General features: G+C 41.4%; 2 protein-coding genes across 6 annotated transcripts; one reads left to right on the forward strand and one right to left on the reverse strand.

The window, feature by feature from the left end:
• Positions 1-504: 504 nt before the first annotated feature.
• LOC120865396 (zinc finger protein 25-like) lies at positions 505-29086 on the reverse strand. 5 transcript variants are annotated; one of them, XM_040242674.1, is made up of 8 exons: positions 28422-28916; positions 27741-27937; positions 26918-26989; positions 26698-26810; positions 6914-7040; positions 6525-6620; positions 4617-4680; positions 505-3838 (listed from the first exon to the last, which is right to left on the reverse strand). In XM_040242674.1, exons 4-8 carry the CDS (start codon positions 26710-26712, stop codon positions 2785-2787), a joined length of 1356 nt encoding a protein of 451 aa, XP_040098608.1. In that variant the 5' UTR covers positions 26713-26810; positions 26918-26989; positions 27741-27937; positions 28422-28916; the 3' UTR covers positions 505-2784. The 5 variants fall into 5 exon arrangements, with proteins under 5 accessions (XP_040098608.1, XP_040098607.1, XP_040098605.1 ...); XM_040242673.1 differs by lacking the exons at positions 26918-26989; positions 27741-27937; positions 28422-28916 and adding an exon at positions 28926-29086; XM_040242671.1 differs by lacking the exon at positions 26918-26989 and having other exon boundaries at positions 27741-28916.
• LOC120865111 (ral guanine nucleotide dissociation stimulator-like) lies at positions 28012-44026 on the forward strand. The gene is made up of 7 exons (XM_040242121.1): positions 28012-28021; positions 28587-29122; positions 40111-40392; positions 41021-41214; positions 41824-41883; positions 42815-43008; positions 43285-44026. Exons 1-7 carry the CDS (start codon positions 28012-28014, stop codon positions 43473-43475), a joined length of 1467 nt encoding a protein of 488 aa, XP_040098055.1. The 3' UTR covers positions 43476-44026.
• The last annotated feature ends 8243 nt before the right edge of the window (positions 44027-52269 follow it).

The raw sequence follows: 52269 nt of genomic DNA on the forward strand, positions 1-52269 counted from the left end.
AATAAGATGGCAGGATTTAGATTGGAGCAGCATTTGACAATGGCACCCCACTCCAGTACTCTTACCTGGAAAATCCCATGGACGGAGGAGCCTGGTGGGCTGCAGTCCATGGGGTCGCTGAGTCGGGCACGACTGAGCGACTTCACTTTCACTTTTCACTTTCACTTTCATGCATTGGAGAAGGAACTGGCAACCCACTCCAGTGTTCTTGCCTGGAGAATCCCAGAGACAGAGGAGCCTGGTGGGCTGCTGTCTATGGGGTCGCACAGGGTCAGACACGACTGAAGTGACTTAGCAGCAGCAGCAGCAGCATTTGACAATTCTATGAAGTATGGGCAATAAAGTAATTTTACTAGTTATGTAGCTGGTGGGTATTTTTGTTGTTGTTCAGTTGCACTAGTTAAGTATGACATAAAGATGTATTTTATTATGTGATAGAAAATTAAAAAATGATACAGGGAAAACTGGCCATGGACATAGAAGAAAATATAGGAATACTGTGAGTAGGGATCAATTAATTTAGACAATGTTTATTTCATAATTTACTGCTACATTCCATCAGGGTATCTGTTTTGATGCTATGACAGTCCAGCAGCTAAAACATATCTTTGAAAAACAATTCTAATGCTTATAGTCTTGTAACATATATATAATGCACGTAACAAAGATATTGCAAAAAACCTCCATCTACCCACAAACTGATATATGTATAATTTCTGAAACACATACCATATATAAAAATATACCTCTGTGTTGGCTGTGATGCTTTCAGCTCTAAGAAAACTTGAGTTTGTAAGGTACTAGAAAGTATCTTAGGCCCTGTGGGGCATATGGTCTTCTTCAGCCTACTCAGCTCTGCTACTGTAATGTGAAGGCAGCCACAGGCAAAACAAACATTTTTTATTAGTGTTCTAACAAAAGTTGAATTTACAGACACATAAGTTTGAATATCGTATAGTTTTCACATCACAAAATAATCTTTTTCAACCATTCAGAAAGGTAAAACATTGCAGGCAGTGGGCCAGATCTGAATCACTTGCAGAAAAATGTACAACCAAATCAAAGCAAGGCACTGCAGCAGTAAAGTGAGGGGCGAATGCTGGTAGCCAACCTTTTATTTTGCAGAATAATTCAAGAAATACAAATTATTATGATAGTATCTAACATATAGCTCTTTGTTTCAGACACTAATCTAAGTGCTTTAAAAATATTAACTCATTTACAAATCAAAGCAATCCTATTATCGCTTTTTTATGAAAAAGGAAACTGAGGCACAGAGAGGTTAGGTGCGTGCCTCATACTAGAAACAGCCTGGGCAGTAGGACTCAAAAGTCCATACTCTTAACCTCTATGTCATGTTGCTTCTAGTAGAAAGAAAAAGGTAGTGAAGAACATTTATGACTCTCACACAAAATATAAATTCAGACAGCTCTGCAACTTGCTAAAACAACACTAACATAGATATTTCTTCACACAGTATTATTTTTTATTGTGTAGGGATTTTCAGCTGTTTTTAAAAATGAACTTTTTTTGTTTAGTTGTTAAGTCACGTCCAACTCTTTTGTGAACCTGTTGACCAGAGCCCTCCAGGCCCCTCTGTCCACAACATTTCCCAGGCAAGAATACAGGAATGAGTGGGTTGCCATCCCAACCCAGAAACTGAACCCATATCTCCAGCACTGGCAGGAAGATTCTTTACACTGAGCCACCAGGGAAGCCTTTTTCCTGTAAATGTATCCCTAGTGTAAAATTTGGCCAACCATAAGAGAGTTGCAAATTTTACAGAAACATTTTAATATTCTTTCTGAAGGATTAGTTCAGTAAAATCCTTATCCATTCAGAAATAGGGGGGAAAAAGATACATTATAATTTTAAAAGAATACTACACTTAAATATACATTCTGTTAACAACAGGAGTCCCTGATGAGACTAAATGAGAGATATCTTCATACACATAAAAGTTACTGAACTAAATAAGGCTACATATTTCACTGTGTACAATTATGGATGGGTTCACATGCACATCAAACATCCACAGTCTGTGTTCTGTAGCACACTGACATTCACACGTAATTCCTACATACTAAAGGACTTTTCACATGTGTTAATGATGTCACATTTTTCAATTTATTTGTGCTTTTTACAAAACTTCATATACCTGACATTTGCAGGTTTCTTTAAAACAACCTTGTAATCAGATTTCTGCAACATGACTCCTAGTATAAGTAGTTCCCTTGTACATATTCTCTCAGAATTTTTGTTTAAAAGGTTTCACACATTTAAAATATTTTTTAAAAAGGTTCTGACATTCACTGAAACATCACTTCTTGATAAAGCCTTCCATGTATGTTGTAATCTTTGTGATTATCTCCTTTTAGAATGTTCTAATGAGTCCAACTGGTATAAAAAGATTTCTGAATGCTCAGGATACTGATAGAAACTCATTTATGATGGCTACCCTGACAGAAATTTCCTGATATTCATTTTTCTTACAGGATTTCTCTTGTATGGTTTAAATGTTGTACAATAAAGTATGACTTCTGAAAGAGAGGTTTCCCTCATGTTTTACCATTTGTAGTGTTTCTACCATGTATGTTGTCTGAAATTTAGTAAAAGTCTGACATATGGTGAAAATTTCTCCCTAACAGATTTATAGAATTTCTCCCCATGATGAAAGAATTAGCTAAAATTTTCCCATATTGATGATATGTCTTTGTCTTGTGTGAGTTATCTGATTATTCTGAAGGACATATTCAGACAGAAGAATTCTCCAATTGATATTGTTTATAAGCTTTTCCCTTCTGTGTGTGTCTTCTGATGTGCAGTGAGTTTTGATTTTTGAAAAAATGTTTCCTTACACTCCTTACATTCATAGGGTTTCTCTCCTGTGTGTTTTCTCTGATGTATAACAAAGTGTGACTTCTGAGAGAAAGATTTCCCACATTCCTTGCATTCATAGGGTTTCTCTCCTGTGTGAGTCCTTTGATGTAATCTGAGGACTGAATTCACAGAGAAAGATTTACCACATTCATTACATTCATAGGGCTTCTCCCCTGTGTGTTTTCTCTGATGTTTAGTGAGGTCTGATTTATAGTAAAAGGTTTTTCCACATTTATTACATTCAAAGGGTTTCTCCCCTGTATGAGTTCGCTGATGTACTGTTAAAGCTGACTTCTGGTAGAAGCATTTCCCACATTCCTTACATTCATAGGGTTTCTCTCCCGTGTGAGTTCGCTGATGAGTTTTGAGGTGTGAATTTCTAGAGAAGAATTTCCCACATTCCTTACATTTATAGGGTTTCTCCCCTGTGTGTGTTCTCTGATGTACTGTGAGGTGTGATTTCTGGGAAAAGGACTTCCTACATTCCTTACATTCATATGGTTTCTCCCCTGTGTGTGTTTTCTGATGTACCATGAGGTATGCCTTAACATAGAAGAACTTCCCACATTCAGTACATTCAAAGGGTTTTTCTCCTGTGTGTGTTTTCTGATGTTCCATGAGGTGTGGCTTCTGGTAGAAGGATTTCTCACACTGATTACATTCGTAGGGTTTCTCTCCTGCATGAGTTCTCAAATGTCTACTGAGAGATGACAGATGGTAGAAAGTTTTCTTACATTCTTTACATTCATAGGTCTTCTCTCTGGTAGGAGTTTTTGGTTGTCTTGTGAGGTCTCCATTCTGAGAGTCGGATTTCTCACATTCGCTGGGTTTGTCCTTTGAATGAGTATGCTCATGTATTATGAGGATAGACTGCTGGTAGAAGGACTTTCCACATTCATTACATTTATAGGTTTTCTCATTGGTATGAGTTTTCTGATGTTTCTTGAGTTCTCCATTCCTAGAGAGAAATTTCCAAATTTGTTAATGTATAAGACTTTGGGGTGAGGGGGTGGGGGTTGGGTCTGCTGTGTATATTTTCCAAGTAACTCTGAGAACCGATTTCTAGAGGTTTTTCCAATATTCATTAGATTCATAGGGTTTCTCCATTGTGAATATTCTATGTTGACATATACTGTGGTTTAACATCTGGTAGAAGGTATTTCACTTGCATTATATTCTCCAGGTTTCTCAACTGCCTGAATTTGACTTTGTATAGTAAAGCCTCTATTATTATGTAAATAAGAAGAATCAAAAGGCTGTTTCAGAGTTTTAATCTCCTGATCTTGAATTATAAAAGGTCTCTATTATGAAAGAGGGCTTTCCCATTTGGATTATGTTCTTTGGAATTTGCTTCAGTTTTCTCATTTATCATTAACTAGTGGAGAAGGCAATGGCACCCCACTCCAGTACTCTTGCCTGGCAAATCCCATGGACAGAGGAGCCTGGTGGGCTGCAGTCCATGGGGTTGCTAACAGTCAGACACAACTGAGTGACTTCCCTTTCATTTTTCACTTTCATGCATTGGAGAAGGAAATGGCAACCCACTCCAGTGTTCTTGCCTGGAGAATCCCAGGGACGGGGGAGCCTGGTGGGCTGCCATCTGTGGGGTCACACAGAGTCAGATACGACTGAAGTGACTTAGCAGCAGCAGCAGCAGTGCTGTTCCACTTCCAGTACCCCTATTAAGACTCCTTCTTAAAAAGCTTCTAATCTGAAAATTGAATTCTTGAACTTGCCTTGAATTTTCAGCTTGGCTTTCCGGGCATTTTGCTCCTTGGTCATGAGTATTGCATAGGTCTTCTACAAAGGAATCCAAAATTTAATACTTTATACATCTTAACACATTATTATGGTCATAGAGTGGATTCTTAGGTTTCAAGCTATTATTCTCAAATGAAGGAGTTCTTAAGTGCAAACTTCCTCTATCTCAGGGGCTTAGAAAAAACATATAAATAACACTAAAACCTGCTATAGCAAAGAGGGAGAGATCTAGTTATAAATTCAAGTAACTTTGACACTACAAATATGACCTTAAAAACTTGGAGGAGAAAGTGAAGACAAAAAAAAAAAAAACAACCCACAAAGAATAGGGAGCAGAAAACGAAAGGTATTCAAAGTGCTGCTGAACAAGAATGTGAGACTTATAGTGCATGATGTGAGCCCATTAAGGACAATGAATAGTAAGTAAGGTGATAAGGAAAATTAGTAGACAACTGTGTTCACTGGAAATATCAAAGGAAAGATTACATTAGATGAAGGAGCTAAGTATAGGTCTTTACCCACTCAAACTTAGTTTACAGTGTTAGGATTTCTAGTAATTAGACTATAAACTTCCACTTTATTCCTCTTTGCCCATACCCAACAATCTAGATGTCAACACTAAAGTGACCTTCTCAGAACATCCATTTCCTCATGTTTAGAGGAAAATTCTTCTCTTTCTAGTTGGCTGGTTCAGAAGACCCAGAAACACACACATCCAAAAGGAAAGATTTAAGAAAAAGCAGAGTACAACCCATCCCACAGAATGAATTCTCAGTTGTAGCACCAGAGATTTTCAATACCGCCAAATACTGCATCTGTGACTCAACACTACTCTTATTCTGCTTTTACATCTTAGCTCCCATATCTATGCTTCAATTTTCTACATGATCTTTAAAGGGTAATTATTCAATGTCATTCTAGAATCTTTACAGACCTTCATGTTTATTCATTTTTAAATGCTTGAAAGAAAAGTGAGCTTATGAGTAGAGATTTGGGGTTAGAATTTCATGGCACTTGTAAGGAAAACATAGTTATTTGATAGGGATGTGTGCAAGGTTAACTTGGGATACTCATGAAATAAGATCTTATGTATAAGAAGCATTTAACAGACCAGATAAAATGAAGATTAGCACATGTTTTGGGGCCACAAGGAAAAATAAGATGCAGCAGGCAATAAAGGGCCAGACTAGTTCTTGACAGAAAATTAGGTGTATTTTGTATCAGCTCTGAAATAATATAGCTGATGAAAGGCATAATGATTTATAATCCAATTTCAGAGATTAAAGAGAGAATAGTAAATTAAAATGGGTGCTGAAAATCTAAGACATTTTATTGTTAATGAAAGGAGGAAAAATGGTACTTGAAGATTTTATAAGGTAGATTTTATAAACACTTTAAGATTATAGCTGCATACTTTAATGGCAAGGAGTAACTGGAAATTCTAGCAAAAAGACAAAATGAGAGTTTAAGTGAAAGAGAAATAAATCTACTTTAAAAATGTCAAGCAAAAGAGGGAATGTTTTTTTAAACAAAAAAATCAACTATCTCCATCTGTCCCACACAAAAGAGGGAATTTAGATGGGGAGAACAAAAACTGGAGATGTGATTTATGTTGCTTACATATGCAGATCAAGTATCCTCAATCATTTCCAAAAGTTTAGGGCATTTAAAAAAGAGATTCTTGAAAAAAAAATTTCAAAAAGTCAAAGGCACCAATTCCAACCCCCTTATGGAGAAGGAAATGGCAATCCACTCCAGCACTCTTGCCTGGAAAAATCCCATGGACAGAGGAGCCTGATAGGCTACAGTCTATGGGGTCGCAGAGAGTCGGACATGACTGAACGACTTCACTTCACTTATACAACTTATACTTTCTAACTTACCAGGGTTGTTCTGACGTGGAAATTGTACTTCTAATATCCATGGTTCTTTTCCTTGCTTCAACTTGAAGATTGCATTTGGTCTATTTGCACAATAGCCTATTAATAGAAAAGATAAAATAACACAAATTACTTGGAATACAGCAACTCTGAAGGATAAGGAAGTGCAGGTTAGGATCAGAACAATGAAGGTCTCACAAAGATTTGGCAAATTTATTCTATTAGGGGAATGCATGGGGACACAAATATTTTTCTGGTACCTAAAATGGATTCATCAACTTTGACCCTGAAAACAATGCCAATATTCAACCCTACAGGGGATTTACAAATTCCAGTAAGTGAGAAAGGAAATGCAAACTACTGGGAGTTACAGATGCAGAAGATTTCCTCACCCACTGAGATGAGGTGACTGTAGTTCTCCTGCATTACTTCTCTGTATAGGGTCCTCTGAGCAGTGTCCAGCAATTTCCATTCCTCCCGGGTGAATTCCACAGTAATATCCTTAAATGTTACTGGTCCCTGAAACAACATATTTCAATTCAAACTGAAGTGATCAAAATAGAGTACCATTAAAAAGACAGGTAAACTAGCTGTTAATCTGTTAACTACAGGATTTACTCTGGAGAATTAAGATATACTGCTACTCTGTATCCTGTTTTACACATATATAAAATATCTGTTCAGTATATATTTACTAAGATATCACTCCATGCCTAGAACTCTGCTAGAGATACAAAGATGAATGAAAGCAACTATTCTTGTCATCAAGGAGCTTACATTCCAAGCGAGAGGCAAAGATTAAATTCATAAATGCAATATGCATAGCAGGTGCTATGACAGAAGTATGTACAAGATAAAAGATGGTCAAAAAGAATGGCCAGGATGGTGGAGAAGGAAGACTCTGAGCTCACCTCCTTCCACAGGCACACTGAAATTACAACTATTTACAGAGCAACTATCTTTGAAAATTATCTGAAGAGTAGCAAGAAAGATTCCCTAAAACTAAAGATATAAGGAAGGAACCATAATGACCTAGATAGGAGGGGTGGAGACACCCCTCTAGTAGTCAAGACCCACATCCCTGAGTAGGTGACCCACAAATGGGAGGCTAGTCAAAACTGTAGAGGTTCTCCCCAAGGAGTCAGAGGTCCAAGCCCCACATTGGGCTTCCCTGCTGGGGGGTCCTGCACCAGGAAGACAAACCTCCCAGAACACCTGGCTTTGTAGGCCAGTAAAACTTGAGAGCCAGAGGGCTATAGAAAACAGACACTCCACTCTAAAGGACATAGGCAAAATCTCACACGGTCCAAATCATAGTGCAGAGGCAGTAATCTGAAGGGAGCCTGGCTCAGACCCATTTACAGATCTTGGAGAGCCTCCTGGAGAGTCAGCAGGCAACTGGAACTTCTCTTGAAGACACAGACACTGGTAGCAGCCACTTTGGAAGCTTGTTCTACCATAAGGACATTGGTTCTAATAAGCACCATTTTGGAATCCTCCCTCTAGCCTATTAGTACTGAAGGCTTACTGGCCGACCAGTGAGCCATCACCAATCCCAGTACACTTCAGGCTATTCTGTCAGCTGCATTGGGTCCCAGTCCAGGAACCCCATAGGACATGCAGCCAGCCAGGCAGGGACCCAGTCTCTCCCAACAGTGGGCCAGAAGCCACTGACTGAGGCAGGATCTGGCTTCCAAGAGGGCTGAGGGTCAACCCTGGCTGCTAGTTTGCCCATAATAGTCAAGCCCACAATAAGGAAGGATTCATGTAGCCCATACATAAAGAGTCCTTAGAGCTTATAGCTCTGATGATCAGAGAAGCATATACTGCTGGGTTTCTCAGAACATCTCCACTTAACTTCTCTAAGATTGGGAAATGTAACCAACTTACCAAATGCATAGATATAAAAAGAGAGGATTAAGCAAAATGAGACAGAAAAACATGTTCCACACAAAAGAACAAGACAAAACCTCAGAAGAAGGACTAAATGAAGTTGAGAAAGCAATCTACCCGATAACAATATCTTTTATGAATACCTTTAACAAGTTACTAGTAAATCAAATCGAGCAAAATAAAAATATTAGATTATAATTTACACCATGACTTTGTGTGATTTATCCCAGGAATGCAAGAATGGCTCAACATACTAAAGTCAATCAATTACATTAACAGAGCAAAGGGGGAAAAGTAGATCATTTCAGATGATGCAAAAAAGCATTTGACAAAATTCAACACTTTCATGATAAAAACATTTAGTAGACTAGAAGGAAACTCCTTCAAAATGATAATATTTTTAATCCACCTCTATCCCAGCTAACTTTATACTCAATACTGAAAGACAAAACTACACATAGAATATCCCTAAGAATCCACAAAAATAGAGCTAATAAACAAAGTCAGCACATTTCAGAATTATAAGATCAACACACAAACATCAGTTGTGTTTCTATTTACCAGTAACGAAAACCCAAAAGAGAAATTAAGACAATTCCATTTAATGTAGCATCAAAAAGAATAAAATACCTAGGGATAAATCTACTCAAGGAGTATATAAGACTTACACACTGAAAACTGCAAAACATCACTGGAAGTATTAAAGAAGACCTAAATAAAAGAAATGATAGTATGTGTTCATAGACTGTAAGACTTAATATAGTTCAGGTGACAGTACTACTCAAAGGAATTTATAGAATCAATGAAATCGCTATTAAAATCTCAATGACTCCTGCACAGAATTAGAAAAGCCAATCCTTAAATTTATATGGAATTGCAAAGAGTCTCTAACAGTCAAACAAAACTGGGAAACAGTCTTAAAATCTTACCGTTAAAAGATGACACAAAAAAAGAAGACTACAGGCCAATATCACTGATGAACATAGATGCAAAAATCCTTAACAAAATTCTACCAATCAGAATCCAACAACACATTAAAAAGATCGTACATCATGACCAAGTGGGCTTTATTCAGGGATGCAAGGATTCTTCAATATCTGCAAATCAATCAATGTAATACACCACATTAACAAATTGAAAAATAAAAGCCATATGATTATCTCAATAGATGCAGAGAAAGCCTTTGACAAAATTCAACATCCATTTATGATAAAAAATCCTCCAAGAAAGCAGGAATAGAAGGAACATACCTCAACATAATAAAAGCTATATATGACAAACCCACAGCAAACATTATCCTCAATGCTGAAAAACTGAAAGCATTTCCCCTAAAGTCAGGAACAAGACAAGGGTGCCCACTCTTACCACTACTATTCAACATAGTTTTGGAAGTTTTGGCCACAGCAATCAGAGCAGAAAAAGAAATAAAAGGAATCCAAATTGGAAAAGAAGAAATAAAACTCTCACTGTTTGCAGATGACATGATCTTCTACATGGAAAACCCTAACGACTCCACCAGAAAATTACTAGAGCAAATCAATGAATATAGTAAAGTTGCAGTATATAAAATCAACACACAGAAATCCCTTGCATTCCTATACACTAATAATGAGAAAATAGAAAGAGAAATTAAGGAAACTATTCCATTCACCATTGCAACAAAAAATAATAAAGTACTTAGAAATATATCTACCTAAAGAAACAAAAGACCTATATATAGAAAACTATAAAACACTGATGAAAGAAGTCAAAGAGGACACTAATAGATTGAGAAATATACCGTGTTCATGGAGTGGAAGAATCAGTACAGTGAAAATGAGTATGCTACCCAAAGCAATCTACAGATTCAATGCAATCCCTATCAAGCTACCAACAGTATTTTTCACAGAGCTAAAACAAATAATTTCACAATTTGTATGGAAATAAAAAAACCCTCGAATAGCCAAAGCAATCTTGAGAAAGAAGAATGGAACTGGAGGAATCAACCTGCCTGACTTCAGGCTCTACTATAAAGCCACAGTCATCAAGACAGTATGGTACTGGCACAAAGACAGAAATATAGATCAATGGAACAAAATAGAAAGCCCAGAGATAAATCCACACACATATGGATACCTTATCTTTGACAAAGGAGGCAAGAATATACAATGGATTAAAGACAATCTCTTTAACGTGGTGCTGGGAAAACTGGTCAACCACTTGTAAAAGAATGAAACTAGAACACTTTCTAACACCATACACAAAAATAAACTCAAAATGGATTAAAGATCTACATGTAAGACCAGAAACTATAAAACTCCTAGAGGAGAATATAGGCAAAACATTCTCTGACATACATCACAGCAGGATCCTCTATGACCCACCTCCCAGAATATTGGAAATAAAAGCAAAAATAAACAAATGGGACTAATTAAAATTAAAAGCTTCTGCACAACAAAGGAAACTATAAGCAAGGTGAAAGGACAGCCTTCAGAATGGGAGAGAATAATAGCAAATGAAGCAACTGACAAAGAGTTAATCTCAACAATATACAAACTCCTGCAGCTCAATTCCAGAAAAATAAACAACCCAATCAAAAAATGGGCCAAAGAACTAAACAGACATTTCTCCAAAGAAGACATACAGATGGCTAACAAACACATGAAAAGATGCTCAACATCACTCATTATCAGAGAAATGCAAATCAAAACCACAATGAGGTACCATTTCACGCCAGTCAGAATGGCTGCTATGCAAGTCTACAAGCAATAAATGCTGGAGAGGGTGTGGAGAAAAGGGAACCCTCTTACACTGTTGGTGGGAATGCAAACTAGTACAGCCACTATTGAGAACAGTGTGGAGATTCCTTAAAAAACTGGAAATAGAACTGCCATATGACCCAGCAATCCCACTGCTGGGCATACACACCAAGGAAACCAGAACTGAAAGAGACACGTGTACCCCAATGTTCATCGCAGCACTGTTTATAATAGCCAGGACATGGAAGCAACCTAGATGTCCATCAGCAGATGAATGGGTAAGAAAGCTGTGGTACATATACACAATGGAGTATTGCTGCTGCTGCTGCTAAGTCACTTCAGTCATGTCCTACTCTGTGCAACCGCATAGACAGCAGCCCACCAGGCTCCCTCGTCCCTGGGATTCTCCAGGGAAGAACACTGGAGTGGGTTGCCATTTCCTTCTCCAGTGCATGAAAGTGAAAAGTGAAAATGAAGTCGCTCAGTCATGTCCAACTCTTCACGACCCCATGGAATGCAGCCTACCAGGCTCCTCCATCCATGGGATTTTCCAGGCAAGAGTACTGGAGTGGGGTGCCATTGCCTTCTCCATATACACAATAGAGTATTACTCAGCCATTAAAAAGAATACATTTGTATCAGTTCTAATGAGGTGGATGAAACTGGAGCCTATTATACAGAGTGAAGTAAGCCAGAAAGAAAAACACCAATACAGTATACTAACGCATATATATGGAATTTAGAAAGATGGTAACGTTAACCCTGTATGCGAGACACCAAAAGAGACACAGATGTATAGAACAGTCTTTTGGACTCTGTGGGAGAGGGCAAGGGTGGGATGATTTGGCAGAATGGCATTGAAACATGTATATTATCATATGTGAAATGAATCACCAATTCAGGTTCGATGCCTGATCCAGGATGCTCAGGGCTGGTGCACTGGGATGACCCAGAGGGATGGTATGGGGAGGGAGTTGGGGGGTGGTTCAGGATGGGGATCACATGTACACTCGTGGCGGATTCATGTCAATGTATGGCAAAAGCAATATAATATTGTAAAGTAATTAGCCTGCAATTAAAATAAATAAATTTATACTAAAAAAATAAAATCTTACTATTAAAGCCTCAGTATCAAAACAGTGTGACTGGCATAAAGACAGACATATTGTCCAATAGATAGAAACGAGAGTCTGAAAATAAAACCATACATCTATGGCCACCTCATTTTCAACAAGGAAGTCAAAACCATTTGATGGAAAAAGAATAATTTCTTCAACAAATGACACTGGCAACTAGATGACCACATGCATAAGAAGAAAACTTGGCCTCTACCTCACTGCATTTAAAAAAAATTAATTCAACATAGATCATTGACCTAAATATTAAGAGCTAAAAATATAAAACTCAGAAGAAAACATAGGAATAAATTTCCTTATCTTGAATTTGACAACAGATTCAAGATATGACACCAAAATGTACAAGCATTAAAAGAAAAATAAACTGACCTTATCAACTTTAAAACTTTTACAGGGACTTCCCTGGTGATCTAGTATTAAGACTCTGTAGTTCCAATAGAAGGGGCATGGGTTTGATCCCTGGTTTGGGACCTAAGATCCCATATGCCACACAGTGTGGCAACCAAGAAAATATAATAAATAAATTAAAATTTGCATGCATCATAGAATAGTACCAAAATAGGAAAAAAATATAACACAGAATAGAATATTTGCAAATCATATATCTGATAAAGGTATATTATCCAGAATATATAAAATATACTTAAAAATTCAATAACAAAAAAACCCCGGCAAAAAATGAGCAAAGAAATTGAGCAGACATTTCTCTAAGTTATACAAATGAGCACATGAAAAGATGCTCAACATCATCATTAGTCTTCAGGGAAAAGCCAAATCAAAACTACGATGATATCACTTCCCATTCATTATGATGGGTGTTAAAAAAAAAAAAAAAAAACAGAAAATAACAGGTAATGGGGAGGATGTGGAGAAACTGTAATCCTTATACATTGCTTGTGGGACTATAAAATGGTACAGCTGCTATGGAAAAGTTCGTAACTCGAAAAGTTAAATATACAATTAGCATTCGGTTCAGCTCAGTTGCTCAGTCATGTCCGACTCTTTGTGACCCCATGAATTGCAGCATGCCAGGCCTCCCTGTACATCACCAACTCCCGGAGTTCACTCAGACTCACATCCATCGAGTTGGTGATGCCATCCATTCAGCCATCTCATCCTCCGTCCTCCCCTTCTCCTCCTGACCCCAATCCCTCCCAGCATCAGAGTCTTTTCCAATGAGTCAACTCTTCGCATGAGGTGGCCAAAGTATTGCAGTTTAAGCTTTAGAATCAGTCCTCCCAAAGAACACCCAGGACTGATCTCCTTTAGCATGGACTAGTTGGATCTCCTTGCAGTCCAAGGGACTCTCAAGAGTCTTCTCCAACACCACAGCAGTTCAAAAGCATCAATACTTCGGCGCTCCGCTTTCTTCACAGTTCAACTCTCACATCCATACATGACCACTGGAAAAACCATAGCCTTGACTAGATGGACCTTTGTTGGCAAGGTAATGTCTCTGCTTTTGAATATACTATCTAGGTTATCATAACTTTCCTTCCAAGGAGTAAGTGTCTTTTAATTTCATGGCTGCAGTCACCATCTGCAGTGATTTTGGAGCCCCCAAAAAATAAAGTCTGACACTGTTTTCACTGTGTCCCCATCTATTTCCCATGAAGTGATAGGACCAGATGCCATGATCTTAGTTTTCTGAATGTTGAGCTTTCAGCCAACTTTTTCACTCTCCTCTTTCACTTTCATCAAGAGGCTTTTTAGTTCCTCTTCACTTTCTGCCATAAAAGTGGTGTCATCTGCATATCTGAGGTTATTGATATTTCTCCGGGCAATCTTGATTCCAGCTTGTGCTTCTTCCAGCCCAGCGTTTCTCATGATGTACTCTGCATATAAATTAAATAAGCAGGGTGACAATGTACAGCCTTGACGTACGCCTTTTCCTATTTGGAACCAGTCTGTTGTTCCATGTCCATTTCTAACTGTTTCTTCCTGAGCTGCATACAGGTTTCTCAAGAGGTAGGTCAAGTGGTCTGATATTCCCATCTCTTTCAGAATTTTCCACAGTTTATTGTGATCCACACAGTCAAAGGCTACAACCCATCAATTCCACTTCTAGATACATACCCAAAAGATTTGAAAACAGATACTTGTACACAAAAGCTATAGTGACACTATTCACAAAAGCCAAAAAGTGAAAGCCACCTAAATCTCAATCAATGGATGAACTGATAAACAATTATGGTATAAACATCCAGTGGAATATTATTTTACATGAAGTATTGATGCAAGGTATAGGGTAAATGAACTTGAAAAACATGCTAAATGAAAGAAGCCAAACAGAAAAGGTACATATTATATGATTCCACTTATATGAAATATTCAGAATGGGTAAATGCACAGAGACAAGGGCTGCTGCTGCTGCTGCTGCTAAGTCGCTTTAGTCGTGTCTGACTCTGTGCGACCCCAGAGATGGCAGCCCACTAGGCTCCCCCGTCCCTGGGATTCTGCAGGCAAGAACACTGGAGTGGGTTGCCATTTCCTTCTCCAATGCATGAAAGTGAAAGTGAAGTTGCTCAGTCGTGTCTGACCCTCAGCAACCCCATGGACTGCAGCCTTCCAGGCTCCTCTGTCCATGGGATTTTCCAGGCAAGGGCTAGGAGAGGGAATAGGTTAACAACTGTTTAATGGGAATGGGGTTTTCTTTTGGGATGATGAAAATGTTTTTGAACTATATGTTGTAGTGGTCCCACAACATTGTGGATATACTAAATTGTACCCAATTGTATACTTTAAAATGGTCAATATTCTGTGAATTTCACTTCAATTAAAACCAATAAAACCTTCTAACAAATCTGAAGGCCCAAATGGTGTCAATGGTGAATTCCACGAAACACTGATGGTGAAACAATACCAATTATATGTAATCTTCCCTGGTGGCTCAGACAATAAAGCGTCTGCCTGCAATGCGGGAGATCTGGGTTCGATCCCTGGGTCAGGAAGATCCTCTGGAGAAGGAAATGGCAACCCACTCCAGTACTCTTGCCTGGAAAATCCCGTGGACAGAGGAGCCTGGTAGGATACAGTCCATGGAGTCGCAAAGAGTTGGACATGACTGAGTGACTTCTCTCTTTTCTCTTTACCATAAAACAAAGAGGAGAGAACTGTTCTCAATTCATTTTATGAAGCTCATATTACCCTGATACCCAAACCTAACAGAAACATTACCATAAAAGAAAACTACAGTGGAGGTTGGCACCTGTTTGTACCAGATCAAGAGTGCTGGTTGTTAAATTTTTAGCAATTAATTAAAATTATTTTGTAGCTTGAAATTAGCCACAGCAGGGGTGTTTATACCATAGAAGTTGGTAAACAATACAAAACCAGGTTTCTCTCTCAGTACCCAAAACTCTGATCATTAAACACTTACCAGCATATTGACTACCAACCAGTATCTCTCATGATTATGATACAAAAATCTTCAACAAAATATCAGCAAATCCACTACCTGATTTCAACACTTATCACAAAGCTGTATTAATTGTGTTATTAGCAAAAGGATAAACACTCAGGATCAGTGGAACAAAAATAGTGTGTCCAGTAATAGAACCACACATATAATTTTGATAAAGCTTCAAAAGAAATTCAGTATTGGATAAACAGTCATTTCAAAAAACAGTGCTGGAACAATGGACACTTAATCAAACTCCAGACTTTCACCAGTCTTTTCTTTAATGTCCCTTTTTCCATCCCATGATCTAATTCAGAATACTATATTGCATTTAGTTGTCATATCTCTTATGATTTGTGACAGTCTTTCCTGTATTTTATGACCTTGACAATTTTGAGAAATACTAGACAGATACTTTTTAGAATGCCTTTTAATTTGGATTTTGTCTAGTGTTTTTCCGTTTGATTAGACTGAGATTAGACTGAGATTCTCTGGGAGAATAACCCAGAGCCCTTCTTATCACAGTATATCAGGGGGTACATCATATCACAGGTGACGTTAACCTGGATCACTTTCTAAGGTAATGGTTGCCAATTTTCTCCACTATAAAGTAACTATATCTCCTTTTCATACTCTATTCTTTGAAAGCAATCACTAAGTCTAGCCTGTATTCAAGAAAGGAGGGAATAGGCCCCATGTCCAAAAAGGGGTAGAATCTAGATATATTATTTGAAATTCTTCAGAGGGCTCTCTTCCCATTTATTTATTCAATCATTTACTTACATCACTGTGGTCTCAAATATTTATTGCTTAGGGTTAGAATCCAATACCATGTTATTTATTTTGTTGCTCAAATTGTTCCAGCTTTGTTATAAGTCCAGTGGCCACAGGACTAGAAAAGGTCAGTTTTGATTCTGGTCCCAAAGAAAGGCAATGCCAAAGAATGCTCAAACTACTGCACAATTACACTCATCTCACACACTAGTAAAGTAATGCTCAAACTTCTCCAAGCCAGGCTTCAGCAATATATGAACCATGAACTTCCAGATGTTCAAGCTGGTTTTAGAAAAGGCAGAGGAACCAGAGATCAAATTGACAACATCCACTGGATCATGGAAAAAGCAAGAGAGTTCCAGAAAAACATCTATTTCTGCTTTATTGACTATGCCAAAGCCTTTGACTGTGTGGATCACAATAAACTGTGGAAAATTCTGAAAGAATGGGAATACCAGACCACCTGACCTGCCTCTTGAGAAACCTGTATGCAGGTCAGGAAGCAACAGTTAGAAGTGGACATGGAACAACAGACTGGTTCCAAACGGGAAAAGGAGCATGTCAAGGCTGTATCTTGTCACCCTACTTATTTAACTTCTCTGCAGAGTACATCATGAGAAATGCTGGATTGGAAGAAGCACAAGCTGGAATCAAGATTGCTGGAAAAAATAACAATAACCTCAGATATGCAGATGACACCACCCTTATGGCAGAAAGTGAAGAAGAACAAAAGAGCCTTTTGATCAAAGTGAAAGAGGAGAGTGAAAAAGTTGGCTTAAAGCTCAACATTCAGTAAACAGAGATCATGGCATCTAGTCCCATCACTTCATGGCAAATAGATGGGGAAACAGTGGCTGACTTTTATTTTTTGGGGGCTCCAAAATCACTGAAGATGGTGACTGCAGCCATGAAATTAAAAGACGCTTACTCCTTGAAAGGAAAGTTATGACCAACCTAGACAGCATATTAAAAAGCAGAGACATTACTTTGTCAACAAAGGTCTGTCTAGTCAAGGCTATGGTTTTTCCAGTGGTCATGTATGGGTGTGAAAGTTGGACTATAAAGAAAGCTGAGTGCTGAAGAACTGAAGATTTTGAACTGTGGTGTTGGAGAAGACTTGAGAGTCCCTTGGACTGCAAGGAGATCCAGCCAGTCCATCCTAAAGGAGATCTGTCCTGAGTGTTCACTGGAAGGACTGATGTTCAAGCTGAAACTCCAATACTTTGGCCACCTGATGCAAAGAGCTGACTCATTTGAAAAGACCTTGATGATGGGAAAGATTGAGGGCAGGAGGAGAAGGAGATGACAGAGGATGAGATGGTTGGATGGCATCACTGACTCAATGGACATGAGTTTGGGTAAACTCTGGGAGTTGGTGATGGACAGGGAGTCCTGGCATGCTGTGGTTCATGGGGTTGCAAAGAATCAGACACTACTGAATGACTGAACTGGACTTGCCATGAGAAGTTCTTTGGGGTTGGTGCCTATGTCCATTTGACATGTTCCCATCACTGTGCTTTTGAGAATTCCTTAATTTCTAATATTACAAAATGCTCTGGGCTTATTTTACGTTAGCCTTGCCTTTGCCCTAGAATCAATCATTTTCTCTGTGGAATTCTGGTTCCTTTTATTGTAGAATGATATTTAGAAACCAAGATCTGTGTGCAAGTTTTGCTCATGGCTACTGAGATGTCACTGCTTATAGGCCCTCTCAGCAGACAGTAAGTACATGTATGTTTGCATATTAACTCATGTACATACACATCTTTAATTTTTTCTGTATCATATACATGCTAAGTTAATATGTGTTAAGATAACATATATCATTTGCTTTTCAATAAATGGCAATGAAAAAAATAGGGATCCATACACAAAAGTGAACTTTAGTCAGTAATTTCACCTTCATAGAAAAATCAAGTATAGATCTAAATATAAAATGTTAAACTACAAAATTTTTTAGAAGAAAAGTCTTTGTGACTTTAAAGACATTTTAGACATGATACCAAAAGAAATTAAAAAGAAAAATCTGGAGTTCATCACATTTTCGTGAAATACACTGTTAGGTGAATACAAGATTAGCCACAAATAGTGAGGAAAATATTTGAAAATCACAAATCTAACAAAGTATTGTTCTTGTATACAGAATACATAAAGAATTTTGAACATTCATTAAGAAAACAGCCCAATTTAAAAATGAACAGAAGATTTGAAGAGACACTTAACAATAGAAGATATATGGATAACACAAGCACATCAAAAGATTTTCAGTATTATTAGTCATTAGAAGAATGCATATTAAAACCACAATGGGATAGCAAAGCACACCTATCTAAATAATTTTAGAAAAAAAGCAAACTGAAATACCAAGTGCTGACAAGAATGGGAAATAAGTGGAACTCTGATACATTGTAGTAAGAGCACAAGCTATTCAAGAAAACAATTTGGCAGTTTCTTATAAAGTTAATTATAGCAATACCATATGACCAAGTAAGCACATGCTGAAGTATTTACCCAAAGAGAAATTAAAATCTGGGTACACACAAACATCTGAATGCAAATGTTTATAACAGCACTTTTTGTAATTGCCCCCCCAAACCAAAAAACCTATATATTTTTCAACTGGTATATGGGGTACACACATACAACTGAATTCTAATTGTTTAGTCAACAAGTCATATCCAACTCTTTTGCAGCCCCATGGACTGTGGTCCAACAGTCTTCTCTGTCTGTGGGATTTCCCAGGCAAGAATACTGGAGTGGGCTGCCATCTCCTCTTCCAGGGGATTTTTCTGACCAGGGATCAGACTCGTGTCTCCTGCATTGGCAGGCAGATTCTTTAAAACTGCTGAGCCACCAGGGAATTACTGTATGATCCAGCAATCCCACTTCTAGTTATGTATACAAAAGAATTCAAAGCAGGGACACAAACAGATATTTGTACACCAATGTTCATAATAAAAGCATTATTCACAATAGCTACAATGTACAAGTAACCAAGATGTCCACCAACAAATGTAAACAAAATTATGTATATTACATAAGCAAAATGTAATATGTATCAAACAATGGAATATTATTTGGCCCTAAAAAGAAGGGAATCCTTTGACATGCTACAACATGGATGAGCCTTAAAGACACTGTTCTGAGTCAAATAAGCCAGGACAAATACTATAGGATTCTACTTATATGAGGCACCTGGAGCAGTCAAATTCATACAGACAGAAAGTAGAATGGTGTTTCCCAAAGTATGGGGGGAATGGGAGTTATAGTTTAATGTGTGTGGAGTTTCAGTTTGGGATGATGAAGAGAGTTCTGGAGGTGGATAGTGGTGACAGTTGCTCAACAATGTGAATATACTTAATGCCACAAAGCTATACATTTAAAATTTGTTATGATGGTAAATTTTGTTGTGTATCTTACTACAATTATAAATAAATCAACTACACTTCAATTTTGAAAAAGAAAAAGAAAAGCAAAGAAGCAACCCACCACAAACACAATAAAAACAGCTATATGAAAGCATCAAATATTAACTTAAACACTAGAATTTGAAGGGTAAAGATCCAAGGGCTTCCTTGGTGGCTCAATGATAAAGAATCCATCTACCAATGCAGGAGACACGGGTTTCATCCCTGATCTGGGAATATCCCACATGCCTCAGAGCAACTAAGCCCACATGCCACAACTCTTTAGCCTGTGCTCTAGAGCTTGGGAACCAAAACTACTGAATCCTCACATGCCCTAGAGTCCATGCTCTGCAGCAAGAGAAACCCACACACTGCAGCTAGAGAGTAGCTCCCATTTGCTGCAACTAGAGAAAGTCTGCGCAGTAATGAAGGCCTAACACAGCCAAAAATAAATATTTTTTAAAAGATCCAAGAAAAAAGTGAAATTAATTGAGATAAGTCCTACCCCTGCTTAGAATTTTCAGGGCATTTTCAAATTTCATAGTCAGGATAAAAATGTAAAGCAAAAGCACCTCAGGGCTAGCATCTCTAAAATAAGGACAAAGAAACAATTCCTTAATAGAATGTAGAGGAGCAAAATAAAAAGTGATCTTACCTTAACAATGAGAACAAGCCCCTAACCTAGAAAACTGTTTTCTAAAGTCAGAGATCTGAGAATCTAAAGGCAAACAAAGGAAAAAATTCAGAAGAGACAAATATTTCAAAAGCAAACAGAAAACCACAGTTTATTTCATTCTTCAGGGCAAGCAGGTAAGAGAGGAAACTGTTCAACTTTTAATAAACATTTAATGTTTGCTTATGATCTTGTGTGATGTATCAGAATCCCTAAGAACTCTGGTCACAAAGCAAGCCAACACCAACTTGCCAGTTGACACTACCTGGTAATTGAATGGGGATTTCATATTCAAGAGGTCCCCAAACAGAAGCTTTGTATCTGCAGAACTTCTTTACTTCCTATCAAATGTCACAAAGTGATGTTTATTTTAAGCTGAGGAAGCAGTGTCTGGAACCAAAGGAAAGCATTTATATGGATGCTCTGAAATACAAATACTATCTCCCCCCCTCAGTCAGTTCAGTAGCTCAGTCGTGTCTGACTCCTTGTGACCCCATGGACTGCAGCACGCCAGGCTTCCCTGTCCATCACCAACTCCAGGAGCTTGCTCAAACTTATGTCCATTGAGTTGGTGATACCATCCAAGCATCTCATTCTCTTTCACTCCCTCTTCTCCTGCCTTCAATCTTTCCCAGCATCAGGGTCTTTTCCAATGAGTCAGCTTTTTGCATCAGGTGGTCAAAGTATTGTAGTTTCAGCTTCAGCATCAGTACTTCCAATGAATATTCAGAACTGATTTCCTTTAGGATTAACTGGTTTGATCTCCTTGCAGTCCAAGGGACCCTCAAGAGTCTTCTCCAACACCACAGTTCAAAAGCATCAATTATTTGGCAGTTCAAAAGCATTAATTCTTCGGTGCTCAGCTTCCTTTATGGTCCAACTCTGACATCCATACATGACTATTGGAAAAACCATAGCTTTGACTAGACGGACTTTTGTTGGCAAAGTAATGTCTCTACTTTTAAATATGCTGCCTAGGTTGGTCATAGTTTTTCTTCCAAGGAGTGTCTTTTAATTTCATGGCTGCAGTCACCATCTGCAGTGATTTTAGAGCCCCCCTCCCCCCAAAAAAATAAAGTCAGCCACTGTTTCCCCATCTATTTCCCATGAAGTAATGGGACCAGATGCCATGATCTTAGTTTTTTGAATGTTGAGTTTCATGCCAGATTTTTCACTCTCCTCTTTCTCTTTCATCAAGAGGCTTAGTTCCTCTTCACTTTCTGCCATAAGGGTGATGTCATCTGCATATCTGAGGTTATTGATATTTCTCCCTGCAATCTTGATTCCAGCTTGTGCTTCATCTAGCCCAGCATTTTGCATGACGTACTCTGCATATAAGTTAAATAAGCAGGGTGACAATACACAGGGGATGACAGAGGTTGATATGGTTGGATGGCATCACCGACTCAATGGACATGAGTTTGAGTAATATCCAGGAGTTGGTGATGGACAGGGAGGCCTGACATGCTGCAGTCCATGGGATCACAAAGAGTCAGACACGAATGAGTGACTGAACTGAACCAAACTGAATACACAGCCTTGATGTACTCCTTTCCCAGTTTTAAACCAGTCCATTGTTCCACTTCCAATTCTAACTGTTGCTTCTTGACCTGCATACAGATTTCTCAGGAGGCAGGTAAGATGGTCTGGCATTTCCATCTCTTTAAAAATATTCCAGTTTGTTGTGATCCACACAGTCAAAGGCTTTGGTGTAGTTAATAAAGCAGAAGTAGATGTTTTTCTCTAAGTACATGGCAACAACCCTCCAAAGGCTGGAAGCAGGGCACTGGGATAGAAAGAGATGTCTCAGGTGCTAAAAGCTCTACAGGGTAGGAACTCCTCAGTCACCTGAAAGAAAAGCTGAATTCTATAAAGCACATCAATGGAGCTTTGGTAGTGTTCACCACCCAAGCCCTGCTGAAGGGAAAGCCTTGATACTGCCCTCAAATCATCTGATGTTGGCGAAGAACTGTGTCTAATTAAAGCCCAGGACCAGCTCAACTACATATGTGATTTAGCAAGCAGAGGAAGGGATGTGCCTTTTTCTGGAGGTATTATTTACTTAATCTCTACTGTACTTTTACACATAATGTCTAGCACTAAATAAAAAAATAGGAGACATGCAAAGAAGTAGAAAATTTTGATTCATACTGAACAAGGGAACCTACTGAAACAGACTTACAGATTAACCTGGATGTTGCGATTAGTAGATAAGGACTTTAAAGTAATTACAATAAAACAAAATAAATAAAATTAAATGACCTACTGAAAAAAAAAAAGAAAATACAAGTGAAATAATGGGGAATCTTAGCAGATAAAGAAAAACAAAGAGAAAAAAAAACAGGAATTTTTAGAACTGAATAACACAATATCAGATGTGGATTTTACAGGCTTATGAATGAAGAACACTAACAGAGCAAATGAAGGAAGCCATAAACTTGAAAAAAGTCAGCTGAATAGAAATAGCCAACCCAAGGGACCCCACACACAAAACAAACCTCAACTAGCTACATCATCTGAACATTTGGGACAGTATGTACATAGTTCAACATTTGTGTAACTGGAATTTTAGAAAAAAAGGATGAGGCAAAGAAAATATCTGAAGAGTGAGTTCTGAGACTTAAAAAAAAATGATAAAAGGTAACAACCCATAAATCGTTGTCATTCTTCAAAAGAGATAAATACAGAACAAATCATGCCTATGTACATTATGGTCTAACTATTGAAAACTAAAGAGAGAATGAAAATCTGAAGCACAGAGGAGAAAACACATTATATTCAGGTGGATAAAAGTAAGATGAAGACAAGTTTCTCATCAAAAACAACAGAAGCCAGAAGACAAAGAAATCCTAAAAATGCAGAAACAGAAAACTCTCAACACAGTTCTATACCTAGCAAAATATCATTCAAAAACCACAGTGAAATAAAGACTAGCTAAGTAGATTTGTCACCATCAGTGTGGAAGTAATACATGAAATAATAAAATAAGTTGCTTAGACTGAAGGGAATATATACCAGAGAGAACCGTAGACCTGTAGGAAGGAATAATGAGCTCCCAAAGCAGATATATATATAAACAGTAAGAGTTATTTACACATGTGCGCACGTTTCTTTAGAATATTAATATTGTTTAAAGCAAAATAACAAGTATTTGGGGTTAAAAAATATAAAAGTGAGATATAAGGACCATAAGGTATGAGGGTATAAAGAGAATTATACTGATAAAAGTTCATTACACTGTTCATGAGTATAGCATTTGAAGACACCATTATTTTAATGGTGCATGTTGTAATCTCCAGACTAAGGAGTAAACAAAATAACACATAAAGCTTCAAAGTCAATAAAGAAGATACAATGCAATACTCAAAATACTCAAATAATCCAAAGGAAGTACAATAAATCTCATTAGGATAAAAAGAAATATACATAAAACATACTAGAATAAAAGTTATCTTGAAAAGCAGCTAGCCCCAAACAAATTTACTTCAAAGTTAACAGGTGAATTTTCAATAGTACTAGTAGTAGAAGACAGTGAATGCTTTAAAGGTAAAAACTGTCAATCAAGATTTCCACACACATTAAAAAGCTCTTTGTAGATATTTCATATAGAGAAAACTGAGAATTTCTACCAGCAGATCCTCACTAAAACAACAGGCAAGCAGAATAAAAACAATAACTAAAAATGCTATTTTCAAACAGATAAAAGCTGATGCCAGTAGAACTTAAGAGATGCAAGAAATAATTAAAGATCTTCTAATTTGGCCAAAATGCCTTAGAAAATCAAACTCTCTGCATAAAATAAACTTTTCCAAGAGTTTGTAGTGATGACTGCACTTAAAATTATTTCAGAAAATAAAAAGGTTACTAATTATTTCTGTTGTCCCAAACTGACCGTTCAGCAGTAAGTTACAGAGACTAAGGTAAGAAAAATGTCATGTGCCACCCCTGAATTAATACTATAAGGAAAAAATTTAAATGTGTTCAATACTGACCAAAGCAGAACTGTAGAATAGGTTAAAATTTTCCCTCTTTCTAGAGTCTCTATTTTTCCCACATTCAAGCCCAAAGGCTATGATTTCTAGTCAATAAAAGAAAATTTCCACACTGAAAATTTATGGCATAGTGGTAATAACACTTCCCAAGTTGGCTGAGAGGATTATGTAAGACAAACTACATCAAGCACTTACCAAAGGGCCAGGAATTTCATTAATTGCTAAGTATGCTGTTTTGTTTTTAAAAATTATGTTCAAAAAGCAAAGAAATGGTTACCACAGAATTCAGAATTTTCTCTGGTTAATGGTAGGATGAGATCTTAAGGAAGGGTACACAGGGCAATTTTCATTGCTTATGTCAGACAGGACATAGAGTGGTATTACTTAATTAGTATTCCCTAAATTATACCTATATGTTATGTATATTATTTGGACTGCATAAAGTATGATTTTTAAAATAATTTAATGAATAAAAAATTAATTTCTATAGCCAATAAAATCCTACATATTCTACTCCCTCTACCTCTTAGACCTTAAGTTTCACTGCTGTCTCCCAAGTTCACCTCTCTCTAGTTTCAATGTCCTAAATACTGTTTCTGGAACATGCCTCATGGTGTCTGCATCTGCTTTTCCATCTATGAAGAATGCTTTTCCTCCAGATTTCTACCTGGATATCTCATTTAATTCAAGATATTCCTCAAATATTACTTTTTAGAGTGGCATTCCCTAATCAACTTATTCCTTCTTCCTCACTTACTTTTAACATGCTGTTCTCTTACATTGCTTGAGTTTACCTTTGAGCACATACATCAGAAATACTGCTCAAATATTGACACACTTTATTAACATTAAAAATCACATTCATTAATACTCTTATCCATCTCATCAGAAAAATCTTTATATATTAGCATTTGTTAACTTGGCAAGTTTTCCAACATTCTGATTTTCACTTGAAAGCACTTTTAATGTTAGCAACAAATACAAACAGGTATTTTCCATCATTTGACAGGCTCACTTCACTCATTTTTGAGAAAATGTATGAATACCACGTGAATACCATAGTTTGTCGGTCAGTTGCTCTTTCACATAAAAACGAGAGTTTATGAAAAAAAGTGGCTAGGTGAGCTCACATATCAATCACTTTAAGTGCTTTTCCTCAAGACAACCAACCATCACATACCAGTATGCAGCAAATTTATGAACTTTCCATTTTATCCCACTGGGTAAGAAAAAGATGTGTACTCAAAGGTCAAGATTTAATAAAATTAATAATTTTTACTGTTTCATCAAAGACATCCTTAAGTAAAGGTGGCAATTTTTTTTTAACTATGCAACCTATTGTGGAGGAATATAATGTCATTGGTGTCATCATCCTGATTTATGCCAGACAGGCAGCTGTGCTTTTACACTATCAGTGCTAATTTCATCAGTGTAGAAGCCAATTTGTATCCTGGTATTATGTTTTGACAGAGAAGGCAACGGAAACCCACTCCAGTACTCTTGCCTGGAAAATCCCATGGACAGAAGAGCCTGGTAAGCTGCAGTCCATGGGGTTGCAAAGAGTTGGACACGACTGAGCGACTGCACTTTCACTTTTCCCTTTCATGCGTTAGAGAAGGAAATGGCAACCCAGTCCAGGTTCTTGCCTGCAGAATCCCAGGGATGGCGGAGCCTGGTGGGCTGCCGTCTATGGGGTCGCACAGAGTTGGACATGACTGAAGCGACTTAGCAGCAGCAGCATTATGTTCTGAGGGGCTTCCCTCATGGCTCAGATGGTAAAGAATCTGCCTGCAGTGTGGGAGATCTGGGTTCAATCCCTGGGTTGGAGAAAACCCTGGAGAAAGATATGGCAAATTGCTCCACTATTCTTGCCTGGAAAATTCCATGGACAGAGGAATATGGCGGGCTACAGACCATGGGGTTGCAGAGAGTCAGGGACGACTGAGCACACACATTATGTTTTGACCTCACAGACTCACTGAAGGGTCTTGGGGTTCCCAGAACACACCTTGTAACTGTTGTTGTATTCAAACAATATCTTCCCCAAAGGCGATTTTTAATGATTTCCACTTTTCTAATTTAATATATGGGCTCTCTTTCATAAAACTCACTGAAAACTTACACACAGAGTGAAATAAAGAAAGAGGTAAATAAATGACTCACCCTGTACTTGTTCATTTTCTGCTGCTATTGGAAAGTATAGAAACTATGAAGTCAGGACAGGAAAAGTTGAAAGACAGAAGTCCTAAGAGACCTTATCTTGAAGTCAGGATCACCTGTGAGAAATTTACATACAACATTTTAGTAAAAGATAAACCTCTGGGAAAAAGTCCCTTTGAGCCACGAGAAGGAATAGGAAGGACCACGATAAAGGAGTACCCACCTGTCCATTGGTGACTCATAGAATCTTGATGAATCTGGACATTTTTGAATCTAAACATGTTTTTCCTATTGGCTGTTTCAAAAATTATGTGTCCATTACTAAATAATACAAACAATTGAAAACTTATATGTCCAATAATAGCAGATTAGTTAATCAAGGTATATAATATATATCCAAAGTATGGAACCCTATACTGGCATTACAAATAATGTTTGTAGAGAGAAATATCTATTAATATGGAAAAATCTTTAAGTTACATAACAATTTTGCCTATCAATATTATAAACCCCAAAAGGTTAGAAAGTCTTCAAAGCTCTCAAAAATAGGATGTTTCTTCTTCCTAAATTTCATTTTCTCCAAAATCACTTTTTCAAAAACTTTGACTATAAATGGTATAGTGACAGGGAGGCTCCAGCTCTGCTAAGCTCTATTAACCTAGTGATGGTTTAATTCCATGCTTTTATCTTTAACATGAGAAGGAATTAGGTAATTTTAAACAATCATGTACTATTCTAATTCTGTAAATCTTCAATTCAACACCACAGATACAATAGAACTGGGGAATGCACTGTCCCCTCCAACCTTGGACTGGGGCCTAGAGCAAATAAAGAGCAGATAGGCATTGATGAATTCTGACATAGCCGTCTAATCTCTTCATAGTGACACAAATTTAACGTCTAAAACAACAATTTGGCAGCATAATCCCCAAACAGGCACTTCATGTAGCGAGCAAAAGTTAACTAGATGCCATAATGTGAGGTCCTTCCCATATGCAGAGGATACCACTTCCAGCTGCCCTGGTACTTACAAAACATCTACTTACTAAGTCTAGATGCACCATCCAATCAGAGGCCGTATGGTATCACCTTCATAATATGGAGCATGGATGAAATCGTAGTTTTCATCTTTTTAAAAAGTCTGTCCCATTTCCAACCTGGCTTGGATACGATTCTTAGCTTCTCCAGTAAAACTTAAAATTCAGGGTTTCAACTATGGTTTAAATTTATGTTTAACAGCCATCTGAGAATACACAGGTCAGAGAATGCATAAGGGCCTTAATTAACCTTTTACACAGGGGTTCTAAGGAAAATAGAATGCTGCAAGGTAAGATTCCTGGAGAAGGAAATGGCAACCCACTCCGGCATCCTTTTCTGTAAAATCTCATGGACAGTGGAGCCTGGTGGGCTGCAGTCCATGGGCTCCCAAAGAGTCAGCCACGACTAAGCGACTAACACTAAGGTAAGACTAGATCCACGACATGCTGGTGGTACTCAGGGACAATCACTGTATTAAATAAAACTTCAGGGTGGGAAACAGCATGAATACGGAGTAAAACAAATCAGAATTTAAATCCCACCTGCTAATGATGGCTAATCCAGTTTAGCTCTCTGAACCTTTAGAATCTGTATTTATTAAATGGAGGTGGTTAATACCGATTCAAAGGATGGTTATTATTAAATGAGCCAATGATGAAAAGAACAGCATAATGAGAAAAGCAGCTCACCTTTATTGAAGCCTCATCATACTTCATATACACTACCCTATTTAATACAAGAAACGACCCTAACGGCTATTGTACTCTTCCAGATGCGTATCAGAGTCCTACCGGATTAAGCTGCCCATTTACCGGCGGGCTCTGGAGTTGAGCCCAGGTCCCCTGGTTTCACAGCGCCACGTCTCCAGCAGCCAGCGCCGCCCACGCGCCGGCGCGGACGTGACGCGCTTGGGATACACGTCACAATCGGCCTTTCTCGCGCGCCCCAGGCCTGCTCCAGCCACCCCTTTCACGCAGCTCGAGAAACGCGGCTCCTGGGGAAGAACGGGGCTGCAGACAACCGTCCCTCCGCCAGGCCCCTTGCCTGGCCTCCTCCCCAGGCCTCCTCGAAGGGCAGTCCGGCGCGCAGAGCGGGGCGGCCGTCGGCTGCCAGATTTCCCGACTCGGCGCAGCCGCGGAAACCCGGCTTCCCCCCAACCCGGCCTAGCGCCCGTAGTGAGGCCTCCGACACACCTGCAGGGGCTCGGCCTTCGCTCCTGGCCCGCGCAGGTTCCAGGCCCGCCCTCTGCGGCGCCGAGCGGACCTGGAGGCTCCTGAGTGCTCTCCCCCCGGGGGCGTTAGGTGGACAATGGCGACTACTGAACGGAGGTGGAATTGCTCATGCGCGGAAGGCTTCTGCGCCCCACTCGGGAATTGCGCTTCCACTTTGGGTGACGTCACGAGGATCGGCTTCCCGCGATCTGAGCTGGTCCTTTCTTTACTCTCAGTGGAGACGGGTTAGAGCTGGCCCTCCCCAGTGTGCGGTTTGAAAACAGGAAACTACTGTGAGGTAGTGCGATGAATAGCCATGGTAATATTTAAAGATAGTACTCGAAGCTAGGGGGATGAACAATGCGTAGTAAATGGTGTCAAGTTTTCTCACTTTATCTTTCATCCTAAATTCACGTGGTAATTGGGGTGGCCATCTCTTATCAGTTAATTGCTTTTATCCAGATGAAAAGTAAAGCTTATCAAGTAGTTACAACTTGTAAACGAAGAGCCTGGGAGTTTACCACCCGCAGGCGGAGATGGGGTGCTATCTTCCTAGATGTTTGTTTACATTTCAAAGACATGGCTCCAAGGCTTTTAAAGGTATTCCTGGGTGGTAAAACTAACAAGAGGTTTGTTTACTTTTTAAAAAGATTTGCATGCATCTCAAAGGGACAGAAAAAGGATTTCAATTACAAGTTTTAACAAGGAAATGCTCTAAGAAAAGAGGGGAGGAAAATCTTCCCCCTTTTTGAACCAGGGAAAATTCAAGTTTTTAATATTTGTATTTAACAGGAAACTCTGTAAAACTTAATTTGAGTCAAATGACAATTTTTTTTTTCTGAGAGTTTAGTTTGGTTTTCCTTGACAAGTAATTTTAAATTCATCAGGAAATGCATAATTTCAAAAGAATAGGTACGAAATTTTATTGGAAATGCATACTATTGTAAACATAATTTAAAATTTGGTGCTGGCTTCAAAGGAGAATAGAAACAGATCCAAATACATAAGAACTGAATATGTGTTAAAATTGTTATTTAAAACTGAAAATAGTTTGGAATATTCAATGATTTGAGAAAATAGGGTTATTAATGGTACATGAATTCAGCATGTAAAGTTAAAAAGCAAACCATCGATTACTTAGAATATAAATAAAAAGTTTTAAAGGACATAATTTGATATAGCATGAAATAAAAAGCAGAAACAACAAAGAATATAACAAAGTGAAATCAGATTGAGAAAATATATTGAATGGTTATGAGACACAGGTTTAACACTCGTGCATAAACTACTCACAAATTAATTGAGAGATGAATATCCAATATGTAATAAAAATAGAAAAATATCCTGTTGCAGATTTTCATACAATCTACGATGCAGTGGACTGCCAGATGCTTCAGTATTCTATTTACTATTGCAAAAGAAAATATATGGACAGTTAAATTATGACAGGCCATTCACTTTAAACATGCATTACAAATCCAATTTCAAAGCTATTAAAATATGACAAAAAGCATGTCTTAGAAACACTGAAGTGTAATCATAAGAAAGTACAATTAGTTACTATGTATATGAAAACTTTGTAACATCACCAGACATCAAGGAAATCTTAAAATGAACATGAAACACTATTTTGTCTACAGGTTTCAAGTTTCATTCCTTTTAGAAATTACTGCCTTAAGTAAAAACCCACACAGAAATTGCCCGAATTTTAGTTTCTTCATACCACTTACCCCAGTGATTTCTCTTTGACAGGTCCCAGGAAATGATGGTAGAGTAAATTTGTAGAATGATGCTATTTATGTGGCCATTTTATGGTCAGGAATTTTGGGTGTCTCTTAAGAGCATTTGAGTTTCTCTGCATTTCTCCAGTATCTAGATCTTCTTAAACTATGTTTTGTGCCTATTCAGTGAATTTGGCCCAAGTTTACTGAAAACCCAGCTTCATATTTTAGAAGTCAGTAAATTTCAAGATAAGTGGCAGTTTGGGGTCGTTGGTGAAGACTTTAGATAAAGTGAACTTTTGCTTTGAGCTCAGGTACCAACTGCACACCACAGGACTGAAACTACTCTTTTGAAACAAGGAGGAGGACCACCTAGAAGACATCACCCTGATCTGACACCTTTCATCAAACTGTATGAAAGTGTACATGGTATAATTGTAGTAACAGATGACTTAACAAGAAAAAAAAAAAAGGTGAAGATAACCATATAAACACCAAGAATTCAAACAAAATATTATCAACACCTGAAGTCCCTCCTAAGGGATCACTCTCTATTACTAGTCCTGTCCTCAAAAGTAGCCTCATGCTGACTTCTTTCTTTGATTTGTCATAAAAACAAACAGTTCCCTTGGAACTACAGTTTTTATAGTTTTTATCCAGATATATGCACAGAAGTGGAATTGCTGGATCATATTTTGTAGTTCAGTTGCAACAGTAGAATGCTCTGTGACACCATGGACACCAAGGCACCAGGCTTTCCTGTTCTTCACTGTCTCCCGGAGTTTGCTTACACTCATGTCCACTGAGTCAATGATGCCATCCTATCATCTCATCCTCTGTTGCCTCCTTCTCCTTTAGCCTTCAGTCTCCAAGCATAAGGGTCTTTTCCAGTGAGTCAGCTCTTTGTATCAGGTGGCCAAAGTATTGGAGCTTCAGCTTCAACATCCATCCTTCCAATGAATATTCAGGACTGATTTCCTTTAGGATTGACTGGTTTGATCTCTTTGCAATCCAAGAGACTCTTAAGAGTCTTCTCCATCACCACAATTTGAAAGCCTCAGTTCTTTGGCACTCAGTCTTCTTTATGGTCCACCTCTCACATCTGTACATGACTACTGGAACCATAGCTTTGTATATATGGACCTTTGTTGGCAAAGTGATGGCTCTGTTTTTTAATATGCTGTCTAAGTATGTGATAGCTTTTCTTCTAAGGAGCAAGCATCTTTTAACTTCATGGCTGTAGTCACTGTCTGGAGCCCAAGAAATGTTATATTGTATTACCTGTTACAAAACAAGCCTCTTTTAGGAAAATCAAAAGTTGTATGGTCATACCTCAGAAAGCTAGTAAATAGTTATTTTCCTCAACAAAGATCTTTATCTGAAGTCAAAACACAGAAAAATTATTGAAGTCTTAGTTCTTCAAGAGTAGTACTTAAGTAGAACCAATTAGACAACGGAGGCCTTCAATCAGTAGGGCCTAATTCTCTCCTTGAGCCCGTGTGTCAAATACTCATAGTTGATAGTATTTTGTGTCATAAAGTCTGGGATAAAACTAACAGTTTAAATTAAAATGTTAAAACTATATTTCATGTGTGAGGGGACGCATCTAAGGTTTTCTGGTAACAATTTTAGGATGCTTCTCTGTAGGACCTTTGATAGGGAAGGGAGGTAGTGGGTAGCTCAAGCCATATTCAATTTTCCTTTACGTCCTCTTTCTGGTTTATAAGATGTTTATCCTCCTCTTGAGTCAGTCAGTTCATTCGCTCAGTTATGTCCGACTCTTTGACCCCCATCGACCCCATGGACTGCAGCACGCCAGGCCTCCCTGTCCATCACCAACTCCTGGAGCTTGTTCAGACTCATGTTCATTGAGTTGGTGATGCCATCCAACCATCTCATCCTCTGTCATCCCCTTCTCCTCCTGTCTTTCCCAGCATCAGGGTCTTTTCCAATGAATCAGTTCTTCGCATCAGGTGCCAAAGTATCAGAGCTTCAGATTCAGCATCAGTCCTTCCAATGAGTATTCGGGACTGATTTCCTTTAGGATAGACTGCTTTGATCTCCTTGCAGTCCAAGGGACTCTCAAGAGTCTTCTCCAACAGCACAGTTCAGAAGCATCAATTCTTCGGCGCTCAGCTTTCTTTGTGGTCCAGCTCTTACATCCATACATGACTAGTGAAAAAATCCTCTTAGTGAGCAGTTAAGAAACCCTAGAAAGGGAGTTCTAGTTCTGAATAGTTCACCCTGGATTCATATTTGACACCAACCATTCCCCTGGGTTTGAACACTGCAGCAGGTAGATTCTGAAGCTCTTCACCTTAAGAAAAACCATGCCTTGGCTGGTAGAAACCAGAGAGACAGAGAAATAACATTTGGAGGCTTAATACAAATTGTTGAGTGAACACTAATGCAAAATCAGACCTAATAATTCTACCTGTAGAATTTGACTACTTAACATATATACATTATCTCCAAACATTATATTTTTTAATTCAAAAGGCTGGAGGCCTAATTTTTAACTGCTTTATTGAGGCATAATTCATGGCTGTGCAATTCACCAATTTTTATTGTAAACAGCAGTAGCTTTCAGGATATTCAGTGTTGTGGAACCATCATCATAATCATTTTAGAGCCTTGTCATCATCCAAAAACACACCTTTTACTCATAGCAGTCAATTCCCACTACCGTCCTAATTGTGGACACAATGAATCTACTTTCTGTCACTGTAGGTTTGCTTGTTCCACAGTGGAGAGCTTGTCTACTCCATAAATGGAATTATACAATATGTGGTGTTCTTGAATGACTTCTCTCACTTACCATAAGTTTGTAAACCCTAACAGTGAATCGTACAGAGTTTGGTTTCTTGTAACTGTAAGACTGTGAAGGTGGCAAGTGTGAAGGTTGACTGCTTTTGCCCACAGTGCCCTAGATCCCAGCAGCGGTTCCTGCCATTCCTCAGAAGACCACCAGAGGGTGGTGTGTAGCTGCTTCTGACAAGCACACTGTCCCATTCCAAAGTGGTTCCTTTCCGAGTTCAGTCAGTTCAGTCGCACAGTCATGTCTGACTATTTGCGACTTGGTGGACTGCAGCACACCAGGCCTCCCTGTCCATCATAGACTCCTCTAGCCTCCTCAAACTCATGTCCATAGAGTGGGTGATACCATCCAACCATCTCATCTTCTGTTGTCCCCATCTGCCTTCAATCTTTCCCAGTATCAGGGTCTTTTCCAATGAGTCAGTTCTTCACATCAGGTGGCCAAAGTATTGGAGTTTCAGTTTAGCATCAGTTCTTTCAATGAATATTCAGGATTGATTTCCTTTTGGATGGACTGGTTGGATCTCCTTGCAGTCCACCGGACTCTCAAGAGTTTTCTCCAACACCTCAGTTCAAAAGCATCAATTCTTCTGTGCTCAGCTTTCTCTATAGTCCAAGTCTCACATCCATACATGACTACTGGAAAAACCACATCTCTGACTAGATGGACCGTTGTCAGCAAAGTAATGTCTCTACTTTTAATATGCTGTCTAGATTGGCCATAGCTTTACTTTCAAGGAGCAAGCATCTTTTAATTTCACAGCTGCAGTCACCATCTGCAGTGATTTTGGAGCCCAGGAAAATAAAGTCTGTCGCTGTTTCCATTGTTTGACAAGGTTTTTTTGTTTGATTTTGTCTTCAACCTCATTTGGAAGCTAATTAAAATCGCATCTAGTGATAAGTTGAACAACTGACTGAAAGTTGTTTCTTGTGATACAAGCATTTAATTTTATGTGTCCACCCCTTTTCTCTGTCCACGTTTGTCCCTTCCTCTCGATGTCTATATACAGCTATTTATAGGTATATCATATTTCACTATCTATATAGTTTATTAGATATATTTTTCAATCACATTCCCTTTTTTGTGTGTGATTTGGATCTTTGGGTGTGACAAGGATCTGTGTCCTTGAAAATTATGTTTCTAATTGTGGAAGAAAGGAGAAAAGATGTCACAGAGAAGTTAAGTAGAAATGTCAAAGTTCTCAGTTTGATTGGATGTATCTGTAGACAACTACCAGAATATTTTAGCATACATGTAATATCTAGCTCTTTCCACTGAGAAGACCTAGAAAACAATGATCAAATCAGAAGTAAGGATTCCAAACATCCTACTGTTCCATATTTAATATTCAATGTCATTTTCCAATAAAAGAAACCAAAGCTTATTGGAGAAATGACTGATTCTAGTCCTAAGCAGGAGTTCACAAGAGTAACTTGAAGCATCTTGCCAAACCAGATAACAGTAAGCATTCAGAGTACAAGGGTCACATCAAAAGTACTTGAACAGATTTCAGGTGTTGAAAGATGGGGCAATTTAAGTTCAGTTCAGTTCAGTCACTCAGTCATGTCCGACTCTTGGTGACCCCATGAAATGCAGCACACCAGGCCTCCCCTCACCAACTCCCAGAGTTCACACAAACTCATGTCCATTGAGTCAGCGATGCCATCTAAGCATCTCATCTTCTGTCATCCCTTTCTCTTTCTGCCTTTGACCTTTCCCAGCATCAGAGACTTTTCAAATGAGTCAGCTCTTTGCATCAGATGGCAAAAATATTGGAGTTTCAGCTTCAACATCAGTCCTTCCAATGAACACCCAGGACTGATCTCCTTTAGGATGGACTGGTTGGATCTCCTTGCAGTCCAAGGGACTCTGAAGAGTCTTCTCCAACACCACAGTTCAAAAGCATCAATTCTTCTGGGCTCAGCTTTCTTTAGATTCCAACTCTCACATCCATACCTGACTACTGGAAAAACCATAGCTTTGACTAGACAGACCTTTGTTGACAAAGTAATGTCTCTGCTTTTTAATATGCTATCTAGGTGGCTGCAATCACCATCTGCAGTGATTTTAGAGCCCCCCAAAATAAAGTCAGCCACTGTTCCCACTGGTTCCCCACCTATTTGCCATGAAGTGATGGGACCAGATGCCATGGTCATAGTTTTCTGAATGGTCATCTTTAAGCCAACTTTTTCACTCTCTTTTTCAGTTTCATCAAGAGGCTCTTGAGTTGTTCTTCTCTTTCTGCCATAAGGGTGGTGTCATCTACATATCTTAGGTCATTGATATTTCTCTCAGCAATCTTGATTCCAGCTTGTACTTCTTCCAGCCCTGTTGGGAGCCGCATTAGGCACTACTGACAAAATAGAGGCATGGCCCTAAACCCCCTCCCTTTGTTCCGTAGGCATGGACCTGGAATGAAGGAGTTAGGCTTTGTGATTCTGACTTGCTTTTTCCTTTCCTCGGCTGAATTGACTGAAGAGAATATTAAGGTGCTTATTGTTTTTGAGAGGAGCATGAGAAGGCATAAAGCCTTCTGCAGCTGTGCTCAAAGAATAATTCATAAAGTTAATCACTGACATTTGTTCAAGGACTTTTACAAAAGAGTGTTCCAGGGTGAGCATGGAGGCCGCAGCTTGAGACCATGGGAGGGATTCCTATCTGAAGCCTATTTGTGAGAAAAGTGTTTATGGCAAAAAAAGTTTGCTGAATTTAGGGCTTAGGAATAATTAAAATAGTTAGAAGCTAAAGACTTAAGGATTGCTGTAATGTTACAATATTCTACTATAGCTTATAAAAATTAGGGACTTTAGAGATATTATTAGCTAGAAGCCCTTTCTAAGAAATAGTGAGCTTAGGATACTAGGGGCAAATAGGACTTAGAAAGATAAGAATTAAACTGAGGAATGTGGTATGCAGCCCAGACATCAGCATGAGTTACAGTGTATTCACAAGGACACATGAGAAAAAGTAGATAAGAGAATCGCTGAGGAAGGAACTCCTTTTGAGGGGCAACAATGATTTTTGGAAAAAAATAAATCTGGGTCAATGGGAACTAAAAATATCAAACCTCTAACCTAATGCTTTTGTGAAAGTATAAAAGAGAATCATGAGCTTGAAATAAACAGGCAGTCCAAAAAAACTGAGAGTCTGCCTCAGTTTCTCGCCGACACCGCCCATCCCTTCAGGTTGAATCCCTGGCTGCTGGAGCTGGACTCTGGCACAGCCCAGTGTTTCTCATGATGTACGCTACATATAAGTTAAATAAGCAGGGTGACAATATACAGCCTTGACGTACTCCTTTTCCTATTTGGAACCAGTCTGTTGTTCCACGTCCAGTTCTAACTGTTGCTTCCTGACCTACATACAGGTTTCTCAAGAGGCAGATAAGGGGCCCTGGTATTCCCATATCTTGAAGAATTTCCCACAGTTTATTGTGATCCACACAGTCAAAGACTTTGGCATAGTCAATAAAGGAGAAGTAGATGTTTTTTTCTGGAACTCTCTTGCTTTTTCCATGATCCAATGGATGTTGGCAATGTGATCTGATTCCTCTGGCTTTTCTAAATCCAAGTTGAACATCTAGAAGCTCACAGTTCATGTACTGTTGAAGCCTGGCTTGGAGAATTTGAAGCATTACTTTGCTAGCGTGTGAGATGAGTGCAATTGTGCGGTAGTTTGAGCATTCTTTGGCATTGCCTTTCTTTGGGATTGGAATGAAAACTGACCTTCTCCAGTCCTGTGGCCTCTGCTGAGTTTTCCAAATTTGCTGGCATATTGATTGCAGCACTTTCACAGCATCATGTTTTAGGATTTGAAATAGCTCCCCTGGAATTCCATCACCTCTGCTAGCCTTGTTCGTAGTGATGTTTCCTAAGGCCCACATGACTTCGCATCTCAAGATGTCTGGCTCTAGGTGAATGATCACGCTATCTGCCATTAGAGCAGTGTTATCTGCATATATGAGGTTGTTGATATTTCTCCAGGCAATCTTGATTCCACCTTGTGCTTCATCCAGCTCAGCATTTTGCGTGATGTACTGTGCCTAGAAGTTAAATAAGCAGAGTGACAATACAAGCCTTGATGTTCTCCTTTCCCAATTTTCATGCAGTTTGTTGTTCCACATTCAGCTCTAACTGTTGCTTCTTGACCTGTATACAGTTTTCTCATGAGGCAGGTAATGTTTTCTGCTATTCCCATCTCTTTAAGAATTTTCCACAATTTGTTGTGATCCACCAGGCTTTCCTGGTGGCTCAGCTGGTAAAGAATCTGCCTGCAATGTGGGAGACATGGGTTTGATCCCTGGTTTGGGATGATCTCCCAGAGAAGGGTAAGGCTACCCGCTCCAGTGTTCTGGCCTGGAGAATGCATGGACTGTATAGTTCATGTTCTCACAAAGACTTGGAAACGACTGAGAGAATTTGACTAACAGAGTCGAAGGCTTTATTTTGTGTAGTCATTGAAGCAGAAGTAGATGTTTCTGTGGAATTACCTGCTTTTCTATGATCCAACAGATGTTGGCAGTTTGATCTCTTGTTCCTCTGCCTTTGAAATCCACGTTGTTCATCTGGAATTTCTTGGTTCATTTAATTGACCTAGCTGGAAGAATTTTGAGCATTAACTTTCTAGCCTGTGAAATGAGCACAGTTAAGTGGTAGTTTGAAGATTCTTTTGCATTGCCTTTTATGGGATTGGAATGAAACCTGAACTTTTCCAGCCATGTAGCTACTGCTGAGTTTTCCAAATTTGCTGGCATGTTGAGTGCAGCACTTTAACAGCATCATGTTAAATACCTCAGTGGAGGGATCTATCCCCTTCAGAAGCTTTATTTGTATTTGTAGTAATGCTTCCTAAGACCCACTTGACTTCTTACTCAAGGGTGTCTGGCTCTAGGTGAGTGACCATCCCATGTAGTTGTCCAGGTCATTAATACCTTTTTTTGTACAATTCTTCTCTGTATTCTTGCCTGTTCTTAATACCTTCCTTCTCCTTCTGTTAGGTCCACACCGTATCTGTCCTTTATTGTGCCCACCTTGGCATGAAATGTTCCCTTAGTGTCTCTAGTTATGTTGAATAGATCTCTGGTCTTTCCCTTCTATTGCTTTCCTCTGTTTCTTTGCATTTTTCCCTTAAGGTTTCTTATCTCTCTTTGCTATATTTTGGAACTCTGATTTAACATGGTTACATCTTTCCTTTTCTTATTTTTGTTTTGTTTCTCTTCATTTCTGAGGTATTTGTAAGGCCTTCTCAGACAAATCAGAACTTACAGCCATTTCTCAATGGGATTACTCTTATGTGCTTCTTTACTTTTAAATTGTGTGTATGTCTTATATATTTTGGGTATGAACCCTTATTAGACATGAGAATTGCCAATAGTTTCTCCATTTCCTACTTCAGTTCTCATTGTATTGATGGTTCCCCATGCAGACGCGTTTGAGTTTGATGTAGTCTCACTTGTCTACTTTTCCTTTCACTTCTTTTGCTTTCGAAATTGCATCCAAACTTCACTGCCAAGACTGATGTACAGGAATATGGCATCATTTTATGGTTTCAGTTCTTTGATTCAAGGTTTTAATCCATTAGCAATTAGGAAGCCTTAGATCCTAGAAATCGCTTACCATCCCTCCCTATTTAGGGGCAGTGTTCCTCTGGCCTCTAGAGAGTGAGCGCAGGTACACACACACACACCGGAGCACAGTGAATATGAAAAGGACTGTGGGGTGGGAACAAAAGAGGGACAGATATGAGGAAGGTAATAGGAATATACAGGGGCTGGAGGCACTGCCTGCCTGAGACACGGACTCCCACAGTCTCCAGGTCTTGTCCCACTGATGTCTGAGGACCTCCCTAAAGTCCATGTGGGCATCATCCCTGGTGTGCAGGTGGGGACCAGGCCAGGCTTTGAGAGACACAAGGATTTATCCAGGATGGAGAAGAACAGGTAGGAAACTGGAGGTAAGACTGGACCCAGGTCTGTCTTCTCAGATCTGCACACAGACCCTGCCCCGGAGCTGTGTGGAGGGCTGTGTAGAGCAACTGTGTGAGCCCAGGGTCTGCGAGGATGAGGGATGAGCAGTCAGTATCCCAAGGGTTGTGTGCAGAGGTGTCAACTGTCAATTCAAGGAAGGGGCCCCCGGAGGTGAAGTCACTTCCTTGAGGGCAGACCCTAACAGAACTCAGAACCCTGTCACCAGGCACCCGCCTCCTAGCAACAGTGCCACAGCCAGTTGGCTCACTCAGCTGGAGAGACTTCATCCAGAAGGATGTTCTCCTGCTGTGTCTCGACTGACCAGGGCTTCTGCTTCAGGAAACCCTGGAGGGAGAGGTTTTTCAGATGTTTCAGGCGGTTCAGTGCTCAACCCGGATGCCTCTGGTCCTTTACCAGGAGGTCACCTAAGGTAACCCCAGGCAACCTAGAGCTGGCCACACCAGGCCAAGCCACCACTGGGAGCCATCCCTGGGCAGTGCCAGCTGCCCTCATCTCCATGTGGGGGGAAGTGGAACTTGAGGGGAGGTTCTCCCTCTGGGCAGGAACAGGATGGTGGTTACCTGGTGGTCCTGTCACGGTCCCACCTGAGGACAGGCTGGCAGTGGTGAAACAGCATCCCTGAGGTGCTCTTTTCTGTGCCAGTGTGGATCCAAGGTCCTCATGTGGTCAGGTGTCTGCATCCTTGGTGGAGGTCAGTGGGGAGAGTGGTGGGCGTGTGTCTGGAGGGGAGATGTCTGGGGGTCCGAGAAGCACCACAGGCAGCTGGCCGGTGCCCTGAGACTTTCTGCCTGGATGCCGGGCACTTGTTCACAGGGCTCCTCACGGGACTGCAGACAGGAGCCAGTCCACGGAGCACCCTGCTCCATCTCCTTGCACGACAGACCGGAGCCCCACACCAGCAACAGAGCCCAGGGCAGGCACAGGGTGAGTGCCAGCCAGGAGGCAATCCTACGCCCAGGAGGTTCCAGGTCCCAGAGCCACCCTGGCCCTTCCCTGGGTCCCTCCTAGAGTCCTGCTCCGAAAGGAACCTGGGACTGTCATCTCTGCAAGGCGCCCTCATGGGCCAGGCCCTACTTGTCCAGCTGCAAAATCACTTCACCTACATGTGGGAATCTCAGAAGGAGATTGTGATAGGATTTCACTTCATGTTCCCCAAGGAGCCTCTCTGCATGTTTCTATGGTGTATCCTGTGTTAACTCCATCCCAGGTATCCATGTGGGCCTGAGAATCCTAATGCCTCTCACCCCAGTTTCAGCCTCTCTCACCCCAGTTCTCATCCCCAGAATGGGATGTTGTGGTCATCACCACAGGGATGATGCAGTTAACACACGGGAGCTGTCCAATACAAACTGCCCCAAGGCGCTAACACGTAACCATGGCCCAGCGCCAGTTCACTCGTGATGCCGGGACGCTTATTCTACGGAGGGCACTGCTGCCCCTCCTCCTGTCATGAGTCCTGGAGGCTTGGGGACTGAGTCTGAGCTCCAGCACGTGCCTTCCTGGAGTCTTTGGTGCTGCCTCTGACTCGTGTCTCTGCTGTGTTCCACCCTAGGGGAAAAGTGTGTCCACAGGGGACAGGAATGAGACCTGCAGGGTGTTGAGCGTCCAGAGATGCAGACTGGAGACGTTGGTGGGCAAGCTGGTGCCTGCCTTCCTGGGCGGTGACCCTGCCTACCTCCCCACATTCCTGGGCACCTACAGGGCTTTTGGCACCCCCCAGCAGGTGCTGGACCTTCTTTTCACGAGGTGAGCACTTCCCCTCCCCACTGGGTACTCGGGGAGACCTGGCCACTGTCCAGCTGTGAGTCGTGAGAATGTCTCTCCACCTCTGTGAGCCCCAGTTGGCCCCACTCTACACTTGAGGGGAAAGGGAGGAGCGCCCCCCTGGGCGGACTACGTGGGTGCGTCCTGGAACATGGTTTCTCAGAACCTGGGCCCCTGGAATGGCTGTGGTTGTGCTGAGACAGAATGTTCCTCCTCCCCTCGAGGAAGCCTCTGTCTCCGTTGTCTCTGTGCCTTTGACTTTGGCCCAAAGAATTTTCCCAATTGCTAGGTGAGGCGTAAGGGGTGCCCTGTCCTGAGTGAGTGACAGCAAGGTCCCTGGGAGAGATCAGTGGTGCCCCAGGCACTTGGATGGGGCTGGTTGGGCTCATTTGTTCCTGAAATAGAGAGGAAGGCGCACGAGGTGCAAGCAATTTTCTAGGAAGAAGCATCATGTAATGCATGGAGCAGACAGCAGTCCTGCCCCCCAGGGCTTCAGTTTTCCAGAGTGGGGAATGTGGGGGGGGAACCCTGTCACACTAGCCGTCACATCCAGGCGTGTCTGCAGTACTGTCCATGTGACGCCTCCTGTAGGTACGGATGCATCCTCCCTTACTGCGATGAGGATGGTGGACCCCTGCACCAGCTGAAAATGTGAGTGGATTGTGACTCAAGAGAGAGTGACTTCCTATCCCAGAGAACTGCCTGGATTAATGGGATGCTGATTGGGCAGGGCTGTCAGAATCCTGGATCCCACATAGCTGGGCACCAAGGTCTGGGGAGCTTCTCCTGGAAAAGAGGAAAGGAGGCCAAAAGACCTGTGGAGGGGTCTGGGGTGCTGTGAGGAGCATCTGGGAGGTCAGAGGTCAGAGTCCACCCATGCAAGTCCACACCCGTACCCTGTCCATCCCAGTCCTGCCTCTACCCCCGATCCTGGGACCCAGAACACAAAGTGTGGAGATCATCCAGATCACTGTCTGGTGGAACCTCGGTGGGGTGATCAGCTGGTGCGGCTCAGTGGACCCAGTGACACTCAGGGGACAGCTGAGCCCTCGCTGGGGAAGGATGAGTGTCAGTGATGGGAGGAGACACAGGTGCATCTTTAGCGGACGAGGCAGCCCTTTGATGTAGGAGGTAAATGTGCGGTGAGAGGAGGCCCGCAGGAAGCCTGGGCAGATGACAGAGTCTGTGTGTGCCCTCCTTGGACAGATACTCCTGGGACCCCTACGTGTTCCAGAGATGCAGTGACCAGAGTAGACGCCCTGCCTGCCCTCGCAGTGGTGACACCAGGGGGAGGGGCAGGGGGAGGGACAGTGCGCCGTGCCAGGCTGCCCTCAGGAAGCAGACACATGGTCCCACCATGGATCAAGGGCTGTCACTGGAGCAGGCTCATTGGCGGCCCCTCCCCTGTGTCCAGGCCTCCTCTGCCTGGTCTGCCAGGTGAGATGGACCGTGGAGGAGAAGTGACCTCTGGATGGGCAGGGGCAGAAGGCGCAGATGCCCAGGTCCCCGCAGGGCGGCCCTGGAGTGCAGTGTGGCGGGAAGGCCAGGTCTCTGACTCTGCTGCCCATGTGACTCCCCTCAGGGCCATGGCCTCCATCCTGGGCACCTGGCTGCACCTTTACCCTGAGGATTTCCAGCAGTCCCCAGAATTTCCCTGCCTGCAGATGCTCCTGGCTTACATAGAGCTCAACATGCCTGGCTCGGACCTGGAGCAGCGAGCCCGCCATCTCCTGGCACAGCTGGAGACCCTGGAGCCCACGGAGGCAGAGGGGCATGGTGAGGAGGACTCAGGGTGGGTGAGGAGGACTGGGACGAATAAGGAAGGGAGGGGGCTGGGCCACGCAGAGCAGAGCCTCTTCAGGCTGGAACTAGGCCAGGAGCATTGAGGAGGCTCAGATCACTATTCCCCTGGACTGCAGCCTGGGAGGACTTCCTGGGGGTAGGGGGCATCTTGGATTGAGATTTCAGGGCCAAGTAGCGAGTATGTTCCTGTCTTTGGGATCCATGGACAAGCAGTCTTACTGACAGTGTTTTCTCTTCTGGGAAATACAGCACCTGCTGGAGAAGAAGCTCTGGAAACATCACCAGAACTCACGCCATCAGCACCCCTAATCCCTGCAGCAGCTCCACAGTCAGAGCAAGCTCAAAGCCCAGCTCCCACTCAAGTTCAAGATCTGCATCAAGTAAACATGCCAGCTCCAAACCCAGAGCCACAGCATGCTCACACCCTGGCTCTCACTTAAGCTGAGAGGCGAGGAAAAGTACCTCCAGGCTCCAGTTGTAGATCCAGAGAACGTGCAAGAAACAGCTCTCTTCCTCCTTCAGAGCCAGAATCACCCAGAAATCCTGTGCCAGCCCTGCTTCTACAGCCTCAGTCCCCAGGCTTAAACCAGCCTCGGCCAGGGCACTGCCTGGGCTCTGGAGCCTCTTGGTGTTTTGCAATCAGCCGTGGCTCTGGTGTTATCCAGCTGTGGTTCTAGAGACCCAGCTACCCAGCTTTTCCAGTAGCTCAGGTACTGGAGCCGGTTCCTCCCCTAACATCCCTGGAGCCGGTCTCAGATCGTCAGCGAGCCTTGCCTTGCCCGGCAGATGGTGTGCTGCCCCCATGCCTCCACCAGGCCTGGAGCCCGTCTCTCCACCCTGATAATTCCCTCTCTTAATATGTGTGTGTTTTTTTAATTACATGTACAAACTTATTTTTTGTATGAGATAAAGTTACTTAGATAGAAATGGAATTCTCTGACTTTTTCAATTGTACGTGTGAGCGGCATGGAGAACATTCACTACGTTACATGACCCCATCCATTGTCTGTTGCAGAGCATCTGCATCCTATTTGACGCCAACTATTATCTTGGGCTCCAAAATCACTGCAGATGGTGACTGCAGCCATGAAATTAAAAGACACTTACTCCTTGGATGAAAAGTTATGACCAACCTAGATAGCATATTACAAAGCAGAGATATTACTTTGCTCAGAGCGGTCCGTCTAATCAGGGCTATGGTTTTTCCAGTGGTCATGTATGGATGCGAGTGTTGGACTGTGAAGAAAGCTGAGCACTGAAGAATTGATGCTTTTGAACTGTGGTGTTGGAGAAGACTCTTGTGAGTCCCTTGGACTGCCAGGAGATCCAACCAGTCCATCCTAAAAGAGACCAGTCCTGTGTGTTTATTGGAAGGACTGCTGCTGAGGTGAAACTCCAGTACTTTGGCCACCTCATGCGAAGAGTTGACTCATTGGAAAAGACCCTGATGCTGGGAGGGATAGAGGACAGGAGGGAAGGGGTTGACAGAGGATGAGATGGCTGGGTGGCATCACCGAATTGATGCACATGAGTTTGGTTGAACTCCTGGAGTTGGTGATGGACAGGGAGGCTTCAGGTGCTGCGATGCATAGGGTTGCAGAGTCGGACACGACTGAGCGACTGAACTGAACTGAACTGAATCCTGCAGTCTGGGAAGGCACTGCCCTCGACTCTCCCGCATCTGTTGATGGACATTAGGACTCTCACCTTTGGGCTCTTGTGTATAGTGCTGCTCTGAACACTTGTCTGCAGGCTTGGGACTGTCTGCGTTTACTTCTCTCGGGTGTTGATGTGGGAGCGGAATGCGGGCGGTGACTGAGTTCTGTGTAGTCGCCTTTGAGGGCCTGTGGCAGAAGTGCGCCTTCAGTGCTTCCAGTTCCCCTTCTTCGTCTGTGTGGCAGTGTCCTCTCTGCCGCACATTCACCCCTCCTGGTCCCAGACTCTGGGGAAGAAGCCTCTGAGGAGGCCCTTGTGGCCCGCCCCTGAATGAAGCAGCTGGTGTCCTAGGTGAGTCCACAGCCTCAAACCCCTGGGAGAGACTGGCTGAGGCCTCCGGCGGAGTCATGGTCCATTCCTGCTCCAAAGACAGTGTGAGGTCCAGTCTGTGATCATCACCTTGCTTCTTTTTCACTTGTCGCCACCCCAGATCCACTCCTCTTTGACCCCATGCCCTACTGTCACTTCTTCTGATGTTAGTGTGAGTGTCGTGTATATTTGTGTGGACACCCCCAGACATCTAATCCAGGTAAGTGGAGATGTTCTGGGGGTCTTGGCTCTCTAATTCCCAAAGGCAAGCCTGTGTGCGTGGTGCAGCCCTAGCCTAGGATGGCCTGAGACTCTGTCCCTGCCACGGGCCCTGGTGTTTCCCCCTCCTATCAGGGCCTCAATTTTGCAAATGAACAGTGACCGGTTAAGCAAGGAGCTTTCAAAGCCTGCACACAGTCTGCCCAGCCTTCCAGCTCTCTGGGTGGTTTACAGCTGGGTGACACGAGCAACCCCAGGCCTCCCTCATCGTTGGAAGTCACCCCTCAATGGCTCTGTGGGCCTCTCTTTGCTGCGGTGAGGAGGAGGGTTCACACTCACTTAACTTCATGCCCTGAAGGTTAAGGAACGTTTCTCCAGAACGGCTGAGGCACTGTGAGCGATACAAGATGATCTGGACATGGACCACGTGCTCGAATGTGATCTGCAGACTAGATGGGTGATCTTTACCCATGCTACCTATGGGAGGTGATATCTCTGAAACGGGGATTGTCACTTTCAAGTTCACACTGTGTTTTAATGCAGAAGTAATACTTTCCTTGATAGTAGATATTGGCGTTTGGAACACAACTAAAATAATAATGTTTGGGTCATACAGACAGTTCTGTTATGGAAGCGGATCAGGGAGAGAGTGGTCCAGGGCTTCAGGAAATACAAATTAAGTTGCCCTGTGGTCTAAAAGGAAATCGACTGATTGGCCCCCACAGTTATCATGACCCAGGGTTCCTCAGGTGGAATTACCACAGGAGCTTGTGTGGGGAGCCCTAGTCACCTGCAGTCCTGATTGCCTTGAGAGTCCGATCCCTGGGGCTCAGGCCTCAGAGAGCAGCGTTCTCCAGTGTGGATGTCTGCAGACTGGGCTTGGAGACAGTGACGGCTTAGATGCCTGAGAGCAACTCTCACAGGTATCCCCACTTTCCTCAGTAAGAGCAAGGCTGTTCCTCCCACCTGGGTCCCTGTGGGCACTTTTCTCCGGCTGTGTCAGAGTGGATCTCAGAGCCATTGCTGGGCTTCAGTCTTTCCTGCTCTTTTTCTGCCTCTCCTCTTCCTCCCTGCCATAACAAAGTGTCTGAGCCAGTCGCAACCGGTTATCTAAGATGATTTGGTCCATACGCCTCTTTTAGTAGCTTACTGCAGATATCTGGGTCCGACTGAGTGAGAAATCTCTCTTTTGAGATCATTCCTCCCTCTGCACTTTCGGGATCAGTCTCAGGGAATCTGCGAAAGGCTTCTGTAGTCCATCTAGGGATTCCCTGGAGCTTCCTTCTCTCCCTGTACTATGTTTGCCAACTGGGCATCATTTAATGTCTTAGTGCCCACTCACTTGAGTGCTGACAAAGTGACTGATCCCATCTTCCTTTAGCCGTGTTCAAATCCCAGTGGGATTCTGTTGTGGGGGCAGTCTGATTCCTAGTAGGGAAGGTGGCTATCTCACCCTCTTCCTCTTCTGCTGATTCCTTACCAAGCCATTCATCCCCATAGGCAATCCCTCCTCAGGGTCCCCCTGCTGGGTGAGGGGCTGCCACCTGCCTAGTTGGAGGAACTCAGCCGTGCTCAATCATAGGTTTCTTATAAATCTCAAAATATCCAATCTGAGGAAAAGCACCTAGATACAGAACAATGTCATTCCTGAAGAAAGCAGATTAGTAGCTGCCCAGGGATGGATGGGAAGCGTTGTTGACCAGGGGCATGAAGCAAACGTGGGGAGCATCTGTATGTCTTAATCCTAATTCCGCTGATGCTTTTCTGGATATATACAGGTGTTATACCTTACTGAACTGCTCTTTTTAGACATGGGTTTTTTTTTTTTTAACCGCCTCTGTACATCTGTGAAGCTGTTTTTAAACAGCTCGGAGTGAAGGATATGAAGCATAGATTTCCCCAGTCAGTGATGACAGTTGAAGCCCCTGGCGCCGTGGAAAGTCCATCCCCCTGGTCCCCCTTGCAGGGTGTCTGTGATGCACCAGGGCATTTGTGCTTCCTGCAAGGTTGCCAGGAATTCTCAGGCTCTGGAATTGCGAAACCATTTTACTAAATGTGTGATAGTTGAGAAGAAGCCTTCCTGCCTCTTAACCAAACCATCATCAGGTGAAATCTTTGATTTTCAAGTGTTTCATACAAGTACATAATGGGTAAGTACCATATAACATGGGTTTGTCACGTGTCTCTCCCTGAAGGAGCATTCTCAGCCTCCAGCACCTGAGTTCACTGGATTAATTCAAGAAAGCTTACCTCCATCTTGGGTAAGATTGGATGGGTATGGTGGCTCCTCCATGGGTTTCATGTTACTGCAATTATGCAATCAAGGCTTGAGCTCCTAGTTAAAAAGGTGCCTTTCATACCACATAAGGCATGCTATCATTGAATAACCTTTCTATAATAGCGACAGTTGATAGTCATTTAAAACGCTCTTTGTCTTAGGTTTCACTAAGGTCAGGGGTGTGTTTTGAGATTTACTGAGTATGGCAGTTCCTCCGATGTGAGTTTTTGTAACACACTCTGTCTGATTTTCTATTTTATTTTAAAAGGTTTTCATATTCTTTGTATGTGGTTGCTTTTAACTCCTTGTCTTATAGAGTGGAAAACACATGCTTCTGTACATCAATTACTATCACTTCATTTGTTTTTTTTATTAATGACAGGTGTGCTTTTTTTCTTTAGTAAAACTTTAACGTTCTTCCTTAAATTTCAAAATTGAAATTACACACATTTATTGTACCTGAGAATTGAAGACAGAATTTTAAACAGTGGAAATGGAAGAGGGATTTAATATGGAAATACTAAACATTAATCAGACAATCAGAATAGAAACAGTATCTTTGATGGAGTCAATTAAATTTTGGTTTTGGAACATGAAAGTGTAGTCTTGCTATCTGGATATCAGATGGACTTTTTCAAGCCACTGGCCTAGATGGAGGAACTCAGCAGAGCTCCCCTCATAGGTTGCTTATAAAGCGCAAAACATTCATGCTGAGGAAAAGCAGCCAGATACAGAACTATGTCATTTCTGAAGAAAGCAAATCAGTGGTTGCCTGGGGATGGGTGGGAAGCGTGGGTGACCAGGGGCATGAAGCCAGCTTAGGGAGCAGTCTGTATGTCTTTATCTTAATTCGGCTAATGCTTTTCTGGGCATATATATAGATGTGTCAAAACTTACTGAACTGTACACCTTAGACATGTGGGTTTTATTTTATTTTTTTAAACCTCATCTGTACATCCATGAAGCTGTGATTAAAGCAGCACAGAGTGAAGGATATGAAGCACAGATTTCCCCGGTCGGCGCTGACGGTTGAAGCCCCTGGTGCCGTGGAAAGTCCATACCCGTGGTCCCCTTGCCGGGTGTCCGTGATGCACAGGGCAGCTGTGCTTCCAGCAAAGGTGCTAGGAATTCTCAGGCTCTGGAAGTGGGAAACCTTGGTATGACATGGGTGATAGCTGAGAAGGAGCCTTCCCTCCTCTTGACCAAACCATCATCAGGTGAAGTCTTTGATTTTCAAGTGTTTCATACAGGTCCATTGTGGGTAAGTACTATATAACATGGGTTTGTCACCAGTCTCTCTGTGAAGGTGCCTTCCCAGTCCCCAGCATCTTAGATCATTCGATTAATTGGGAGAAATCTAAGGGGATGGGTAAGATGGCTCCTCCATACAATCCATGTTCCTGCAATCATCCAATCAAGTCCCTAGCATGTAGTTGAAAGCAGAAAAAAAGAAAAGAAAAGAGCTGTGCTTAACACTTCCACTTAAAGGTAGTTGCTGGTTTCTATTGGGAAAGGGGAGCATTTCATATCTGGCAAGGCATGTGACCATTTATAAACCGTTCCATAATATCAGTGGTTGAAAGCCATTCAAAATGCTCTTTGTCTTCTGACACGGTAAGGTCAGGGGTTTGAGATTTACTGAGCATGGCAGCTCCTCAGATTTCAATTTTTGTAACACTTTGTGTCTGTTTTTCTATTTTATTTTAAAAAAACTTTTATATTCCTTGTATGTTGTTCCTTTTAACTCCTTGTCTCACACATTTAAAAAGACAAAATTCTATCCATCATTGACTATCACGTCATTTTTGGTGTTTTTTTTTTTTTTCATTTGTGGCAGCTGTGCTTTTTTTCTTTAGTAAAAACATGATCTTTCCCCCTTACATTTCAAAATTTTAATTACAAACTGAATTTTGTACCTGGGATTTGAAGACAAAATATTAAACAATGGAGATGGAGGAGGGATTTAACAAGGAAATACTAAATATTGATGAAACAATCAGAGTACGAATGCTATGTTTGATGGAATCAAGTAAATTTTGGTTTTGGAACATGAAATTGTAGTCTTTCTATCTGGAAATTAGATGGGTCACTTTCAAGCCAATAAAAATGATTTTATTATGAATAAGATCAATACAGTACAGAAAAGAATTATAAAAAAGAATGAAAATTTTAATACTTATATGCTTAAAAGCCTCTTGATGAAAGTGAAAAAGGAGAGTGAAAAAGTTGGCTTAAAGCTCAACATTCAGAAAACTAAGATCATGGCATCTGGTCCCATCACTTCTTGGGAAATACATGGGGAAACAGTGGAAACAGTGTCAGACTTTATTTTTGGGGGCTCCAAAATCACTGCAGATGGTGATTGCAGCCATGAAATTTAAAGACGCTTACTCCTTGGAAGGAAAGTTATGACCAACCTAGATAGCATATTAAAAAACAGAGATATTACTTTGCCCACAAATGTCCGTCTAGTCAAGGCTATGGTTTTTCCAGTGGTCATGTATGGATGTGACAGTTGGACTGTGAAGAAAGCTGAGTGCCAAAGAATTGATGCTTTTGTACATAGTGCTGGAAAAGACTCTTGAGAGTCCCTTGGACTGTAAACAGATCCAACCAGTCCATTCTAAAGGAGACCAGTCCTGGGTGTTCATTGGAAGGACTGATGCTAAAGCTGAAACTGCAATACTTTGGCCTCCTCATGCGAAGAGCTGACTCATTGGAAAAGACTTTGATGCTGGGAGGGATTGGGGGCAGAAGGAGAAGGGGACAACAGAGGATGAGATGGTTGGATGGCATCACCGACTTGATGGACATGAGTTTGTGTGAACTCCAGGAGTTGGTGATGGACAGGGAGGTCTGGTGTGCTGCAATTCATGGGGTTGCAAAGAGCTGGACACGACTGAGCGACTGAACTGACTGACTGACCCTGAAGTAGAATTTCTGAGTCATATGGTAGTTCTATTTTTACTGTTTTGAGGAAACTCCACACTGTTTTCAGTGGATACTGTAAACAATTTTCATTTCCACCAAAGGTGGACAAAGGAACCCTTTTCTCCACATTCTCACCAAATGTGTTATTTCTTTACTTGTCATTGTAACAGGTGTGAGGTGATAGCCCATGTGATTTTTATTTGTATTTCCCTGATGTTTAGTGATGTTGAGCATCTTTTCATGGGTCTTTTGACCATCTTTATGTGTTCTTTGTGAAAATGTCTGTTAAGATCTTCTACCTATTTTAAAATCAGATTGTTTGGAGTTTTTTGTTTTGTTTGTTTTTGCATTGTATGAGTTTTTTATATATTTTGGATTTTAGTCTCTCATCATACATAGGATTTGCAAATATTTTCTCCCTCTGAGCAGGTTGCCTTTCATTTTGTTGGTGGTTTTCTTTGCTGTGCAAAAGCTTTTTAGTTGATGTATTCCCCTGTTGTTTGTTTTTGCTTTCCTTTGCTTTTGAAATCAGTTCCAAAAAAAACCATCACCAAGACTGGTTTCTAAGAGCTTACTGCCTATATATAAATATATATATATGTATTATTTTTTTCTTCTAGGAGTTTTATGGTTTCAGGTCTTACATTCAAATCTTTAAAGTGTTTTGAGTTCACTTTTTAAAGAGAGTAAGGAACTTATTTGACTGTCTGCAAACTATACTTATGATTACCATAAGATTTTTGAAATGGAGTCATTAATTATGGACCTCTCAGGGAATTTATTTTTCCCCTTAGGAATGTATTAGTTTATATCTCTGGGTCCATAAAAAGAAGAGACTGTCTTTAGTGCTAAACCAGTAAGCCATAATATCATCGAGGGCAAGGTCACACACTGTAAGATGAGAAAAACATCACACATATACAGAATCAGATCAAGCTGGAATAATTTCTCAGCTTTGTTGCTTATTAGCTGTGCAACCTTGGGCAAGTAACTACCTCTCTGAGGGTCAGTAGGTTACATGTTTTATAACAGTTCCTCGTGTCATGAACCATCTGTCTCAGTTTTAGGTAGTGCTCAGGGCAGTTCTCTCTTGAGTTATAAACTGAGCGTTTTCTTTGACTTCTACTTGAATTCGTCTTGTTTGGTGAATTTCACGCCTACCACCATAGACTACGGGACTGTTTAGCACACACTTAAGGATTGTTAACTGCTCAAACCCACAGCGCGGCGTGCACCTCTAATTTTCCGGCACTGGGGTGAAAATGCAGATTCTGATTGGGCAGCTTTGGAGTTGGGACCAGGCTCTGCACTGCAAAGCATCTCCCAGGTGATGTCCGAGCCAGATTGCTAGTACTCCACCACCACCTCCGCTGGTACTACAGATACTTGGGTCTGGCGCATTTGCAGTGACATGGGGCAGTCCTGTGCATTGTAGGAGATCCAGCAGCATCCCTGGTAGTTTCCTCTGGATGCCAGTGACTCCCAGCCTGCAGCTAGGTCACCTGAAACGCCTCCAGACATTGGCAGATACCCTAAATCGGTGGGTGGAGAACCATGCCCTATAAGATGCCATGCCGGTGGTGCACCTAGGGGCAAGCCAGTAGGGATCCTGGACGTTGGTGCAGATTGGGAAACAGAGGCTGGGCTGCGCGCGCAGCGCCCGCGGTCACAGAGGCTAGACGGAAACTTTCGGCTCCTCTCGGAGCATCGCGCCCTCACGCACCTCCCCTCCATGCGCACTGCGTCCCCACGCGCACTGCGTCCCCACGCGCACTGCGTCC

This window comes from Oryx dammah, unplaced genomic scaffold, assembly GCF_014754425.2.
Source record: "Oryx dammah isolate SB20612 unplaced genomic scaffold, SCBI_Odam_1.1 HiC_scaffold_6, whole genome shotgun sequence".
Taxonomy (NCBI): Eukaryota; Metazoa; Chordata; class Mammalia; order Artiodactyla; family Bovidae; genus Oryx; species Oryx dammah.

Bases quoted from the DNA above. Each gene is read 5' to 3' on its own strand.
- LOC120865396 (XM_040242673.1), bottom strand. The intron at 6,621-6,913 runs GTGAGGAAATCT...TTCTATTAATAG, and splicing joins CAGTCACCTCATCTCAGTGG to GCTATTGTGCAAATAGACCA. The intron at 4,681-6,524 runs GTAAGTTAGAAA...ATTCCTTTGTAG, and splicing joins TCCACGTCAGAACAACCCTG to AAGACCTATGCAATACTCAT.
- LOC120865111 (XM_040242121.1), top strand. The intron at 40,393-41,020 runs GTGAGTGCCAGC...GTTCCACCCTAG, and splicing joins GAGCCCAGGGCAGGCACAGG to GGGAAAAGTGTGTCCACAGG. The intron at 43,009-43,284 runs GTGAGGAGGACT...TGGGAAATACAG, and splicing joins CACGGAGGCAGAGGGGCATG to CACCTGCTGGAGAAGAAGCT.